We start from the raw sequence: 72,089 nt of genomic DNA, 5'->3' as shown, positions 1-72,089 counted from the left end.
ATGAAGCAGTTTAATTTTATGTAAACAGTAAAGTGGGTTTTTACTACATTTTGTATTAAAAAAAAAAAACCGAGCTTATAGAAAGAAAAATGAGTTGGCAGGAAAATATCAGCCATAAATTTCACATGCTTTCTGTTCTGGATATTTTCAGCGTAAAGGACGGTGTGAAGAAGAGTCCGAAATCGTCCCAACCTCGATGCAGGAATGGCCACTTTTTAAATGGAAAGATACGTAAAATAAATATTGACAAACTTGTGGACAGATAGATTTTATGGATTATTGTCTGCCCGTTGTTAACAAGAAGCAGGGATCGGAAAATCTTTGAGTTTTACGTCCCACGTTATGCCGATTAGGCTAAAGGAGACGGTGATGATGAGTAATGGATGAAATGGTGGAATGAAGAAAGTAGGAGGGAACGGGAGAACCCCGAGAAAACCCACGCACACGGTGTTTGTCCACCACAAAGTTCACTTGGCGGGGGCTGGGATTGAACCCGGGACCCCAAGCACCAGAGGTGAACGCTCTACTACTGAGCCACCGCGGCCCCATAAGAAGCAGGGATCGGTTTTGAGAACGGAGTGAGAGCGTAAAATATCGCATCTTGAACACAAAGAACACAAATGACTACCTGCGTTTTCGAACGCGGACATTTTCTGACCAAAAACATCAAGGCAAGTAATTTCTTGCTATGTATTGCTTCATTTAAATTCTGCAACGTGAAAAAAAAAGTTTTTATCTTACATTTATAATACAAGCTTGAAAAAATCAAGAGCTCCAATTCTGGGGTAGGTTTTATTTAAAAAAAAAATAAAAAATATCCTACTCTGGGAGGGGCAGTCGTCACCTCTGGATCCGCTTCTGTTGTGTACACACCTTCCTTTTGGTGGCAGCAGATATGTAAGCCCCGAAGCAATGAGTTTTTTTTTTTTTTTTTTTTTTTACTGATGGGGCTGCAGTGCCTCAGTGGTAGAGCGTTCACTTCTAGTGCGTGGGGTCCCTGGTTTGATCCCAGCTCGTGCCAAGTGGGCTTTGTGGTGGACAAACACCATGTGCCTGAGTTTTCTCGGCACTCTCCCGTTTCCGCCCACTTTCTTCATACCACCATTTTTCACATTTCATTATCACCGTCTTCCTTAGGCTCGGTGCCTTTCCTGGGGCGTGAAATTTAATATTTAATTTCATTTCTTTTTAATGATGAGGAATTGGTGTTCCACCTGAAAGCAGGTTTTTGACCCAAAGAGACTTCCGTTGTTAATGTGCGCATAAAAATTAGGAGGATATTCCCTATGTCAAGAGCTCTCTTAAACACATCTGACTGGAACCAGCACCAGCCCCCAACCACGGTCCCTTAATAAGACATTTGGTTTCCTTTGAATCGTTTCACGATTAGCAGTGGAAATCATAATAATATAGTCATGTAGAGGATACTCAATTGAGCTGGAATATATTTTTTTGAACTTCAGTGGCAACATTGATAAGTATCCATCATCACATGCTGGCACTGGAGTAAGTACTGTAATCTAAAATGCGAGGGAGCTGTCTACTCAATTAATGAACAAAATATTCGAACAGTCAAAAACCCGTTACATTATGATTTCCACACCGAATTCTGTAGCACAGTTACGGTAGCCAAGTGTCTTGTGAGGGTGTGTAGTGCAGCAGGGCGATGGTTGCAGTTTGAGAGTGCTCTCAACTCAAGGTGACCAGACGTCCCGTTTTGGCCGGGACAGTCCCTTATTTTCAACCGTTGTCCCGTTTCTTTCAGATTCTCAAACGGGAAGCCTAAATGTCCCGTTTTTAAGCAAACATGACCCAGGTGTCCCGTAATTATTATTCAAAATATAAATAGCCAATGCTAATTCTACACTCTTCCGTACCAATACTTACTGGGAAGGTTCAACCGTGCCTAGAACTTCTGAATATTTAAATGAGAATTGAGTGTTCTGTGGTTCAAGTGGAAATTGAGTGGGAATTTTGAGTGTTGAAGTAGTTAAAAGTATTGTTGGGTAATACTTAAGTTAGAAACGCTGTGTTATCATTCTTACTTTGTATTTTGTAAATTGAAAACACTGCTGAGTCCCAAAATGCAATGTGGAAGTCACCCCACCCCCCGTCGCCGATTCGTATGCGTCCCGTTTCTGAAAGTAAAAGTTCTGGTCACCTTGTCTCAACTGGGGTAATATCCTCCCACTGATTATGCACATATACAATGGGGGCACTACTTTAGCAAACGAGTCTACCAAATATTCATCTATTTTGTGGATTTTTTCACTAGATTTAAGACAGTAGTGCTACAAAAGGTTAAACAAAACATAACTGAGTGAGCGAAGGGGTTAGAACTTCCATAGGGCTCGTTGTTTCTAACTTTGAAGTCATACACGATTGGCATTGCAACAATTGCCGAGGGTCATTTCCCAAAGAGGTTCACTCGAGCAGTCGGTTCTACCTAACAGAAAATTCATAGGTAACATACGATGTGAAACATATTTTTGTGAAGGAATAAAAGTGTGAATGTCAGTAATTAATGTCAGTACACAGCAAATTGAAATGAATTTTGGGCATTATTCGAGCAGACGGTTCTACCAAATTTTGACATATTTCTTACAGTTTCATATCAGGTTAGAACAATGCATTTCTTTTAGCAGAGCATGAACTAAATCAGAAGCTCCATTAGTGCTTGCAGATTGACTTCAGGCCTCAGTACAAATACAGCGTGGACGTAAAGCGTAACAATTTCAGTGAATAAAACACGAACCAATTTATTTCAGCTCCCCACTAAAAAGCAGGGGTAGGAGCACAGCAACAGGGTCCGAACGGCAGCGACGGGATGCGTCCGTAGGGAGCAGGCGCGTCAGCGACGGGGAATATACGTCTAAACGAGAATAGTGGAAGACCACACTTACATATGCAATACTTTCACTGATCACTTAAAATTCATTTCAATATGCTGTACACTGACAGTAATTAAAAATACTTATATTCACACTCTCATTCCTTCACGAAAAATGTTTCTTATAATATTTTACCTATAAATTTTATATTTGGTAGGACTGTCTGCTCGAGTGAAGCCGCATTTTGAGTGATAGTGAAATCATTGTAAGCGTAAGTGTGCTTTTCCATTATCCTTCTTTACGCGCATAGTCCCCGTCGCTGACGTGCCTGTTCCCTACGAACGCACCCCCTCGTTGCCGCTCGGGCCCTCTTGCTGTGCTCCTGCACTGATTCCAATAGAATGCATTTGTGCTTTTTAGTGGGCACCTAGCAAAAGTTATTTCGTGTTTTATGCACTGTACTTAATATGCTACGCGTCGGGAACGTTCTAGAACACAAGTCCCCCCCCATATAGGTTAACAGCTAGATTGGTTCTTTTCTGTACCAAAGTTTAACATTTAATTCACATAGTATTGTTGAGCGAGCGTCAGCGAGTGAAGGCGGGTTAGAGCCCCGCACGGCACGTTGTTTTCTGTCTTTGTTACAATTAAGTGGGAAGGGGTACCTGTGTTCTAGAACCTTGCCCCATGCGTCTACTCTAAATTTACACTAACCCCCGTGAAGTCAATCTGCAAGTAGTAATGGAGCTTCTCATTTAGTGCATATTCTGCTATAGAAAATACAATGCTCTAACCTAACGTGAAAATGTAAGAAATGTATTAAAATTTAGTAGAACCGTCTGTTCCAGTAATGCCTCCAAAAGCATACACTTACTGTCATCTCGTTGTTTGCTTGTATTTATCAGTCTTTCGCCTTGGCAAATAGTACCACAATGCGTGCAGCTTTTATTATACGGATTCATAGTATAAGTAGTAGTAGTAGGGACGGGTTAGAAGCCCCGCGGAAGTTGGTTGGTCCTGTTCTCGACATGAAATAGGCAAATTAAAGACTTGTCCAATTTTTTCCGTATATTTTACAATCTACGGATCTGTATAATAAAACTGCACCACAGAATGACATACTTTCCCATGCATACTCACTCCCATATACGGTTTATTGAGAATAAAAACACATACATTATCATTTTACTACCTTCACTATTAACATTTTATATAGTATTCTACCTAAAATATTTAATTTGATACAGGCGTCTGCAAATGTTAACCTAATGTAGGTATCCTCGTTCTTTCTACGGTATTTTAATACACTGTAATAAGAAACCGTAGAATACTCAATCTGCTGAATTTTACACAGAATGCACCTAGATAGGAATAGGATAGGAATTATACTTACTTGTCTTAAAGCTGACCTTTATCACAGATGACTTTAACAAAACACATTATTTATATTCACAAACAATACCATCAAAACACGATTCCGCAAATGGCTCACGATTCCCAGCATGCACTGCTCAAACTGCAGTTACAGTACGGGGAACGTCCGCGCTTTTTAGCACCTAAAAAAGACGTCTATTTTTGGTGATGTCCGACACGTGATTCTTTGTACCATTCTGGCACGTGATAAACACGTACAATTTAGGTCATGTTTGACACGTCATTTTTGTTACCATTTTGGTACGTGATAAAGACGTTCCAAATTTTCAAAAGACGTCATTTTGAATTCGAACCCCAAAAAAAGACGTGTTTATGACGTGACTGTGCTACTTGGGATGCGAAGGTTTAGAAACTAGACACAAATTTGCAGCAAGTAAACTCAAAGATGTGTTAAAACTCTTTTAGGATTGAGGACATGGGGTATTAGAGCTAATTTGATTAGACTTTCACTCAATCAGCTATTGCATCAAGAGTATTTACTCCGGGATCATGGTTTGACTCTTCATTTTCGTCGAAACGAGGCAGGTGTCCAACTGTATCACACAATTTTCCCTATTAGGTTCCTGAGTCGGGAAACTCCCGCCCAAAATTAGAAAAAGGGATTTAAAAAAATAATATCCCCGATTGTCGCGAATTTCTCTCCTCAGGTACATGGCACAGATAATCGAATTGTACCAAAAACGTTTGCTTTTTTTGTGAAGAGAATGAAGTATGAAGGATGATCCTAGGAGAAATAGTCTTCATGCTCTAGCCCTTTTTGATGCGCTACCATTTTTCCCTTACCAATTATTGATACCACTCATTTTAGCTTTGGGACTTCTTGCATACAATAAAAGACAAATTCTGATCAAAACATATGTTATCTAAAAAAAAATAAAGCGTTACAGTTTCGGCAAACATACTTTCGGCAAATATATAGAATTCAATGCAAAGAATGTGTTATGAGTTATATAGGAGAAACAGAAAGAGATTAGAAGACAGGATTAAACAGCTCAAGGATGACATTAGATTTAGGAGGAATAGTAATGCTAGATATAAACATGTGAAGGAGACAGGATATGAAACAGACTGGGAAGGCGTAGAGAAGCGGAAAAGAGAGAGAAGAAGCATTGTAGGAAAATGGAAAGAGGCAGAATGGATACGAAAGGAAGAAAGCGAGGAATTTATGAACTTGATTAGTGGACTAAATGTACATGATGTATGGAGGAAGATACTGGATAACGCAAAGAAGAAAGAAGAGGTAAAAACAGGTGTATTGAATAGCAGATAGCCATTTAAAAGTTTGTTTCTCAAAAGTGAAAGTTGTTCATTAAGAATACACAAGTGTGCCACATTTAAAAAAGTTTAGCTCTCAAATGAAAGTTGGATTATTAAAAGTTGCATATGTAATTAATTAAAAATTGTTAAAAATGAAAGAACGAATCTGATTGGTTCAAAGATATGATCCCCTCTCATTTTAAGAAATATATAAGCTGTAGTCCTTGAAATTGTATTTCATAATGTATCTGATGAAGTTAAAGTTTATTTGCCGAAACTCTAACACTATTATTTATTAGATAATATATGCTTTGATCAGAATTTGTCTTTTATTGCATACAATTTTGGATAATAAATTTTCAGTCAAATTTTATCCAATCAGATTTACCATCAAGGCTATTCATCGTATTACTATGAATCGTACCTCGTTCTCTTCAGCACCATTTCTAACGGCATCATGTACCTGAGGAGAAACAGTTCCTAAACATGGGAATTCTCTGACCTGAGTTTGCGCCTTTTTGGGTGGCCCTGTTTTATCACTTGAATATCAAAATCACCTGAAAACTACTACATGTTGTACCGGTATGTAATACCTGTGGAAAATTTGAATCTCATGTATAAAAAACTGAGAGCGGGAAAAATATTTACCTATTTGTGAAGAAAATCCTACGTTCTTTTTATCGTGGGGAAAAATTCAAAAATTCGGAAGTTTTGTTGACACATTCGTATTTATCCTATTATTATGACTACTACCTCGTTCCCTATTGGCATGACGCCAGGTTTCAAACGTTACCAGTCGCGTGCACCTGAGAACAGAAATTCCCAAAAAACGGGGATCTTTTTATGAAATAATCCATTTTTCCCACTTTGGGCAATATTATCCCGCCTCAGGTACATAATAGGGAAACACTGCTTCATTCCCAACGAAATGAGGGTCAAATTATGATCCTTGGATAAATAAGGATGTATCAGAATTTTTTGAATATTACTCTAAAATGTGCCCTCTTTCTTAAGCCAAAGTTTATTATATCTCTGCCCCCAGGCATCGCACGCCTGACTGATACCCATGAAACATATTATTTGATGCTTCCACGCTTGAATAAACGAAAATAATAATAATAATAAAAACTGTTTGAAAAGTTTAACTGGAGATTTATAAAGCAAATTACAAAGGTTTATATATATACAGTGGCGGATCCGGGATATGTTCAAGGGAGGGGCTAAACCATAGTTTGCCGCTTTATCCAGTGTAAAATAGGATTGAATTTAATTTCATCCAGTGTATACCTGAGGGTCAAGGGGGTGCTATAGTCCCTATAGCCCCCCTTGGATCCGCCCTTATGTATATATATATATATATATATATATATATATATACTGTATGTCTTAAAAGGGTTACATCCTATTTTAAAAATCTCTATATATAAGAGAAGTCCTTACTAACTAAACCGCTTAGCCTAGAAAGTTGAAAGTTGGGCAGAGCATAGGACTTGTGATATAAGATTCCACTAAGGAAGGATTTTTTGAAATTTTACGGGTAGGGTGTTAAAGAAGGGTGGTAGTTAACATTTTAAAATAAACATATCTCAGATTCTCTAAAGGTTAAAGTCGTGAATAAATTTGGTAAATGGAATTCTCATTTGAAATAATTAGACCCATGTTTTAGTGTTTCTTTTTCTTTGTATATATATATATTTACTCAAGATTGAAGAAAATCGGGTGGGAATCAGGGGCGTCATTTAGGGAGGGCAGGAGGGGGCAATTGCCCCCCCTTAGAGTTTGAGGAATGCATATGCTTTAATGGATTGTCTACTAATATACTAGTACAGAACGTGAGATTCTTATGTCAGTGGTGCTCTTGTCCCTCCCAAGCGAAGTCTGAAATGACGCCCCCGGTGGGAATTATAATTTTATTATAATAAGATGGCCATATTTGAAAATCTCTTAAGATTACGGACATAAAATTCAATATTTGGATTTCTCATTTGAAATAATTAGACACGTATTTCGCCGTTTACTTTTATATATATGCACCAGAAGTTAAAGAAAATTACGGGTAGAAAAGAAAAGTGAAATAGCAATAATTGAAATATGACATATCTTGAAATTGCTTAGATTCCAATCATAAAAGTCGGTATTTAGGCTTTGTAATTTAAAATAACTAAAGAAATGTTTCAGCGTTATTAGATGTTTCCCCTAGATGGAAAAAATGAAAAGCCGGAAAATAGGTTGGGGTTGTAATTCTTAAAATAAAATGAAAAAATATCTCAAAATAAAATCTGAACTGAACATGTGAAGTAAGGTCCCGCTAAGGAAGAATTTTTGAACAGTTAAGGAGGGGTGGTAATTAATATGCTAAAATGAAGATATCTTGCAGTCTCTGAAGATTAGAGACAAGAAATCTGGTATATGTTATTTCTTCTGTTACAATCCCTGATTCCAGATATATTTTGAATATTTATATACTACGTAAGATTATGATACAATTACACCATGAGTAAATACACTTCAGAATATATGTTTCGTACTATATTTTGAATTTGTCACAGTACAATAATGAACAATCACCAGGGACGGACTGGCAACCATAGGGCCCACCCTGCTAAATTGAAATGAGGGCCCACTGTATAAAAATGTAAAAAAATATACTTGGCATTCTTCATATGTATTACATATAAAAGTCCATCTTCGAACCCAAAAATAATATTCCATATATTCATACAAAAGCAAAACATTAATTACAAAAAATCTGAAGTAGGAACATTTTAATAGTAACTCATACAGTGTGTAATTGGCATTATCATTTTTTATTGCAAACACACACAATACCGGAATTGGTGCTTTCAGTGGTGTTTTCAATATAGTGCTATTGTTTTTTTATGTAATGAATTTAAACCATTTATTTAAACAAATGAGTGTCATGTTTCAGAAAACCCAAAATATATAGGCCTACATGTGCAATAAGTAAAAACTAATCTCAAGTCAACTTTGAAACACTAAATAATTAAAGCACTGACAGAAATAATATGTTTCTTTCCTCATAAATCAGTTCTAATATCAAATTGTTTGAAATTTTCTACTGAATTGCATACTGTAACCTAATATAATATAATATTAATATGAATGCCAGAAATGTATCCTAATATTAATATCTTCATTATGCCCTAGTTACACTCACAATTTCAAATATCTACCTAATTCTTTGAAGCTAGACACAAGATCGTCAAGCACTTTGTCGTAATCAAACGTATATGATCTTTCTATGTATAAAAGAATAAAGTCTTCCAACAAATCCTAGCGTAGGTGACCTGGCTCGACCCGTGTCTCAAGCAGGCTTGACTCGACCCCTGACCCATGAAAGCCTGATCTGACCCGTTTGAAAGCACTACGCGGTAGCAAACAGTTCAGTTAATTTCGTGTTCGCCTGTTAAAGTTGTGTAATTTAAAGTAAAAATAGCCATAAAAGATAAGCTACAATTGACTGAAATCATCCAAAGACGTAGTGTATACATTATAATTTATAAACACCTTAGACAGAAAAAAAAAAATACCTGGCAACTGTCCTGCAGTACTCGAATGAGTCACATTACGCTCATTTGTTTCTTGGGGTTTCACAGATTCAAATAGCCTACGTTGTTTTGGGTCAGATGCAGCTTTTTGTAAATCACATCTTCGTTTGTGTTCTCGCTTTTTAGCACCACTTTTATATTTTTCTTTACAGTAATCTTACAATCACTCCTACCATCCATACTGACACAACCACATCTGTCTTCCACGACTAACTGGTGTTCCAATAATTGAATTGCTGCTATCGGATCTGCTCTTCGATGTAATATACAAATAAAACACGAGCCGAGAGCAGCAACTTCATAGTAATTGTTTGAGGTTTTTATAAAACAATCGTTGATAGTGGTGACTAATTTCTTTTCGCTTTACCGCACTGAAAAAAAAACAACGAAGCCTGATCCGATTTCTTTCTTCGAAGCTTGGTCTGAGGACAATGCAGTTCAAAAGTGTTCCGGTTCCACCTTTACTTTCCACAATAACAATATCTACGAAATTATTGTTTCTTTAAAACATCGCCACTCGCCGGCTCGTAAAAGGACCGGAGTAGGCAATGGTATCCAAATCCAATAACAGCCTGAAATCTACTGTGTTTCTTATATTAAAAAAAAAGTAGTAGTTAACATGATCGTTTTTAACAGCTGCTGTATCACAAACACCGCAATGTTTCAGGGCCTGATTGTCTCATAGACGGAACCTTTTCAAGTCGATAAAAGGTGAAGAAGAGTAAAGTCTATTCATGAAAGTTTAACTTTTATGTCTTTTTTATGCAAAACACAAGTTTGCGGGAGTTACCCTGCCATATTTTTGATGCTGGTAGGTTTAATTCAGCACATCTTTTTAAAATTGGTGGAGGGGGCCCACCTGTTTGAGGGGCCCACCCTGCATTTGCAGGGTAACAGGGTGGGCCAGTCCGCCCCTGACAATCACATTCGTACAAGATGGTTCTTCCTTCTATCTATCTTAGTTACCTTAACAACGACACTAACAAGTTGTCATAGCAACGAAAACAAGAAATATATCAAGGATGTTATAAATAGAGGATCTGCCCATATGTATCTTCATAATATTAAATCGATGAAGCCAAAAAACAACCGAGCATCGGCACGTCTGATTGGCTACTCTCGTTTCTGCCACCGTCTGATTGGCTACTTTCGTTTTCGCCATGATTGTTGGCTCAAACCATTGCGATCCTATTGGGCGGAGTGGGCAGAGTAGAGGTGGCGAAACTGTGACGTATGGCTTCCAAGATTTTGTTGTAAGGGCAGATCCTCTATTTTATAAGATTCTTGAAATATATCGACATAATACAAAATATTTTAAACTATTTCTTTATATATTTTCTTCTTCTTCTTAACCGCTTGTGCTCTTTAAATAGCACTTTTGCCCGTAAATATAAACTATACTTACAAGTACATACAAAATATACATTATCGTTGTATAAGGACTTCTCATTTAAAATAATTAAACATTTGTTTTCATTGACTTTCGCACAATCTCCATAATGATTGATGCACTTGTCGCATCGTAGGATAAGTTTGAAGATTCCCTCCTGGTGGAAATCCTGTCCTTGAGTGTTCAACCGCGTTGTGACGATGGGTTTCACCTCCTCGCCTGAGGCGAAGCGAGGCCTCCTAGGTATCCCTTCAAGTGCGGAAACAGGTGGAAGTCGCTTGGAGCGAGGTCCGAGCTGTACGGAGATGGTCGATGATGTCACAACGAAACTATATCATGATAGGTAACGATGGCTTTCTTTAAATGGAGTTAATCCGTATACATCACTATAAGCACGACATATTTCTTTAAATGAAGTTAATTCGTGAACATCATCATATTTAACGGTGATTTTCGTTAAATTTTGTTAATCCGTGAATATCATCATATATAACAATGAATTTAACAATGGTTATCCATATACCATCTATAATGTAAAGACCAGCTCAATTACAGGTACTAGCAGAAATATTCCATCTATAAATGATATTCCTCGCTTCTCTAGCAAAGTTTAAGTAATTATTACTTTATTCTAATGACTTTATTAAGTAATTATTACTTTATTCTAATGACTTTACTTTATTGTAATGACAATAATGCTTATAAATATTAAATGAAAATAAAAAAAATCATTTAGAGTTTGCTTGAAGTATCTTTATTTCAAAATTATGTGTTACAAATAAAAATTATGAGTTTATAGATATAGGGCCTTATGCAGAGTCGTTTTGAAGCGCGATTAGTGTCATACTAAAGAGTTCGACTAACATAAGTCTCCTGCAGTAGTCAGTAGTTTAGTATGATGCTAATCATACGTCGAAACGACTCTGCATAAGGCGGATAGTGTTTATATCAACTCACGTCTATACTGTAATATTCTGTAGGTAAAGTCAATAATAAAGACGGAAGTCTTAGCCCTTCACCTTTCATTATAAAATGTCATTTATAATTATCGCATGAAGTCTCAATAAAATATTTTTTTAAAGTCTCTAATCACTTGAAATTAATGTTTTCAGTGTTTGATAAAAAGGTTCCTTTTGGGCATGTAATGTTGCCTCGGATTAATAGGAAGGTGTTCTAGCCCAAAGCGGCCTCAGACATTACTTGTGACTGCGTAGCCCACAGTAACCTCAGGAGTATGTATTGTAGGTTATAGTCCGAAAGGTACAACGTCGTTGGCTTCCCGCGAAAAGTTGTAGTGACGTTTATGGGGAGTGGCCAGCTTGGTTACTAATGGCTCGCTGAGCGCAGTAGATGGTTGGTGGTGATTGGCTACCCTCTTACCACACCCCCAGTGACGAGCAGGTCCAACCGTGGGAAGCCTTCTGGAAGTTTCTCTAGCCCATATCGGTGTCAGGAGCAGGTGATCTAGGGTAACTCTCCGTAGCCCTGACCAATACAAGGCACTTCTTGATGTCAACGTCTTTTTTTATAGCCGTTCTTTGGCGGAAGAACCTGTGGAGGAGTTGTTGGATTTCTTCGTGGTTTTCCGTGTCCTCTTCCTGAATGTATCGTTTCTTTCTGTCGTCTGCCACTATTAGGTTACAAATCTTGAAAACACTTGTTTGTAGTAAAAACATGTGGCTTATAGTACATGTGTGTGTACGGATTCTTGCAATACATGCCCTTCTTACCATGTGGCGCGAGAGAACCAAGTTTGATTCCCGGCGTAGCTCGTGTGGTTCGGACCTAGGGATGGCCAGAATTTTCCGGAATCCGGATTCCGGAAATTTTGTTTTCCGGAATCGGAAAATTTACTTTCCGGAATTCGGAAAAATTCCGGAATTCGGAAAAATTCCGGAATTCGGAAAAATTCCGGATTTCGGAAAAATTCCGGATTTCGGAAAAAATCCGGAATTCGGAAAAATTCCGGAATTCGGAAAAAATCCGGAATTCGGAAAAATTCCGGAATTCAGAAAAATTCCGGATTTCGGAAAAAATCCGGAATTCGGAAAAATTCCGGAATCCAGAAAAATTCCGGAATTCGGAAAAATTCCGGATTTCGGAAAAATTCCGGATTTCGGAAAAAATCCGGAATTTAGAAAAAATCGGAATTTTTCCGAAATCCGGAATTTTTCCGATTTTACTTTCCGGATTCCGGAAAGTAAAAATTCTGGAATTGGCCATCCCTAGCTAGTAGCTGTTAAAAGAGAAACACAATAATGAATATATATACTGTATTAGTTTCTTGTAGTTGGATATGTCTTTATCACTTACGTAGACAATTGCTACTGCAGTTATTTACTGTTTTATAAAGAAGGTCTTATTTTCACACACAAAAAAGTCGCCGGTATGTCTCAAACATTATCGCGTTCCCACCTGCAGCTGCTCCAAAGCACTGCAAACTACTTTTTAACCAGGCGAAAGGCAGTGGAGGAAAAGAAATCTCAACAAATATTCTAATAACATTCGCTTATTGTCAACATACCTACAGTGAGCGCAGAAAGTGTTCGTACACCGTGCATACTTTATATTGAAAACAGCTAGCATGAGAACGGGAGGTGGAAAATATATATATAACCAGAATTAAGACTACACATTCATACATTTTATTTCTATATACAAGAGAAAGGCCAAACAAACACAATCACTGTTTTGTTCAGAAGAAAAGAGAGAATTCCTTTTTTGTAAACGCAAAATGTCACCGTACACTTATGCTTGAATTAGTGCTTATAAAGTATATTACCTTATTTGATATTTTGTGGGATTACCCTGTGCGTTAATGATTGTAGTCTTCGTGGCATTGATTTCACCTGTAGTAGTTCGTAGTTCTGTAGCTTCGGGACTGATTATGTCCCATTCTTCTTGAATAGCTTTTCTTAGGCCTTCTTTAGTAGAGACAGGGCCGGCGCGAGAGAGGGTCGAGCCGTGCCACCGCCCAGAGCGGCAAGTCTAATGGGCGGCAAAATTTGAAAAAGAAAAGAATACTATCAAAATATAATGCTTCGTAATAGGCTCACATGGAAAAATAAGATTGTGTTAACCTGAGAATGTAATTGAACTTACTTTACTCACATTCAAGAAAATACTCTCTCAGGAAATTCAGAGCATTCCTCCTCGTTTTCAATTATCAAACTACTAGCCACAGGTATCTCGTTCAATATTTCCCTTGCAGCAGTGTAGATAGGATTTTGAGCTAGAGTGCATAAGATTATCACGGTGTCTTTTTATATTTTTTTCTATTCAATAATGTTCTAACGCTCCGCTCCAAGTATGCAAAAGGAACACTCCCACTTGAGACAGGCCGTTCTAGCCTGTAGCATCCAGGGGCGGATCCAGGACGGACTTCTGGGGGGGCGGTGGGTTGTAATACTGCTACTTAGAGCTACTTTTAAGAGCGTCAAAAAATAAACTATATATTTTATTTATATATAAAATAAAAAAGTTTCCTCTTCTGGGGGGGGGGCGATCGCCCGATCGCCCCCCTGGATCCGCCCCTGGTAGCATCTAGAGACATTTAGGTTCTAATAGCGAGTTTTTGACCAGTTTACAAATTGTTCATTCCGAATATAGTAAATCGTACAGCGTATTATTTCTTGAGAAATGTCTCATTTTTTGTATAGCTAAAAAAAAGTTTATGACTTTTTTTTTCTGCGTCAGTTCAACGTTAGGCCATACTAAAGGAACATATTAGTAGTCTCACTTTAAAATCATAATCCACCACAAGGTGGGAGAGCCGAATTGATGCTCTGACTCAGTTATCAAATATAGGAAGTTTATGATGCCTTACTTCAAATAAGTAATGACAATAGAACCGATAGAATGGTCGTCCACGATGCTCTGTGTATAGCAAACCAGCTGAGTTACTTTTCTTTCCTTTACTCACTCGTTGTCTGATATGACTTTAAAGCATTGATTCTCATGTGTTGGATGCAGTAGGATTTCTTGAAAATATATCTGGGTACTTTGAGAGGAGCAGAAATTATGCAAAGTTTAAATCTTACTTAGTTGATACGATGGACTTGGCATCAGCATTAGATACGGGTGATCCACTGATACGTAATACAGTGCAAGCTCGAAGTCGAAAGAAGAGACTGTTTCAGTACGAGGCAGAGGATGAAGCTACTGAAAACAGCCACAAACAAGATACAAGATCGATTTTTATTACAAAGTTCTAGAAGTGATTGTGTTAGCTTTTAAGAGAAAGATTTGAGCAACTTAAACATCACAGCGAGTATTTCAATTTTCTTTGCGATATAAATAATCGTAAAGATATAGCCTACCACCTGATTTTTTTGTCTGAAAAGTGTACTAAACTTACCATTTTAACACACGAAGAATTGAAAGATATTAACCCCAGTGATTTGAAAGACAAACTGAAAGTGTTATCCACTATAATTAAGCCTGTGAAAGTTCAAAAAAAAAAAAAAAAAAAATATTAGGAACATGACTTTGCTCCCAATGTTAGTATTGCACGTAGAATTTTGTTAATCTTGCCTGTAACAGTGGCAAGTGGAGAAAGAAGTTTTTGGAAATTTAAGTTTATTAGAAACTATCTACACTCTTCTATGTCTGAAACACGCTTGAGTGGTCTAGCGACGATATCAATAGAACACAAATTGGCTAAAACATTGGACTACGTGATGTGATAAAGAAATTTGCTCATATCAAAGCAAGAAAAGTTTCTTTCAATTAAGGTATGTTAAATTTATGTATGTCTATTGTGTTTTAGTACATTATAAGGCTTAAGCTCATCACTTACATTTACCATAATATCTGATTTACTGTATTATCTTCTTGCTCCATACTCTGTTGAAAACGCCTTTTGATATAAAATAAGCCTAAAAATTAAAATTCTTAGTCATGATTAAAGTATATTTTTAAAATTTTATTTTCTGTATGCGCTGCTCTATATTACAGATATACAGCGAAATCGAGCATACTGAATATTGTGTCAGTATAGAGTCGTTTAAATATTACGTGAACATTCCAGAAAGGTAGTTCTTTTTTTTTTTTTTTGTTTACTTTTCCATTTTATACATGTTTTTAAATGACACTTGAACGTTATCTGTCAAAATAAGGTTTGCGGATTAAAGGGGCGGCATGTGAAAGCACCGCCCAAGGCGTCAAAATTGCTAGCGCCGGCCCTGAGTAGAGAAGCTGTGCCTTCTGATTGTTGTCTCCAGAACAGACCATAGATATTCTATGGGGTTCATATCTGGGGATTGGGGAGGTGTGCGAAGCTGTTTCAAGGTATTATAGAGTAGCCACAATCGAGTATTTTCCGCTGTATGTTTGGAGTCGTTGTCTTGCTGAACAATAAATTGTTTTCAAGAACCATCTTCTGCGCACTAGTATGGAAATTTTCCTTTAATATGTTAATATACACTTTGTGGATCATCACTCCATCGATAAGGTGGAGACGACCCACTCCTGAAGCACTCATACAAGCCCAGACGAGCACGGACCCTCCTCCGTGTCTTACTTTAGGGACGAGATTTTGAGGATTCATCTCTGTATTCACCTTGCGCCATACAATACGCCTCCCATTGGACTCGATAAAGTTAAATTTACTTTCGTCCGAAAATATGACCCTATTCCAGAAAGAAGCCTGATCCCTTATCTTTATACTCTTTTTCAAACTTTAGTCTCTTTATACGATTCGTCTTGTTCACCCAGAACATTTTCCTGGCTATCCGACCATGATACCTTGCAAATATTCCGCACTGTACTGGCTGATACTTTAACACCGCGTGTTTCCAGATCCGTTGCCAATTGCACAGCACTATTTTTTGGAACCTTTTTTCTTTCCCTAATAATGTAACGTTTATCTTGTTCACTCAACACTCTTGGTCTTCCAGTTTTTTTTTTTTTTTTTTTTTTCGCACAGTGATAGAAACATTATACATCGCAATTATTGTTTGTACTGTTGAACGAGGCCTGTCTGCAAGGTTTGCTATCTTTCTCAAAGACTTACCCTTCTTATGCAATTTAATAATTACTTTTCTTGTCTCCTCATTTGTTTCTGTTCGGTTGCTTCCCACTTTGACAGCCCACCGTGCAGTTTTTTCACTTCTATTCACAACTAAACTCATTCTGTTACTCGTCATGCTATACAAAGGTGTATACTCAGGTGAATACTAGTGAACCCCAGTTGTGGTATCTTTGTTTCGTATTCGTACGTCAGGTGTACGATCACTTTTTTGCGTCTACTCTATACACTTTCTACGGAATTTATTTACTTTCTGACCATTAAACTTGTCTTTGTGGTTCTTTATTGATATATTCATAAAGCTTAGTTTTCATTATTCATATTGTGTGTGTTATTACACTTCTTAAATTTTCTGTTTCTTTTTCGCAAACATTCTCGTTTCAATAGCATAGGTGTACGAACACTTTCTGCGCTCACTGTATGTACAGTAAATACAAATTTATAATTTTTTACTTTACGAAGTGTGCAATGTAATTGTTCAATAATTAACATAAGCAGGCATTCATTAATTTATATTAATATAATAATTAATAAAACTAATAAGCGGGTGATTGATGACTCAGTGGTAGAGTTTTCATCTATGGCATTCTAACCCAGGACATGTGGGTTTTCGATGGCTAATTTTGTGTTCGAAAATTTTCCCGGTGGAAGGCCTACCTTTCTTATATTTGTTCCATCATCACTCATTAACGAATTTAGTTTATCAAAACTCTATAGCCATATATTCATTCTGTCCGTCAGTGAAGCAAACAGTCTCAAGAACTATCTGATGGATTACCAATCAATTTTGGCCATGATGTACAGAGTCAATAGTTAAGAATCGAGTTCCCTGATGAATGTAATATTCAAACCGGAAGCGGTACAAATCAACCATTTCCGGTTTTAACGTTAATCATTATATAGTAAATATGGTAATAGATAGCGAGAAGCGGTTTCCAGTAATCGACATATATATAACATTCATGTAGATAGAATGTTACCCAATTTGTGCATCTGCTGAAAATAATGAGCTTAGGTATTTAGAGAGCATTTTCCGCTTTAGAAAATGTGTGCTTGGTAAAGAATGTAGAGAATTAGCTGAGTCAGGCATGTAGCTAGAAAATGGTAATAGGAAGGGGAGGGGGTCTGTCACGAAATACTGTGGTTATTTACCAGGGGCTCAATCATTCTAAACTATTTTATTGGCAACATATATTGGTTCGTTTAGCCAAGATTTCTAATGGGGGGATGATATGAAATACTGTGGTTACACACCAGAGGCTCGATCAATCTAAATATTTTACTGACAACATACCCATATTGATTGGTTAGGACAATAAAATGAGGATATATTAGTAAGTATTTTAATAAGAAGCTATGAAGAAATCTCGAGTAAAAGAATATAAAAAAATATTGAAAAAGATATAGTTTTCCGAGGTCATTCGAACGGTGTCGAGAATTTTGCGTCTGGGAAATTTGCGCCCTACCTCAAGAACAGGGAAAATTGCGCCTGCAATGTACCTCCACCGGAAAGTTGAGCCCTGCGAAATAAAAGAACCTATTGGAGCTTACGCATTTGCTCGGAGGGGCTGACATTACAGCATAAACAATCCTCCCCCCACAACCATGCTATTTGTGATTTATTTTCATTGTGGCTATATAAGGGGAGAATAAACTTCAATATAAGCCAAAAGAACACAACGGATCAACGCAATCACTGCTTCTTCCAGAGATGATTTTGGGGGAACACTGGCCTCCCCAGAGCTCTCAGAGTGCCCCCTCGGAGGAGACCAAAATAATACGTCTATAATATAATAATAAATAGAATAGTACCAGCAGTGACCCCCCTCCGGAATACTAAGTGTGCCCCCCGGAAAATTTTTTTCTGAAAGAACGACTGAACGCAATTGTGTGTTTGAATTCCAGCAAGTAAACACACTGTACATAGTTTTCTTGATAATATTACTGAACTGATTTTACATTCACTTTACATTTTCTTTTCTATATTTTGTGTCCTGAAAAGCCAAACAACTCGCAAGGATTGTGAACAGAGATATCTGGGTAGAGCCAAACAGCCTTTTGTAGATTAAATTATACTCTTTGATTATATTAATAATTATATATCAGTCATTTATACTTTTTTGTAAATTTTGTAGTATAATGAAAAATTGTATTTGTATGGATTGCCCTTTAGTGAACTAAAATTGTACTTTTTTCATTTGTTCGGAATATTATAACGGATGGAGTAACTCACTGAGACGATGATAGGCAAGCCTAGTTCAAGTGTGAGTGGAAGTTACTTTACACAATACAAAAATAAGTTGAATTGTAGGGCGCTAACATCCCAGTGCAAATATGTAGCCGGCGCATTTTCCCCTCTTTTTGGGGTAGGGCGCAAACATCCCAGTGCAAATATATTGCGAGCGCATTTTTTCCTATTTTTGTGGTAGGGCGCAAATTTCCTGGGCGCAAAATTCTCTCATTCAAGGAAAATATAATGTCCGTGAAGTTGACAAGCCACTTATGTCAGACTCCATTTCGACTTTAAACGTCGCTAGTGCTACGTTAGTGTTTGATAGTGACGCAAATCGTTAGTACTTCACAGATAACGTGTGCTTTTTAAATAATGGATATAGGTCTTCTAACTGCATGCCAACACGCCCACTTCTAAGAATCATCTCAAAAATGAGGTTAACCGTTAGAGCAAGTAAGTGCTCATTAGTGCCATTAACATTAATGCCTCCATCGTACGGCCCTTTGAGTAATGATAATAGCACGCTCTTTGCTAGTCTCAATGCGTCCCTATATTCTCGCGAACATTCTGACGTGCTCAAGTTAGTTACTTTTTTTTTTTTTGCAACTATTGTTTATCTGTTATTGTTTATTGCTAGTCTGCAGAGTAGTCCTTACATTAATATGCCATTGTCCTTGATAATCATTGCGTATTTACAAGCAGTTTGTTATTACTGTTAGAAGATATCAAAAAACAACAGATAAAATCTACTACTTAACGGTTCACATTTTTCTTTTACAGTACATAAACGATTAATAATAATAATAATAATAATAATAATAATAATAATAATAATAATAATAATAATAATAATAATAATAATAATAATAATAATAAGACTATTCCAGCATAAAAGTTATCAATTGCATCCCACTGGCAACAAGCGACGCATATTTTAACTTCACAAAAATTAGTTTCTCACGATTTTCTGGAAAACTACGTATGATAACATCTTCATTATGTCAAGTTGTTTATCTCAGTGTGATATATGTCTTACCTCTGGACAATATCACAGTAAAACAAATATTAAATATTAGGAGTACATCGTACTTTTGGACTACATCTCATTAACCATGGGAAGATTGAGTAGTGTATACTTTAGGATGTAAGTTTCAGCTTAACTTTCATCTAGTGCTCTCAACGGGTCGGGTCGGGTCGGGTTGAAGACCGACCCGACCCGACCCGTGACCCGAATTGACTGACCCGACCCGATGACCCGACCCGACCCGACTGACCCGAACCGTGATCCGATCTGATTGACCTGACCCGATAACCCGACCCGAGCTGACCCGGTTGACCCGACCCGACAACCCGACCCGAATAACCCGACCCGACAACCCGACCCGAGCTGACCCGATTGACCCGACCCGACAACCCGACCCGAATAACCCGACCCGACAACCCGACCCGAGCTGACCCGATTGACCCGACCCGACAACCCGACCCGAATAACCCGACCCGACAACCCGACCCGAGCTGACCCGACTGACCCGACCCGACAACCCGACCCGACAACCCGACCCGACAACCCGACCCGAGTTGATCCGACTGACCCGACCCGACAACCCGACCCGAGTTGACCCGACTGACCCGACCCGACAACCCGACCCGACTGACCCGACCTGACCCGAACTGACCCGATCCGAGTCGGGTCGGGTCACGGGTCGGGTCGGGTCAACCCGACCCGTTTGAGAGCACTATGGTCACGACACTGGGTGAACGCCAAAATGCACTCACATTGGGAAACTAGTTTTAAAAGCATAATTTTAGAAAATAAAGCATAAAGCATAATTTAAAATATATAGCACAATTCTTGGAAAATTCTCTTTAACTGAAAGTTTAACATACTGTGTTAATATTTTTAAAGCCAATATTTACAATGCAAAATCATTGAGAACATAACAATGCAACAATGAAAATCTTATTTTCATTTCTGTAAACTTTTCGGTGAAATCCTTTGATGTGGAGAAAAGAAAAAATAAAAGAAAAAATTTTTCTGCCAACAATGAATAGTATGCAAGAACTCCATACTATATTGTTACAGTGACGACGCCAGCTTTAAGTTCTTAGGGGGGCAAAGGAGGGGCAGATACATTTTCGGGGGGGCGGCTATTTGCCATACCAAAAATGACATATTTATTACGTTTGACTTATTTTACATTACATTGTGTATTTCGTTGCTGTTTTTATATTAGACCTATATGATTATAAATTAAACTTATAACAAGTAAAATTTGTAACTAACAAATAAGTAACGTCTGCACATGAAATATTTTTCAATGAAACTTTTGAAGCCTAAACATAAATTGAATTACTTTCGCGTATGCTACAAGTAACACATTCGTCTATATGCTACGTATCTCTCTCTCTCTCTCTCTCTCTCTCTCTCTCTATATATATATATATATATATATATATATATATATATATATATATATATATATATAGCCAGAGAGAGAATTTACGAGGAGCTGCTGAAAATGTCGTAGTCCAATCCAGAAGGAGTATAGGTACTAGGTAGAAAAATGAAACCGTAGTTTAGAAAAACATATCTCTGTATATACAAATATAAAGTTTCATATTAATAATGAAATTCTTATTGTTTCTCAGGCCTCTGAAGTGATTATGTGTGCCCAAACAGATAATTTCACGAACATCCAGATCCTTACTGTTATAACATTTTTGTTCCACCAAGGAAAGTCACCGAAGTAAATTAATTAGGAAATCAGTGAAACACCACGGGACTCTCCTCCGTTATATATGGTGGTGAAGAAGTAAGTGGCTTATTATAAACGTAGCAATTTCTCAACAAATTATGCTTTACATCCAGGATGATTAAAAGCAATGACTCTTCCTGGAATCATGGATGCAATTTGTGACATTATTCTTGAAAATTGCAGCATTTCAGCCAATGGTGGATATAGCCCGGGGCCGGAGGGCCTAGGCCACCCCAGTTTTTGTGTGACAAAAATAATTTAAGCTATTATTTATATAGTTTTTAAAGTGTATAGTAAACTCACGATATATTTATTATAGTCTGAGGTCTGCACCCCGCTTTCTCAGTTTTTACCTTCTCAGCAAAACTTGTGTCAGAGATTCTGGGCATTTCTTTGGAACTCGTCGGTAGCATAATTCAGAATGGCTTGGGTATGCGCAAGTTCTCGGCATAATGGGTTCCCAAAATATATGTCAGGAGAATAAAAGGGTAACGGCATTAAGAGAAGTCTTCTCCCAGTTTGACCGTAATGCTGATCAATTTCGCTGACGAATAGTAACCATAGATGAAATATGGTTGTACCACTATGATCCTGAATCGGAACAACAGTCAATGGAGTAATAGCACTCATTTCTCCATCGCCCCAAAAAGTTCAAGACACAGAAGTAGGTTGAGAAACTGTTTGGAACATTCTTCTGGTATAAGTATGGAGTGGTAGACTACCTCCTCAATGGTCAGATATTTAATCCAGAATCTATACATTACTTACAAAACTGAAAGAAAAAGTCAAAGTTCAACGCTGCGGAAAATGAAAAGAAAGGAATTCTGTTCCTTCAGGAGAATACACCTGTCCATCAAGCCCCTGCGAACATAACTGACATTGCATAATCTAGGATTTCAATGTCTAGATCATCATTCTTATTCCGCAGATTTAGCTCCGTCTAACTATTACGTGTACTTATTTCCCAAACTTAAATAACACTTGAAAGACGCCATTTTAGATCTGATAGGGGTAGTGCTACGAACAGTGGTGCGAGGAAATCTAGATTTTTTTTAACTTTTCTGCAAAAGCTGGGGCACTGTACAAGGTAGTATATTGACTCTCGGGGGAAGAGAAGAAGAAGTAAAACTTCACCAATCCACGTGCACTCCTTCCGGGTTGGGCTACGAATTTTTCAGCAGTTCCTAGTCAATATGGTAGACATCACGTCACTACTTTGAAACAAAATAAGTAAAGGAGCACTAGTATAAACCAATTACTAACTAAAGATCAGCACTCTGACAATACATTTTATTGGGAATCAATTTCTTCCATAACTTTATTATTATCATTTGCAGGAAGGGAAAACACAACTCTTTTTATCTCCTTCAAAAAATTAAGCCCTGGTAGTTGCAAACTAAGCTGTTATAAGCACATCCTCTGAATATTGGAAGCCGAGAATAATGTTTCAGAAAAAAGAAGTTTTAAATAAAACAAAATATGAAACTGAAAACTTCAAACCTGGATAAATACAAACAAGTTACGTAACTGATTTTACCTTTCTTTTGTTTCCAATCGAAGTTGATCCAATGAGAAGAAAACAAGTCGACCAAATCTACTATTGTTCGCTAGGCACAATTATTAAAAATCATAAGAAAGAAGTATAACTAAAATTTACCTCAAAAGGGGCTAAATTAGAAAACAGAAATATGGGTGCATACCCAGACGCTCAAAGAAGAAAGCTTGAGGATTAATCTGCCACATAGTAAATTCATGGAAAGTAGACTACAATTTGTCAATGAGATTGGTTATGATACTGATATAAAATACTACGTGAAGAATGTTTAAAGATTGTACGAGTCTGGAGGGGCAGTCTAAGTGGCAGTCAGGGGGGCAAAAGTAGCTACTATGGGGGCGCTCGCCCCCCTTGCCCCCTTCTGGCATCGTCACTGTATTGTTATGTTTACTTTTTGAACTTAAGCACTTTCTGTACTTTTTGGTGGCATCTTTTACTTTCCCTTTCTTTTTATATGTACCTGTAAGGCGCACACAAATGATAGAAAAAATTTATTCGAGCAAAGCACATCTCTTTACAAAGAATTAAGTAGAAAGTTCATTAAATATGAGAGAAACTAGTTGCAAAAAAAATATCAATAAATAGATCAAGATATTTAGAATATTTAATGTATAATAAATATACATTATACACGATTAATGTAAAATAATCATTGAAATTAACAATAAAGCATAATTTAAAACAGCATAATTAAACAAGAAGTAAAGCATAATGTGGGTTGCTCTAACAATTAAGTTGTATAAAGACGAGAAGAAAACGAAAGCTGATTCCTTAACGAATTTCGTTGATCTTCTTTGTGTCTACAAAAACGCATTCCTAACCTACAAGCTAGGTATCATCTCTGTGATTATATCAGTTTCTAGTGCTACATGTGAAAGGTCATTCTCTTCTTTGAAAAGATTAAAGACTTGTATACGCAATTCAATGACTCATGATAGATTGAAAAACTTAGTGTTACTTTATATTGAGAAGAAAATTGCTAAATCGTTAGATCTTTAACAAGTTGTGATATGTTTGCTGCTGCCCACACGAATTGAAAGATCCTCTTCAAGTAGAGGCATGAACCTATAAGTTATTTTCTTTACCTGTAAAAGTATATTTGCTTCCACTTAAGTCAACCAGCTACACATATTTTAAACGCCATGATTAAATAACTATTTACTTATATTAGAAATCAATTGCATTAATGAATCCTAGTTGTTTGAGGTACTAAATTCTTATATTTTCACTGTTTTTCAAAGAGTAAAATCATGAACAATAAAGATGGAAACATTCACCTTAAATACACACACACACACACACACACACACACACACACATATATATATATATATATATATATATATATATATATATATATATATATATATTGGAGATGTCCCCCTCAAAATCCTCTTGGGCCCTTCATTGCCCCTCCCCGAAAAAAACTCTAGCTACGCTACTGGACACCATGCACCAGATATGAATTCTCTACCACTGAGCCACCGCGGCCCTGCTTGGGCTTGGTCGTCCATATCCAATATCTCTTTTGGCGTTGCTTAAACAACTTCTAGTTTTCTTCTAAATCCAGACTCCATATTGGCGTAGATATTAATATTACAGTCGATTGGTAAAATCAATCTTCCACATTTAAAAATTAAAGTACACACAAGTAGAAAAATAAGCATTTATCATAAAAACACTAGCTGCAAGTGTTCAAAATAGATTTATGGTTTCTATAAAATCAATTGAAAATTGCTATTTTTAATTAGGCAGCTAGTGAAAAACAGCAGCTTTCGCCTCCAGCCGAGTTTAAACTCAACCTAAACTCAGTTGACCAAAGTGAACTGACCCGACTAACCCGACCCGACAACCCGACCCGATAACCCGACCCGACAACCCGACCCGATAACCCGACCCGATAACCCGACCCGACCTGACCCGATTGACCCGACCCGAATAACCCGACCCGACAACCCGACCCGAGCTGACCCGATTGACCCGACCCGACAACCCGACCCGAATAACCCGACCCGACAACCCGACCCGAGCTGACCCGACTGACCCGACCCGACAACCCGACCCGAGTAGCCTGACCCGACAACCCGACCCGAACTGACCCGACTGACCCGACCCGATAACCCGACCCGAGTTGACCTGACCCGACCCGACCCGTAACCCGACCCGAGCTGACCCGACCCGACTCGGGTCGGGTCGGGTCACGGGTCGGGTCGGGTCAACCCGACCCGTTTGAGAGCACTACTTGCATCATACATTCTTAGGATTACAAAAAGGAAATTTGTTCGTTTGCGTTTGAACAAAATTCTTAGGATTACAAAAAGAAAAAATAATTTTTCCGAATTCCGGAATTTTTCCGAAATCCAGATTTTTTCCGAAATCCGGATTTTTTCCGAATTCCGGAATTTTTCCGAATTCCGGATTTTTTCCGAAATCCGGAATTTTTCCGAAATCCGGATTTTTTCCGAAATCCGGAATTTTTCCGAATTCCGGAATTTTTCCGAAATCCGGAATTTTTCCGAAATCCGGAATTTTTCCGAATTCCGGATTTTTTCTAAATTCCGGAATTTTTCCGAATTCCGGAATTTTTCTAAATTCCGGAATTTTTCCGAAATCCGGAATTTTTCCGAAATCCGGAATTTTTCCGAATTCCGGAATTTTTCCGAATTCCGGATTTTTTCCGAAATCCGGAATTTTTCCGAATTCCGGAATTTTCCGATTTTACTTTCCGGATTCCGGAAAGTAAAAATTCCGGAATTGGCCATCCCTATTCGGACCCTACGTTAAGCTGTAGATACACTTCTTATATAGCCTCGCTGCTAAAAGGAAACGCTAAAAATCTCCAACCAATTGGTATAGCGCCCTCTCAATATCTGTATCATAGCTCTTCTCGTGGAGACAGTTCACCCCTGTTCCCATTAAGGAAGAATTCTTACAACTAAGATAGTAGTTGAATATCTAATAGCAAAAAGACACGTCTTCTTTAAATGTATTCTTTTGGGCACTGACGAAATGGCAGAGCTTGATCTTGTATGCATGAGATGTGTTAGACAATACTAATTACGTAACATATGTCCCTTCATTATCTCTGCTGAACTTTATATTAAAAGTTGGTTATTCCCCATTCAGGATGTGAAACTATTCCACTGGGTTCCATAAATGTTTTCCTACCGTAATTCACCGCAAACACAATGTGTAAGCAGTTTTAGTAAAAAGAGAGAGTGCAGAAAAACGATTCATTTTGTTATGGACCAGAAAACCTATGTATGTTTGGATGTGTGTGAGTGTGTGCATATGCTGTGGAATCTGTTAATGAGAGGACGAACTATTGTTTTCCCTTCACAAGTCGTAAATTAAACAGCAAAACCAACGAACTGAGAAAATAACAGGAGTATGCAATTTGTATGTAGCTCTGGCTTGGTCACGTTTAGGTCAATAGCGGAAGAAACAAAAATTTGTCCAACAGATGGCAGAGTGTTTGTTCTCTTCAAATAACCACAAAATGTTTAGCAGTTTCCGCATGCCTTAGCCCTCACCAAGATGAATAACACAGCTGAATAGATCAAAATGCTGAGATCTACAATTCTGCATATATATGCACGAAATTTGATATGGAATACATTGCTCCCTTCTATTTGCTTCCAGCTAAACGAAATATTAGAAAGCTTATAATGAATTAGACAAAAGCCATGTTCAATTACCGATTTCTGGATTGTGGTCGTTGTTTTTCATAGATGTCGCTATGTGGTAGCAGAATGGATAGGGTCGTGTTTTTTAGTATTCCAACAGCAAACTTTAGCGCAACCGAAATTAGTGCATATTAAACTAAGCATAAATGTTTCCAAGCAAATCAATACAATATGCGTTGTACATATTTGTACAACATGTTGTACATACATAATTCTGTTCGAAGAGCTCTATTCATGCCATGTCTGTAAAACAGAATAAAATAAAATTACTAAACCCTTATTATAGAATTAATGTCATTTACCAAAAGAACTGTAAATCTTTTATATTATTGCAGGGTCCTTGTTCACTTATTATTAAAGAATAGTTAATCGGAGTTTCATCAGTTTAATTTTCAGGAGCTGTGAGAAACTATTTCTGGCATACAATTTAAACCCCATTCGCATATCAACTTTAATTAGAATGGCATGACAAAACCTGGCTCAAAGACAGTGTTGTGTTAAAAGATTATGTTAGAAGGATATGTAGTTTCCTCAATAAGTGCCTACAGACTGCATGTACACACTTTTCATTGTAATATATGAGTCGTCTGAATCCAGACAGAACTTGTGTGTGTGTGTGTGTTGTTTGAAATTGGTGCTTTTGAAAACAGTAACTATTTCACTTGTACTGCTGTTCTTGGGAAATACAGTGCATGTGACTTTTGCGTCAATTTATGGACTAGTTTTGTTGGAACCATAAGAATCGGTGTGAAATACGCGAATCGCAAGTGATTTCATGCCTAAAATCAGCAATCAGTGAAAATGTTATTAAAGATATACCACATTGACTTGGCACCTGGTCTTCCCTTCCGAGCGCTGCTATCGGCTGAAGGAATTCCACTCCCTTTCGCTAAGGATCTCTCGCTTACCAACAACTGAACCTTCTTTGGCTCAACGCGTGGGTATAACGAGGATGTGAGCTTTAGTTCGCATTTTTGCCAAGGTTCAAGACATTTTGGCAGCACTATAGTGCACTCTGGCTTCAGAAAGCTAAAATAATAAGAGTATCATTCAGTGGAATTATTGTTATTTATTTTCTGTTTTACGTGGACATGAAATAACAAGAGCAAACAGTTATATATAGGGTAGACCTAAATGATTCATCGGATTTCAAATCACTGTTTATTTACAAGTATACGACGTACAATGACGGGTCACACATGAAAAGATACATGCATTCATCAAGTCTCTGGTATATTCTGCAAATGTTCAATATATGTCCTTCGTCACCTGGCATTTATCCAACCGGTAATCCAGTTCGTTCAGTAGCGTGTTTCCGTCAATGTCTGTCACAACAGCAGTGATATATCCCTGCAGTTCATGCAGCATTGTTGGCATTGGGGCTAACTTTGTCCTTAACAAAATCCCACAGGAAGATATCACATGAAGAGAGATCTGGCGACCACCTGGGCCATAGCAACAAAGAAACATCACCTAAACCAGTGCGACCTATCTAGTGATGTAACCATTCTAGAAACATCACCTAAACCAGTGCGACCTATCCAGTGATGTAACCATTCTCTGTTGAGAATGGCGCAGACAATTGTACTCCAGTGAGATGAAGCCCCGTCCTGATGAAGAATGAAGGTAGAGATGTCATCAGTTAGTTGTGGCAATAACACACCAAAACTCTTCTCCACATTGCCGCCATCTTGCAGAATACCGCCACACGCCTGCCATCTAGCGTGCACGCGAGCCACGAGGCGGGATTTTTAAACTTGGTATATGTTTCTATCTTTTGATGTATCACCCGTCTTTGGACGCCACATAGAAAATACTTGTAAATAAACAGTGCTTTGATGCCTGATGAAACATTTAGGCTAACCCTGTATAATATTTGCATTTGGAAAGTATTTCGTGTCAAATTGGGGCCATTCAAAGGTAGATTTTCTTAAGCATGAAAATGTACTTAGTTAGATCTGGCTGCAGACAGCTCGTATAGGAAATACAAATAATGTAACATTAAAGTTTCCTTTTTCAGGTTAGGAATATGAAAGTAGGTTAATATAGAATTAAGAATCATAAATCAACACTTTTCTTTTAAAGTTTATAATTAGCAACTGTTATACTTAGTGGTACAGTGTTCATTCCTTATGCGAAGTATCATTGATTCGATATGAACCATGTGAAATTGCAGTATACAACAAGGCAGTGGGGCAAGGTGTGTCAGTGGTAAATTATTAACCACTGGTACGTGGAGTCCCTGGTTTGATACCCGATCCAAGTAAAGTTGAAGTGGACAACGTGCTCGTGATGTTTCTCCGTGTACTTCCACTTTTCCCACTTTCTCATTCTTCCATCATCATTCACATGCTTAAATCATCGTGTCCCATAGCCTAAAGGACATACTTGTGGGACATTAAACTCAAAGATTTCATTTCATTTTTTTCACTGAAGACTAACCTATTTCATACCAATTTGCTATTTCAATTATTCTTTCATTACCATTTTCACTCTTCTTTTTAGAGTTAATTCCATAAAGGCGGGACGTTAAATTAAATATATTTTAGAATGAATGAATTTTTGAGTTTTACGTTCCACGCTTATGTAGGTGAGGCAAAAGGAGACTGTGAAGATGAGAAATGAATGAAATGGTGCAATGGAGAAAGTGGGCGGAAACGGGAGAACCCCGAGGAAACCCACGAGCAAGGTGTTTGTCCACCACAAAATCCATACGGATCGAGCTGGTATCTAACCAGAGACCCCAAGTATCGGGGGTGAACGCTCTACCACTGAGCCACCGCGCCCCCCAAACATAGTATTTTAGACCTAAGATATGAAAGTTTGTATAATGTTTTATTGTAATTAATTTTTGTATTCTTTATTATTTTTTGTGATATTCTCGCTGTATCTGTTAATTAACGTTTAAAAAATTAAAAGTCAGCATATCATGCACTAAGTTACTTTTATTACATTTATATAATGTTGTTTACAGGGAACGATCACAAATAGGCGGAAAGGAAACATACAAAAAAGGAATGTTTGAGATTACTAGTTAAAGTTACTACAATATACAAGTAAATACTGAATCTACAAACATCCAAAATACACACTTCCAGCATCCAGTTGTCATGTTTTTTGTAGTTTTCAGTTTTAGTCCACAGCGGTTGCTTTTAGCGTCCCCAGAATCCTCCATAGTAATATGGGAAGAAAGGATATCCTAAAATAGAAAGAGATTATTAGTGGTTTGTATTAGTATTATGTGTGAATATTTTTTTGAACGAAGACGTAATGTTGTCAGTGGCGGATCCACTACAACAACGTTGGGAAAGAGGTTGCCCAATGGCTAAAGGCTACCTTTGTCTCTAAGCTCAGTTATTTGTGACTCTAAGCTTTTAGCTTCTTCATTACTACTATTATAGCATGTCATATAGAAAAGCTACCAACAATATTGCTTGCAATACTGGTATTATTTTTCCTGAAACATTTTCCTCAGATGAAGTACTCCTTTAAACCGTTTACAAGTATTCCTATTATTCTTGGTGTAGATTCATTGCTTCGGTTTACTGATTGTCTCCTTTCAGATATCCATTACAAGTAGGAAGAAAAGTTTACTGCTGATAGTCAAGTTTTGCACCGTGGGTAAGAAGCCAGTTATGTCATAAACTGCCATGTATCGAACAAATAATTTCAGTTTTAAGTGTCTTGGGTGACTTACACGAACAGATTTCATGAAATACAAGAACTGATAGAAAAATAAGAAATAAGATTCATTTTAATACAGAAACGCTACATAGAAACAACAAAGAAACAGTAATGGAAACTACAGAGATGATCTACTCAGGAGAGAAAGACAACATAAGGGTAAAAACTTAAAAACATGGGAGAGAAATAGCGCCGTAACTTAGATTTTTTCTGGGGGGGAATAGCATTAATACGCGTATTTGGGCTCCTAGAAAAGTTGTTATTCTAATTCTTGGATCCCCTCTTTCCATCTTACTCTCACTCTTTATGACTCCCCGGAGCCTGTGGATCCTCCCACACGACAAGGTCTGCGGGCCGTTAGTTACGACCTGGACCCGTTCCATACATGACAAATTAGTTAAGGGGACAATATTGACAAATCTTAAGAGCCATACGAATAAATATTATTTCTAGGGCCCTTAATAGTAGACATTTTTTACTGAAATGGATCCACGATTCATTTTTGTTTTATTTACCTTTTGTGTGCTGTTTTGTTTATGTAATGTAGTGAACCTGTTTGATGCTTCATTTATAATTTCTTGTTCGTATTGTACATGGAGTAAGAAAATTTTGTCTTAAAATGGGTCCCTCTCGAACGGCTGGGAGCTTCCCTGGGGGCCAGTTGCCCCTGTCCCCCCTCCCTCAACACACAAGTTACAACCCTGAAGAGAAACTAGATGAAAATCCCACAGTTAAGAAACCTATAGATATGATAATAAAGAGAAATAAGAATTATCAAACTTTAAATTTCATGCAATACAGAAAATCTTGGACCGCTAGATGGGACTCACGACAAATTTTGGAAGTTTCAAAATTATAAAGTGTCATAGTAAACTTAGAATAGACGTCGAAGTTTATTTAATAAACCTAAAAATAATATATGTACGAAACTCACGAAAGGATGACAGACAAATATACATGGACGAAAACTCAAAATTACTCATCGCGAACGTAGCCAATGGTAAAGGAGAGGAACTAGAAGAAAGGGTCGCACATAACGAATTAGTTGTAATTAAATGTTCTGAATTGATGTACCTCCAACAATACACAAAGAATGGAGTATAACACAGACATGACCCTGTCAAAAATTTAACTCAGCAATACAATTACAAGTTGGGGAGTACAGGACGTGGCACTGTTGCCACACTTCGTACAATTGTACCAAATTCAGCCCCTTTTGTCATTCAACGGCCCGTTGGTACCACGCTGGCATTTTCAGCCCCTTTTGTGAAAAATTTGATACAATTCTACCCAATTCAGGGCTTAAGTTTAGAGTTGCCCCTCCAGTCTGAAGGTGCCCTTGGATTTTGCAACATACAAAAAACAATGCTTAAAGTATTAAAAAGTGTTACATTTCACTTAACTTCAGTACTCCGTGGGCTTCACAAAAATTTAAAAGGCTGTCTTCATTATTTTTGCGCATCCGTTACACCTGATCGCCATATTCGCCATATTTTACAACCCACCATGCTGCTGAAACCTTCCGCGAATGCTTCTGCATCCGGCAAATAGTACTAACTTCCACATATCTTTTCTCGTATTAAAGATAACTCTCCTGCCGAACTTACATTCCTAAACATCAAATAAAAACTTGAAATTATCATTTCTTACCTCGTTTCTCCTGTAAATATTCCTGATTTTTATACAAAAGCGGAGGGGTAACTCTAAACTTAACCCCAATTCAGCACTATTTAACAAATATTGTCACATTTTCAAAAATATCAGTAAGACTTTACCTACATGTCACGTTACTCATACTGTGTTCTGGACTCTTTAAAAATGCTGTTGAACATTCATTGTGTGACGTTACACCGCATAACGCTACGAACTTTGTGTGGAAATCGAACTATACCGGGAAACAAATGACGCAAAATGGGTGCATTCACTCAGCGCATGAAGAAGATGAGAAAGAAACAATGTGATGGAACTTTTAGCTTGAAATCTTACCAAAAAAAAAGTTGAATGAAGTGTTGAATATTCTAAAAAAGACTAGCGTGTGCTCAAGTAAGTCTATCATTTATGTGTCATTGCAAGGATTCTACACCAAAACGATAATACCACCAGGCACGTAGCCAAGGGGGGTAGGATCCGGACCCTCCCTTCGAGGCCAGGAATGAAAAAAATTAAGGAAGGATGAAACAAAATGAAATGAGAAAAAGAAGTATCAGAGTTAAAAATAAACTACAGGAAGCTTTTGGCTACTCTTTTTATGAGGAGATTTGTATTACTTGCAATTCATGGTGGCGAAGTGAACGAGATATCCTGCAAGAGTCAGGGAATTTGAAATTTCTAGAAAAGTTACCGATTTTTCAGAATTTCTAGTCAGGAAGATTTCAAGCTTCGGAAAGCATAGTGCCGTTCTGTAACAGCGTGGATATTTTTTATCAAAATATTTCGTCATCGCATCCTTGCAGTATCAAACATGTTATTTCAAAAACAATTTCCTACTGCTCCTTTAACCTGTCATTTGGAACAGACAGTAGTTGACGGAATAATAAAAACAAAAATGTATCTGGAAAGAAAGTTCTGTTAACATTTGATACAACAGAGAAAGGAACGCAGATATTGTAAAATATTTTACGACAACGATACGATAATATTTTACTTTTTCAAATAGTTGAGGTCATAATGAAAGGAAAATTGTTATATTTGAATAAGCAGAGGAAAGACGTAAATATTGTATAATCTTTTTCAATATATTTGTTTTATTATTTTACTCGAGATTTCTTCATAGTTTGTTATTGAAATACTTACCAACACATCCTCGAGCTCATGGGCTTTCAGAATTTCATGTCACGCCCCCCCCCCCCCCCCGTTACGAAATCCTGGCTAAACGAACCAATATATATTCCACTAATATAATTTAGAATGATCGAGCCTCTGGTATGATGACCACAGTATTTTATGTCACGGACCCGCCCCCTTCATGAAATCCTGGCTACGTGCCTGATATCACGAAAAAATACATTGACTTAGTTACCGACTTACATGACTAAATTGTTTACTAGTGACGTCATATTGACGAACATAAAGATACCCGAACATTTCTTTTGTATAGACCAATCTCGACGCGTTGATTTGGACTCCTGGAAGATGGGAAGGGGAGGGGGGATAAGTATTATAGAACTTTACCTCATTTAGTTTCGTGTTATAAAGAAATGTATCATACTGGTATAAAATTATGAATTCAGCCCTTTTTGTTTCAATTTGGTACCATTTTTCAGCCCATTTCAGAGCTAGGACTGTGGCAACACTGGGACGTGGTCAATCTGATGTAGTGATGGGTAAAATCCCGGGAAGATATTTTTCGGGAATATTCCCTGGGAATATTCCCGGGAAGATTCCCAAAATAGGAATTTATCCGGGAATTTATGTTCAATCAGAAAGAAAACTGCATTCTATTACTATATTATGATTTCAAAGTTGAATTAATTTTTATATCAAAACATATTACTGTTGTGATTACTGTTGTCCACAGAGCATTCTTTAAAATGTATATTTTGAACGGTACTATGTTACTTTATTAACACTTTATTATATTTAGAGAGTAAGCATAAATGTATATTTATTTACAATATGTTCTATCAATTAAATATGTGTGAAAAAATTATATAGTAACAGTTTAAATTTATATGTAAGTGGATTTAATCTACTTGACTCTATTAATGATATTATAAACACATTAAATTTATAAATGTTATAAACCAAATAGGTTGGGTAAATGCTAGAAGATACATGTCTCACCAATTTATCAACATTTGCGCATACATATTTATGTTCACAAAATTTGCAAGATACTTACTTATCTTTATATTTTAGCGCGTAACATTGCCATACACGACATTTTATTCTACCTATTTCTCGAAATTCCATACGTTAATTCACATGTAAAAGAAGTCCGAGTAGCCCTACCTCTTTAGAAATTCGAGTCAGAGAGAGGAGACAGACAGACGTCTATTACTAATTGTGGTTCAGGGTTTATTAACAGTACTTCATCTCTATTTCTACATAATTCTAAATTAGGCCTACTTTATAAAATGGTTCCTTTTCGTCATTTGTAAATTAGTACTTTGCTAATTTTGGCTGTTCTTTAGCATTGGGGGCCAGTTTTGCACCTACTTTTTGCGATATTCTATTCCGATGCGGTTGTTTTATGGTTTCATACGTTAAGTTACGGTACCGACATTAAATTCAGACAGCGTTGCAGAGCGAGCGTTAGCGAATGAAGGCGGGTGAGAGCCCCCATGGCACGTTGTTTTCTATCTTCGTTACCAACAATTCACTTTCATTTCACACATAAATCACTTCCACTTACCTTTCTGTTTTGTATAAATCCCCTACTGCCCTAAAAAATGTGTTCCATACTTTCTTGACTACTTGAACATCACTATCAACTCATTTCTTCCGTAAATCATCCTACTTTTTGCTAGTTTTGACCCCCCAATTCTAAACAATTACCTTACTTTTTAGTGCAAATGGAAATGGAACTTAAAAAATCATACTATTAGTTATATAAAGTACCGTCATATAATTTTAAATTTTTTAACCTCAAAATTATTTAAAACCTAGAAGTAAATCATAATATATTAAAATAAAGTAACTAGTCATATGGTTCTTATAATTTGGAAGATAAAATAAAGAAATAGAAATAAATTCCTTCCCGGGAATTTATAGGCCAGGGAAAAAACCCGGGAATATTCCCATTTTTAAATTCCTTCCCTCCGGGAATATTCCCACTGCCCATCACTAATCTGATGTAATCGGATTTGAATTTACAGTGTGCGGCAAAATAAACAGTACTGAAATTCCAATGCAAATGGTGCGCGGGCGCAATGTGTTATGAGCTGTGAGCGCCAGATTGTATGCTTAGCTGTGTGTGGGCTAGCGGAGTATGCACTTGGAGCGAAGATAATGTTACTTACAACAGAGGAGAAGCTGTGTATTTTAGAGCACTATTTCCGCTCAAGCGGTGTGGGCCAGCATCTCACTGCAGGAGATGAGTGGAGATGCCTCCATGTGGGGTATACTAAAGGAAGCAATTTTCCGAATAGATAATACCCTACCACTGTACTGGATTTAAGAGAGAAGATTCGATCGTTTGTTTTGTTGTTCCAGCAAGCCGTATTCACTAACATGTTCATCGATCTACAGAACAACTATGAAGAATGTTAGACGTAATGGTCAACATTTTGAACACGTGATGTATAAACTCGATTCCTCTTAAATTTACAATTTGTGTTGAGTAACAATTAGTTGACATCCTCGTGACATTTCTTATGTTTCATTATGTTATACAATAAATAGATAAATAAATAAATGTCAACGATATGATTTCAGTACTGTTTGTTTTGCCGCATACTGCAATAGTAAAGCTTCAAATAAAACAATGGATTCATCGATAACCTCACAAATATACAATGTCAAATGAATTGACTGTGAAAAATATTCTGAGAGAGAATAAATCAATCAGAAGTAGAAGAAAATAAGGTGGACGCATTAGTAGAGAAAATAAAAAATAGACATAATACATGCGATTTAAAAAGTCAACAAAAACTAAAACAAAATATATGAAATGTAAATTAAATATAAAAGAGCAACAGGATATTACAGAAATTGTAAATTAAAACTAGAAATGTTAGTTATCGATACCAAACTGCTTAATAGGTGGAACTAAAATAACAAAATACAAAAAATAAGTATGGCAGTTCTAAGAGTCAATGTCACCTCAATATAGGGTACCATGCCGATAGGCAAAGAACTTGAAGAAGTATTCCTACTGTAAGACATTAAAATGAAAGATATGAATGACACGGTAAAACAACCCAAATATTATCTATAGTCTCCTTACGAGGAACCATTGACCTTTTCTCAAACATTAGTCTCAATGTATTTCATAGGTGACGCCAGGGTTTTGGTAATGTGGGTGCAGGTAGGGTGGGACAACACAACCTAACATTCTTGCCAGAACGCTCTGCACTATTGCGCCTTAAGATCTCAAAAATAATCCCTAAGTTTTACTTAAAAAAACAACAGAAAAACACTATATGATAGCAAGTAACTTACGAGAGACTTAAGAAAGTCACTCAAATATATCCAAAAATAGGAAACAAGAAATATACAAAATAGAAACGATTATCGTAGAAAATCTGAAAATCGAAGTTAATGTGGGTGCAGCTGCACCTACTACAACCATTGTGGTGCCGCCTGTGATGGATTTGGAAGAGTGTGGTTTGAAGCTTCCCACGAAAAATCTGCAGATCTTGCCAGTGAAAGTGTCATTCTAGGCACCGAGCCGTTTTACCTATTCACTTATTTTTAAATTCCAACTTATTTATTCGTCCTTTGTATCAAAGTTGTTCAATTTTGTTGTCTACGAAGTAAACATATTAAGATACTAAAATATAAAATTAACTGATTTAATTTAAACATGATTTCTAAGGAGCAAACGCAATTTGAATAAATATTATATTACAGGTGGATTGATCAACATTTAAAGTTTAAACCTAAAAGACTGCTAAATTTCTCTGAACGTTGATATATTATTTTTATAATTCTATTGTTTGCTTGTTTCTGTTGTACTACAGAAGAAACACCTCCTCCAGTCCGTTTCTAGGCGGCAACGTACCAAGAACTGACGAAACGTTGCCACGTTGGACCGCAATGGATATACGTTGGAATAAGAAGGATGCTGAACGAACATCTCCAGAAACGATAGATATGCGTCTGCCTACCTCTCTGATAAAATCAAGGCTTCTAGAACCCCATTCTCTACTGGTCTCGATAGATATTGGAGCAAATATAAATTTATCGAGGAGATTATTGTATTTCCTTTCCTTTTCTGCCTCTCTACGTCTAGCAACCTCTCCAGCATTCACAACGATCAATGGGAGGCTTGAATGGGCGAATGTGTCCGAACATGTAAAATCCCATAGTAGAGATTTGCCTCTCATCCAAGGTATTAATGTCATGCCATCAGTTCGTTTACCATCGGAATGACAACAGCCTGACGGTTCACGAATCGAAGGAATTCCTGCAGTCGTGAGGGCTCGCAAAGTGATATCATTACCAGATGAATGTCTGGTGTTTCTGCTTATGCTCTTCATGCATGAGAGGCCGTGCAGGCCGCGTTGGGTAACTTGATCCCCGCAAGCTGGACAGCAATGTGGCTCACAAACAGCTGAACCTAGTCTTAGGGCTACTGCGATTCGAAAGGTTTCATTAGACATGTGAGGACCTAATTAGGGAGAAGGTAACGCATTTAACCATGCACCAGCATGGGGAGATAACGCAGCAAGACGTCTAGCTTTATCCTCTGGAACAGCAATGGATTGAAAAGAAGTTTATGGAAATGTACTGCTATTGGTGTGTACCAAGATGCCTGAGAACCTCTTTTGCTGATTTCTGGAAGGTCCGAATCTGTTATATTTATCCATTTGGTAGAGCCTTCTTCAACTATCCCATCTGGGTCCAGCTGGTAGCCTTGAGGAAGGAGAGCCTCGATTAAACGAAGGGATCCGTGGTAGGACGGTAAAAAGGTAGGAATCGCCATATCAACGGTTCGCTGAATACCAAGGCCTCCTAATCCAACAGGTAAGGAAGCCTGCATCCAAGATTCGTCACTCAAGGAGCAGTTCACAATTGACTCCAGACCGTTTTTGAGGATATGATCATATTTCTTCAGCAGTGGAGTCTCATTCCAAGATGGAAAGAACCGTAGAAAGTAGTTTAGGCGAGGGATTGACAATGAAGCACGTAGAAGAAAAAAAGCTCCGTGTGCTGAAATCGAGTCAACATGAGACAGAAAATATTCTAATTTGGATATTTTGTTTGATAGCACAGTTGTAAATGCTTCCTTTGTGAGAGCAGAACCTAGAAGACAAGCTTCCTGTTTGCTTAGGAGACGTATTCCTGGGGCAACTTCTCCAAATCTTCTGAATAATTGGTCGGATGTGACTTCATCTGATCCAAAAAAACCAACTTCGCATTTTGAGTTACCCATTGACGCATTGAGAGAATACCAACTTATTTATTTTATTTTTTTTATTATTATTGAATTTAAAATTACATTTTTTAAATAATATTTTTTCTGGTTGGTACAAAAAATAAATACGCCATCCAATATTAAAATAAAATGAAGAAATCGAAACTAAAGAGCTGGAAATGATGCTGAAAAGAACACATGAATTTTGATATATGTGGGCTCAACTTTAGAAAATCATTAATGAAGCTATAAATAAATCGACAACGTTTTCCGTCCTAAAAATGGACAATGGGGATAACAAACGGTTGTGAAATTCAATAAACTACATAATGACAAAACTGTTATCTACCATACGACCAATCAAATGACGATGAAGACCAAAAACCCACAAAGAATCAGATTAAAGCAGCGTTTCCCAACCGGTGTGCCGCGCACACTTGTGTGCTGCGAGGAATCGAAACAAAATTATTCATTTTATAACCATCAAATTGCAAAACGTAGGGAAAAATTGCATATTTGTATTTCACATTACTATGAACCTCTACTATGAATCTACAATTTTAAGTGTCATACCGTGTTACTGTTCTGTACATTTCTAATGTTGAAAAATGTATCTGTTATCATGGTTATGACCATTATTGCTTCTTTATTGTTGCAGACTATTTCGTAACTTAAAACTTTAAAATATAATTCAATCGTTTCGACAAATTACCTACATTTGTGTTTTAAAAGTATAAGAGATTTGTTTGTTCGTTCGTTATTTAGTGATCTTTCTTCTTAGTAAAAGGTTGTATACAGTATTTTTTTTTAAAAAAAAAAAAGAAAGCGTATTTTTGAAAACCTGAGTTCAATATTTCATTGCAATTGTTTTCTATTTTTAAATTAGAATGAAAAATAAGCATAATGATTTACCGTGGGGAAAACCCAGTGATAGAGCTTTCTTCTCCGTGAGAAGATCAATAATCACAGAAAAAATACCGCTGTATTTTAAATTTACAAATAATATTTATAAGTATGCCGCGAGAATCCAAGTAACACCCATAGTGTGCCGCAAGTTGAAAATGGTTGGGAAACGCTGGATTAAAGTATTACCGATTAAGGACAAAGTAATTAAGGAAACTACAATTGAAGATATACAATTTTTCGAAGAAAACAACCAAGAAAGCCGCATGATTAAATAAAATCATATATATACAAAGAAGAAATGAATGATTGGTTGTCATACTTGTAAAGGGTATATAATTTGTGTCTAAAACAAAAGCGAATACCTGAAAGTTGGAAAGAACAAACTTCGTGATTCTTCAAGAAAAAGAAACGATTACTCGAGAGCCTATAGACCAATATCTCTATTAAATATGGTTGGAAAACTCTTCGAAGAATTAATCAGAAAAAAGTCGGAAAATTGTAAGGAATCGGAGGAAGACGTCTTACAACGGTCTTCAGAAAACAAACACGGAACAGGTATTAAATGGATACTGGAACAGGTTCAAAAACGGGAATTAGGAAAATGCCAAGTAGTGATATACATAGATATGAGTAAAGCTTTTGACAATCTTTGCTGGCTATCCCGTTTCCAACAGTTGAAAAAAAAAATGAAATACCCAAATCAACGTATGAACTTATGTTGAACTATTGCACAGACCAGGAAATAACGTACAGATCATCAAATAAAGACCTAATTACTATAAGTACTAAAGAATGCCCGCAAATACATAATCATATTGAGAAGGGCAAAGCCGAAGGAGCTGCTATTTGAATTGTCAGGAGCAACGACAAAGACGTTGCTTTTCCTTGTATATTCACTTCACTCATTTTCCACCTTCGAATATGATGTATATTGTGCAAAGCTTATCCTTCCTGTGAGAAGAACAGATATTCCAGCTAGTGAAAAGATAATAACAAATATCTATTTGAATCAGTTAGTTCAAAGCGTAATTTAAATTAGTCGCTATGCATTGAATTTGCATGGTTCATGATAATGCTCCAGTTCACATGGTTGTTGTTGCCAAGGTAGTAAAAGACTGCGGCTTCGAGGATATTGAGCACCCACTCCACACTGTACTGGGTTGGAGTGTTGTTACGGAGTGTGCAAACTCAATGCATAGCGGCTAATTCAAATGCCGCTCCTAATGAACTGACTCAATCAGGTAGTTGAAACCGATATACTATATTATTTCTTCGAAGATGGTACTATATTGCCATGAACGGCTTATTATCGTAGATGCGATATTTTCTGTCAGTTCGGTAAGTTTTTGAAATGCACTTGTATAAATAATGTTAACATCAATAATCAAATATGATGTAAGCATTATTATATTCATATACAATACAAAATTTATTTTGAGAAAGCAAAACAAATTTAATTAAAGAAGAAAACCAATAAAATTGCAGTTGCTAAAACCAATGTCCGAGTTGAACATTTTCCCCAGGGAAATCATTTTCACCCTTATATGCACCTAGATATCACACACAAACACGAGCAATTCTGATTTGCTTGTAAACTTTATCATAAAAATGTCTATAAAAAGCTCCCTCGTGGCTAAGCTTTTACCGTGCGCGCCTTTGGCGTGAGAGACCTCGTTCGATTCCCGGTGGCAGCTCATGTAGTTCGGAACCCGCATTATGCTATAGGTGGTCACTCTACACTTAAAGTGACGCTAAACTCAGAATCAAATCAAATCAAAATCAAAAATGTCTAAAGAGTTTTATGAAATTTTGCTGAAGCCCGTCCCGAGAAACGCAAAGTTCATTTGGCGAAAGTTCACATGTACTCAAATAAAAACGGCTTTGCTGTTTGGCTTCTTTACCTGCAGGAAGAAAAACTTTAGTCTTGAGGGATGTCCCTAGCATCCTCTGTCAATTCACACACTGGCTAAAATTGCTGCCGGTTGGTTGATCTGCAGTTCAGCATCTCCCATTTAGAAACGAGGCTGTATGAAACATGGATCTACTACTAGTGGGACCCACATGAGCATCTGAACGATAATCTAACCAGAGTCTCGCGCGCCAAAGATGCGCACTTGAACCAGATAGCTATATGCCTACGAGAAAGATCTACGTTAAAATTCAATTCATTTCAAAGAGAGGAGAGAAATGACTGTGTCATCAGTGCACTAAAATATAAAAATGATGTTAAGTACAAAACAAGCTACCACAAACTATATTGTAACCGACACACACGGAAAGTTTTGAGAAGTTAAATTGCGTAGCTCGTTATGCAAGGGTTTACTGGCCACTGTGCATATCAGTAATTACTGCGTATACACTCCAAGGCAGTGGAGCTTTTTGTTAATTGGCTATTGCATAATCAGCAGTGATTACTCGCTGGTTGGTTCTTTGTAGCATTCATGCGTAAAACTAAATGATCGAACATTGTACGTATTTCATCTATCCTCACAGATTGTCTGCTATGCATACGTACGTACACTGTGTGTATATATAGAAGCAACTACGTATTTGCTCTATAAAGTACATTCGTAATGCAGACAGGGTTTCCTATACTTTGTTTCTAAATTGACTATACTTATTCGATCGAAAAGGTCTATATTTTGTCACCAACTACAGCTTCTGTTATACATATAGACGAGAGTCATTCAGAAAATAAAGACCGTTTAGTTATATAAGATGAAAATAAAGACCGTTTAGTTATATAAGATGAAAATAAAGACCGTTAGCTATATAAGATGAAAAACACATTATTTATTGCAAAAAAAACAATTCTGTTACATGAATGTAGCTTCACTTCTCTAGATAATCACCACCTTCATTTAAACATTTGTCTTATATGTTCACGAGCTTCAGAATTCCCACTTTATACCTTCTGCCCCAAGTTCATTAACCCAGGTGATTACTGCATTCAAACAGAGAACTCAGCATTGACATTCTTGACATGCAGTGGCGTATTTAGAGAGGGAGGCTTCCGGGCTTAAGCCCCCCCGAAATCTTACTTACTTTATCTTGTAGAAATTTCACATTTCCAGGCAAAGCTCTTCTACGAAAGATAACAAATCCCCCCTCCCGAAACAAAATCGTAAATACGCCACTGCTGAAATGATATCACGCAAATGGAGACGCCTTTCTTGATCGGCTTGTCATTGGTGATGAGACCTGGGTGTTATATGTTACCCGCTTCACCCTTCATAAAAAAAAAATTAAAAAAAAAACGATAAAATTCCTGTAGATGCCCTCTTGACATGAAAAGTAATGGCAGCTGTCTTTTGGGATCGTAAGTATGTTCTTTTGGTGGATTTTGTCTTAGCGATTTCCACTTTCTCCTTAAGCTGAAGGAGTTTCTGGGCGGTAAACGCTTTGGAAGTGATGAAAAGTTAGAGAATGCAACTAAGTGCAACTTCAAATAAGTGCAAATAAGTGCAATTTTCAACTAAGTCCAACTTCAAATAAGACCACCTGGCTTAATAACTGGTGACAGAAGAGTATAACATGAGAATTAAAACATTTGTTATTCGTGACCAGATACAACAAACGTTTAAATGTAGAAGATGATTATGTAGAGAAGTGAAGGAATAACAAATTCACTGCCTAATTTAAAAGTGAGAAGAAAATACTGACATGAAATTATTTCGTATAACAGACAGATCCTTAGCAATTTAGTGGAAACACTTCAAATAAGTGCAACTTACCAGATTAATTTGGAATTGGACCACTTTATGTCCTCAGAACAATTCTGATGCGATGTGGAATAGAGTTACAGAAATCATGAATGGTAGTAATTGTAACATTATATCATTCTGAGTGCAGTATATCGCTCCGTTCCGTGACAAAGAATAGAGGCGTAAGTATGCACTTGATTTGTGTCTCCAAAAAGTCCATAGATGTTCAATTTTTTCACGTCCGGGGATTGGGCAGACCATGGAAGGCATTTAGTTTCATCCCCGTGTTTTCCAAATCACGTCGCAATAACTCCTGTGAATGAGTGCGTTATCATCCTGCGATATGACTTCATTACCTTGAAACAATAATTGAGCCACCGAACCAAAGGATGTTATAAAATAGAGGACCTGTCTTTACAACAAAATCTTGAAGCCATACGTCACAGTTTCGCCATCCCCACTCTGCTTACTTTGCCCAAGAAGATCGCAAATATTTTGAGCCAACATTCATGGCGGAAAGGAAAGTAGCCAATCAGACGATGGTGGAAACGTTAGTAGCTAATCAGACGTGACGATGCTTGGTTGTTTTTTGGCTTCATTCAATGAATAGGATGAAGATACACATAGGCAGATCTTCTATTTTATAACATTCTTGCATCGCATACACATGGTACCCTAAAATGCCTACATAATCATGAGTAGTGATGCGATGAGCAAGTGTTCGCACAGGACTCACTGAAAGCAAGAATGTTAGGGTCCACAACACAAATGACATGTTTCACGGTTGGTCGCAGACACCGTGAACCAGACGCTTCTTTCAGCATTCGCCAGACATAAACATGGCAAATAGTTTGAAGTAAGCTAAATGATGACTCTTCTTATCATATCAGACGCTTCCAGTCGTCAGTGGCCATGTGGCATCTTAGCGGCACCATAGGTTCGGGTTGGGAAACATTGTGGTCCCTTATCAGTGATGTTTCCCCCTGCAACTCAACCCCGGTCCATTTCATGTAGCTCGTGTCGGACTGTGATTGTTGACACAGGTTGTGGAAAGTGTTGTTTGAGCCACTGCAGTTGCACCACGGTTCTGAGTGACAATTCGTTTTAATGCTCAGCGGGAGCTGTCACTGAAGTCTCTCTTCTGATAACTGTTCCTCTTCACCGAAGTTGTTTTGGCAGGAGTTTTGTAGGGCGTCAACACTTTGAAGAGTATCCCTCGCGACACATAGACATACTTGATCCTTTCATCACCCTCACACACATAACAGAGAACCAACAATTTATTCTTTTAGAAATAAAAGACATTGGCCATTTTAGACATTTCGTTGAAAATCTCTTATTTTCATTTTGTTTCTTGTTCTTAATAACATACTAAGTGACAAATAAATTTACAATATTCGTTTTACGATTCATAGTACATCGTTTTATGTGTAACTCTTCGTTTAACTATAGAATGTCGCATTTACTTACCATACAATCCCCAAAGGCCGTATCCAAGACCAAAAGCATTGTCTGTCTTAAGATCTTGAGTCTTCGGTTCAGCTGCAAAGGCCATTGAAAAAACGGCCATCAGAGCAAACAGGACAAAGACCTGAAATACAATTCATTGACAAAATATTACTTTCCAGCTCTTTAAATTATAACATTAAAAAATGTACTATAGAGAGTTCAAGAGAAAATAAACATTTTTTATAATCTCTTATATAATATTTTATTTTCAATAAAATATAGTTTTCACAATAAAAGTCTAGGCCTCGCATTGAGCATGTTACATCGTAAATAATTAGGATATTCCTTCCTCTTAAAATTGAATTCCAGAGTGACTGAAAATTTGTACAGGAAAATATTTAAAATTAATCGTGATAGGCTTTTTCCATAAATATTCGGAATTTTCTGTAAAAGAAAGTATTCAAAGACATTCTCATGCAGTATTCATTTTTACAAAATCTCTATAAAATACTGTTAACCAGCATGCCTTAGAAGGACATTTATCTTCTTTTTTCTTGATAGCACACATATTGATTTACATTTAAAAAATTCACTGTTATTTAGTTTTATTTCAGAAGTATTATGATTTTGTTTATAGGCCTAAGTTTCCAAGAAAAAGATACGTTCCTAGCTGGTTCTTCCTTCTTTCTTTCTTTTTTTGAATGGTTGGGGGTTTGAAGTTTATAATTACTCCAAAAAATATTTTGCAATCCTAAAAGTATTAAGAGTTTAGATAGAAATGTCTGGTTTCAACTTTCAACAAATAAAGCTCAAATACTTCATTTTTCAACAAAATCTTTTTAGTAAAGACGAATACAGAAAAACCTTATGAAGTGATTAGTAGTCTACTCTGAAATGTTTCTCCGCCTTCGACGACGCAGTTGCACTACTTGAAAGGCCAATAACTCGAGACCGGCCAGTTGTCACATAAGAGTGCAGTAGTTGCATAATGTAACTTTTAGTTACTCATTTATACCTTTGGCCATATGGCTCAAATCCCGTGGAGGAAATGCAATATGCCCACTGCACGAGACACAGAAACCCGAGTCTCTCCTGGTTATACCTACCTATGGAGGGAACTCCCATAGTTTGCAAGAATCTTCCCATCTATACTATGCATCCAAGCAAATATATATACTCAATCTCATGGTGAGACCACAGCTCGGGCCCGGTAGAGTCTAACTCAATTCCGGGGACCTGGGGGCCGCGGTGACTCAGTGGTAGAGCGTTCATCTCTGGTGCTCGGGGTCCCGGGTTCAATCCCAGCTCCCGCCAACTGAACTTTGTGGTGAATAAACACCATGTGCGTGGGTTTCTCGGGGTTCTTCTGTTTTCCTCTCACTTTCTTCATTTCACCCTTTTGTTCATTACTCATCATCATCGTCTCCTTTAGCCTAGCCGGCATAAAAGTTGGACGAAAAGTTTTCATTTCATTTCATTTTCAATTCCGAGAGCCCTTGAGGATGGGGGTGAACTTTCGTCCCGGCCTTGCCTATATAATGTCATTCAACAATTAGATATATCTAGAGTACGTATCGTGTATACCGACGAGATTATACTTACAAAATTGAAGGGAAAATTTACTTGTTAATATTGATGATTCAATTAAGAGCTACTGTCAATGAAGATTTGGATTATCTCATTTTTAAAGGAAATCTACCTCTCAACTACTACATACATGTGTCGATGTTGCTTCAACGGTAAAACTTCTAGGAAAAAAGGTCAGTTAGATTACTGGTTCAGAAATCATAATTAAATGGGTTTTGTATAAGGGGATAGAGTAGTGATTCTCAACTTGTGGACCACGACCACAGGAAGAGTTCTGAAGAAATGAAATGATGTGTCGTCAATGGTGTTATTCTAAATTTTTTAAACATGTTCAGTATATATATATATACATACATACATACATACATACATACATACATATATATATATATATATATATATATATATATATATATATATATATATATATATATATATATATAGAGAGAGAGAGAGAGAGAGAGAGAGAGAGAGAGAAGAGGGAAGGATGGAGATTGATAAATGTAACTCTCTTCGAAAATAAACAAATACAAGGCAGACAAAAGTCATTCTTTTCTGGATACCACGAGTGACAAGTAAGAGATCCCTACACAGCATCCCAATACAAGGTGATGTGACGCATCAATGGGTTGACAATTTTTTATAATGGTATATATGCGTTTCAACTATAAATGAGGTGCCTAGAATCAAAAGCCGCCAAATCCACTTTTTTTCTTTTTTTAACCGAAATTGAGTTATATATTGCTTGTTAAATGTTTAGTTTAAAGGAATTCCATTGAAACAGAATTTTGTTTAAAAGCTTAATATTTTATACTAAAAAAACTACTTCAAATATGAGACTTTGTACGTGTGTATATGGAGCTTCACTGCACGTTTTGCGAGATTACTCGAAATTAAGCGAAATTGATTTGGCGGATTTTGGGGTCTACCTCAAATAACCCTCACCACTACGATCATGTGATCTTGATATCTTCTTATTCTTGATATCTGAACATTCGAGATTAAGAAACAAACACTTATATTCTTATATATATACTTTATTCTAGGAGATCATATGTTTAATCCTGTAGCTGTAAGAATTTCTAAAAACTAAGATAGTTAAACTAAAATTTCTTGTTTCTGGGTATAACTGGATAAAATTTACTGTGTGTCTAGTCATAACAAACGGTTCTGTGAACTGGAAATGTTTTAACAACAGGTTCTACCGAACCAGTTGAATAGCACCACTGAGTGTCGTGAATTTCTCAAACCGCAATACAGTATGTGTGTAGGGGATAAGAGACCGAATCGACCACAATGTGCGAATTGAGCTGTCTAATCATTGGATAAACACTAAACTAATTGTCTCTTTAGCTTTTCAGACTAGAGTTCACACTTTCTTAACCCAAGTGATTCTCTGATTATCTTTTCTCCAATCCTTAGTAAAGATGATACAAATATATTTGCCTTTACTGACATGTGAGAAGCAACATCGGAACAATGCGTATCTAAACTGTACACACTACCGTAGGGTAAACGCTTAGATACATGTTTCCATTTTGGCATTTTTTATTAATTTATTTATTGTAACGAGGAAACCGTAATGGCAATATAGATTTGTGATGATGCATAATGTATATTGGATCAATATTGTCATTATTGTTATTTAAACTTTACTGGTTGTTCTTTTGTTGGAAACTAAAAACAAAACAACCACGGTCTTCAACTAACCTCCTCACATTCACAAAGGAATTTTCTATTTCAATACTTCTCTAGAATTGTAGATTCTTTCGGTCTCTCCCTCACTCCCTATTTTAATTTGCACTGTAGCTTCTAAAATGTATCTTATGTTATAGCTCTCTCAGCCAATATTCCAAACAGTTTCCGTTCCTCTTTTAAGTTATATCATAAATATTGTTCTCTTGTTCCGTATGATTTCTAATATTTCCTGGTTGATCTTCCGTTCCCTCCATTCTTCTCCATACCAACATATTGACACCATTCAGCTTTTTTCACCTATACTTTTTCTTCCATGTTTCTACCTCCTTGAACACAATACTCATAGTAGAACATTCTGTGAGCCTCTTTTCTTTAACTCTTTGTTCAAGGACCGACAAAATATGATAGCCTTCACACTAGGATCCTCTGAGCCGCTGGCGTGAGCTGCAGCTACTAGTTTTACACTGTGTTAAATATAGGCCTTCAACATAGCATTTCGGTGCAAGAGAGCAGCGGCTCTGAGCTGCTATGAAGATCACCTCGCCAGTAGTTGGCTGAAGCAGTAGTTGGGTAAGAAAATAACACACTGTAATATGAAGATCCTTCGCATGTCAGCGTGAACTCAGTTGCAATGAAGAAAAGTGTTGATGTTGATTTTCTTTTCATTTTGGTGTTACTCTGATGAAATGCACACTTTATACTATTATAAAGTTTGTCAAACGAATATGCAGACATCCTGAAGTAACTGAAAAATGTTCTTCCATCTTCTCTCAGTTTAGAAAACAGACTCTAAAATAAACATTCTTCCAATTTTGATCGATTTATAGGATAAATCCAATTGTTGTATATCTTATTTTCCTATTTTTCAATTTATCGCCAAGGCTAAAGCTGCAGCTTCTTCTGGCTCTTGGATAGCTGCCATTTTGGTATTACGATCTTTTGAGCGGCTCAGAAACATTCAATGCCTTCACACAAGAGATTCACGTGAGCGGCTCAGGCTCACAAAATCCTAGTGTGAAGGGAGCCTAAGAACTTTTTTCTTCCTAAATGATTCTTTTGACATTTCTATCCTTGATTTTATTTCTCGTTCGTGCCTCATGCCCTTACTAATAATATTACCGAGCTACCGAGAACTAGTCACCTAGTACCTTCTATCACTTCTATATTAAATACCCAACGCTTCGTACCCATCACCATTGCATTTGTATTTCTAACGTTTATTTCCCTTTCGTATTTTTCGCAGCTTTTCCTCAAATTCTTTAACATCTTATTAATTGTATTTTGAGATTCCGCTACAAGTATACAACTTAATCATTCCACCTTCTACAAGAACATAATCTTCATTATACAGTTTTCCCTTTCTCTTGTAGATAGATATTAAATAACATTGGCGTGAGACAACATGTCTCTCGAGCTCCCCTTCTAAATGCACTCTCCTCGGTCATTTCTTCCCCTATTATAACATCTTATTGGTTCATATATAAGTTTCTTATGAGTTTGTATCCTTCCATTACACAGGGCTGCGAATGAAAACCATTTGAAAGTTGTTTTCGTTTTGATAATTGAATTTAATAGTTCTTGACTCGCCCATTCCGAAAATGGTGTCCGTTTTTTCATCACCCTAGGTTTTTCAGCAAATTGAGTCTGAAAATCCAACTCAATACCATAAAATGTGTATGTATATGTTATATATAGGAACAGAAATACGAAGGAACTATACAGGTCTCTGTTCTGAAATGTAAATATGAATGACTATAAATACATTCACCTACAAAAATTATTTCACTCTCGTATATGCAACCCTACATTTGACGAATATGTAAGACAAACAAATACTTCTCAGTTGTTTTTCAAACGCTTTTTTCTGTAAGCTTTGGTGAGTTTCTTATGCTTTTCTTCCTCCATTTGTCTGTTTATGCTCCAACAATAGTCCGCCATCATACTAACACTCCACCTACCCTGGTATCTATACTCCATATCTCTCATATCCTAGTAAAATCTCTCGTCTTACTTCTCACTTACTTGATCAAGATTTTATGTAATGTAATCCAGATGTCAATGCAAGACATGTATCTTAATACTCATGTCACACCCAAGTTCTTGAAATTTCAAGATAGTATCTACAATGTTCTTATAATCTGGACTTTTGTAGTTACCGAGAAAATTCTGCTACACTTTTGAATACTACCCAGGCATCTCTTTCTGCTGGATTCATTGCTGCTTTAAAATCTCTGTTTTCTATAAGTTTTCGTATATCGGAGCCAATAAGTATCCCTTCTTTCCCTTTTCCATAGGACAAGGATGGAAATGTATTATGATGGATACTTATTTTCACTGTGTAACAGGACACATTTTAAACTTGTTTTGTTAGAATGAACAGTCTCCAGCTAGTGGAAAGTAGAGAAAAACTTAACTTATTAAGCAAATCCAACACATCATAAGAGTGCACAAGACTTCCTTGTACAAAGTAGGGTGAAAATTGTCGTTCTTTGTCTGCACCGAGCAAATGTCGTTCCAGATGCCAGAAGATTCCTTTGTGAAGCCTAGAAGTAAGAACTTCTGCTGACTCCTCCGACAGATTTAAGTCCGGAAAGAAATCATCAAGATAATTTTGTGAAAATATAGGCTGAGATGAAGCACTAGGCGGTTGAAAGTTGCCATATTTTATGTCACTTGTCAGGCTTCTGAACTAGGATCACCACTTCACTGTAGCAGTGATGAAGGTTTTGGGATAGGAATGTCCGAACTATGACCCACAGGCCCTATAGCTGATTAAATATTTGGGTAAATTACCTTCTTTTTATTTCTAGCATTGAGGTCAACAGTTTATCAATAGCAGAAGTAACAATCACTAGTATGATTCTTCGGTCCCTACAAAACACAGGAATTCAAAACGGCATAGACACCTGTTTTTATTTATTCCAATTTCTCAAAGATTCAACAAAAGAAAAGCGCACTTTATGTGGAGCCTATGATTTTCATTGACCACCAGTTTTATATGAAAAAAGCGTAATATGCTTTTAAACAAATTCCGAAGAGCATTTCCGTTGTCCAGTGGAGTATTTAGAGGGGCTTCCAGGCTTAATCCCCCCCGAAATTTAGCAAAGCCCCTCCCGAAACAAAATCGTAAATACGCCACTGCCGTTGTCTCTTAGGAACAAATTCACTGCAAATATAACAAACACATTCGGGCTATATTTACAACTACGTGCCATTTCTTCTTTGTCTACAGCACAGGATCACAGAAGAAGCAAATCCAACTAAAATCCTAATGTTACGCAAGTTGATTTGTTCATATATAAACTGAGAAAATCAATCTATGACTTATAAAAGAATTTATACCAGAGATTGTCTGGGATATTGTTATGCAATTTGTACAATTTAATTTGTAGACAAAAATAAATGTCAATTATATGGATTACATTTGTAACTAATTTGGTTTCCTCATACCTACGTCAGCTGCATAATTGCTTACAGGCGCACTGCTATTCTCGGGTTAAATTCCAAAGTTGGGCGTCCGTTTCCAGCGAAATTTTTAAAATTTACAGGAAATATATGGATAATTTGATCGTTTGTGTGCTTGATAATACAGGGTGGCGCGTATTGTATCTACCAGTTGCAGTTGGCAACCCTGATCAAATGCGCGTACGAATGCTGCGCATGCTTACGGCACTGAATAGCAGGGCCTCTGGCAATTAGTTTACCATGGAGCGGTGGTCTGTGCAGACGCGAATTGCGGCGGTGGAAGCCTTTATCCGAACCGGTTCTGTCAGTGAGGCTCAGCGGGCACTGCGACGAAACAGTGATGATCGCCATGTTGCTATACCCGAGAGACACAGTATTCTGAGATGGGTGAGACAGTGGCGGGCCACAGGTAGTGTTGTGAACCGGAAATCACCAGGTCGTGGACGAAGTGTTCGAACAAATGTAAACTTGGAACGAGTGCGCGTAGCGATGGAACGCAGTCCCAAACGTTCAGCACGGCAACATGCACGAACATTACATTTGACACGACGTTCATTGGGTCGTTTGCTGGGTGATTTGAAGTTCCATCCGTATAAACTGCAGGTGGTACAAGAGTTGAGAGCCATTGATAAGGAAAACAGACTCAATAACTGCCAGAACATTCTTGAGTTGATTAACCGAGATCCACTGTTCCTCCAACAACTTTTGATGTCCGATGAAGCAATCTTCCACCTGACTGGGTATGTTAATAAGCAAAACTTCCGGTATTGGTCTCAGGAGAATCCTCGTTCATTACATGAAAAGCCTCAAGGTAGCCCAAAAGTTGTGGTATGGTGTGCAGTTGGAATGTGTGGCATTATTGGTCCCTATTTTTTTGAGGATGACGCCGGACATGCAACAACTGTAAATTCCGACCGCTACTGCCATATGTTACAGACGTTTCTCATTCCGGAATTGCAGGAAAGGGGTGTGATCAATAACGTTTATTTCCAGCAAGACGGTGCTACGGCACACACGGCACGCCAAAGTATGTCTATACTCAGAGAAACATTTCCAAACCGCGTGATATCCCGATTTGGCGATGTCTCATGGCCATCCCGTTCCCCAGATTTAACAGCTCCTGATTACTTCCTCTGGGGATATGTTAAGGAAAGGGTCTTTGCCAATCGCGTGAAGACAATTGACGAACTGAAGACTGCCATTCGTCATGTGATAAGTTCCATTCCACAGGATACGTTAATGCGTGTGATGAATGCCTTCCCACGTCGCCTGCAGCAGTGCATCCAGGAAAAAGGCGGACATTTACAGGACGTTATTTTTAAAGTTTAGTGAGCTCCTTCGACAAGTGTTGTACAGTGTACAAATTGCCAGTCCATATACTTATATTCCATAACAGTTTTGCATTAAAACTTGCATAACACACCTTTGTATTTTCATTTGAAGTTGGTAGATACAATACGCGCCACCCTGTATATAAGAGTCTCGAAAAATCTGTTTATTTGTTATATATAAGCGGTTATAAACATGGGACTATATGGCGAGCGGAGGGAACTACTTGGCGCAAGGTAACCGAACAGTTGCATTGTGGGAAAGAAACTAGCATTTATGTTACCAACATGGCGAATGTACAAGGGCAATGAACTAGCAGTTTTAACATTTGTGAAGGAATACATTGATAACGAGCAAAATCTTTTATAAGTTTGTGAAGAGCACGGATTAATGAACCTAATAACAAATTGCAGAAAGTGTGGAAACGAGATAACAGTGAAAAAACTTGACGAAAGCGGACGCCCAATTTCGGAATATATGCCCTATTCTCTATTGAACGCTTGATGAACTACATAGCAAACAGATACTATTAGGTTCGAGCGTAATTAGTGAATTGCTACTAATTCTAGGGTGATAGGAAAAAACTAATGCCAGATTCTGAATGAGTGACCTCAAAAACATGTAATCCATGCGAAATTTGCAAAACAGCAATACCCATGCGGACCAGTGCGGACTCAATCAGTTTAGAACAAAACGTTACCACTACACCAACTAGGTGTTCTATTCAGATATAGTGGCAAGGCGAGAGGAGAAATATTTTCTCGTATTATATCGAACATACGTGGCCTGATTTTTTAGCTCTGAATTTCATAGTTACCAGAACTCTTCAGTATCACAAGAGGTCCAAAAAACGTGTGACATAACAACATTCAAACCATATTGTAAGGATCCCCACCATTTAGCGTGTGTTATTCCTTTAAGCACATGTCACAACCCTAGATCACGTACTGTTGTTTGCAGCCATCAATTTAAGCAGACAACACATGGAGTAAAGAGAAAAACACAAAGCCTGCACGACGGAACCCGATGAGGAACGGCTCACACAGAAATTACATATAAAAGAAGTCCAATAGAGAAGCAAATTGTCAGTAGAGCACTGATCAAATAACCTACAACACTTGCTCCCGAGGTCGCATTGAACAAGGAAGATCTCACCTCACCTAATTTCTTGTAGCTGCATTGGGCGGACGAGATTTCCAGCTACAATATACTCCTAAAAGCTTCATAGGGCAAAAGGCAGTGTCCTCGTAAGACCAACTCCTTTAATTGAGGAGATTTCTTTTACAATACTTTGGAGGTCGCATTGGGCAAAGGGGGTCTGTACAAACGTAATCTCTACGTTCGTCAAAACCGATGCCATTTTACATGCGCTGAGGTCTAATATTAAAAACACTTATTTATATTGCAAAAACTGTGTAATTAATTATTTTCAACACAAACTAAATACCGGTACAACTTTCTTACAAGGCTGTCTATAATCTTTATTATAAATTAACTAGAAATGTTACAGTTTCGGAAGTATATCACTTCCTTCTTCAGACTACTATTCCAACTGAAATCATAAATAAAAAAATAAAAAATAGTTAATTTATAATAATGATTATAGATAGCCTTATAAGAAAGTGTGTGTAGTTTGTGTTTAAGATGGACACAGGGCCTTTTTATCTTAATTATTTTATTAAAAATCATTTCATAATAAAATTGGTGAAGGCAAGGTCCCAGACTATTATTATTCCTATCAAATAAACGTTACAATATTTATTATTGAAGTATATTATGGAATAACTTGATTATCTTTAAATATCAATAAATGCTATTTATTAGGTTAATATTATTTCTTTAGCAATGTATAGACTACGAATGATTTAAAAACACTGAAACAGTGTTTGAAATCTAAAATTTAGTTATCCATGAGACTGGAAAAAATTTCACCTACTAAACGACGAGAGAATTGTCGCGCTGCTCGTTCCCTATCAAATTTCAAAATGTTCTTTTCGTCTCATGTTCGAGGCAAAACAAGAAATTTCTCGTCTAATGAGTAATACTACTTTTGAGTACCGTGGTTGTACAAGACATGGACGTATATTTTACGATAGATTCTCCTAGACCGTAATACGTTCGACGCTCTCCATTAGAAACGATACTACAGGTGTGTGCACGCAAGCCACTAGACTAGAGATGTGTTCTATTTAGATACATTGCTAAGTCTGGGCCCTTGAGAAAAGGAATATCCGGGGGAAAACACTTTTAATATATAGACTAATAACGAGATTTTCTTGGTAAAGTAAAACAAGAAACAGAAATGGAGAAAGACTATAAGCATTGGGTACTCTTTATAAAGTTTAGGGGTAACTTTTTTTGTGGGTATTAGGCAAGCACAGTTCAGTCGTTAGCAATACCTTTTTGTTTTAGTTCCAGTTTGTTTTCACCTCATTAGAAATTGTTATATACTTTCTAGTGGAGTTTTCTCAAACTTTTGATAATTAGCCAGGAATACAGATTACTCCCCACTAAGCAGATTAGTTTCTTATTGTTTAGTGTATTTTATAAAGCAATTGTTTTCAGAAGTTTCTTTTTGACAGTTATTACCATTATAACTATTACGTCTTTAATCAATAGGTTTTTTTAATGTTTTTTGTGAAAGGTAAAATACCCCTTTAGAGGTACAACTTTCCTCAAATTAAGAACCGTAAAATATCCTTAAACTTGTTGATATGAAGTTAACGTATAGCCATACTGAGTGTCTACAACGAACGAAACTTCTATGGGAGTTTGGCTTGTACAAAGGAAATAATTTAGAATAATTAATTTCAATAATTCTGTACTAAAACTATAAACTAAAGCGAACAATTTTTTAAAAAATCATAATGTTTTGTCTGCACCAGGGTCACAATGAAGGGAAGTCCACACGGTTAGGACTTTCGACTTTGAAGTACTTCTCTTCGCTAATTCCAACAAAACATTTCAGGCTCCATGTCTCCTCAGCTCCTAACAATCTACTAAATCAATTGTAAAAGTTTCTAACAAAACTCAGTTAATTAGTCTATCTGGACGCCGGAAAGTATTGATTATAGCGTTACAGGGTGTATATATAGGATATGTCAAAACCACACTTACAACGTTTGGGAGGTGATTCCTAACACCAAGATAAGACAAATATATATATATATATATATATATATATATATATATATATATATAGACCAACCTGGGTGCACAAATGCTTCTTTTCGGAGTTATATGTTGCCGAAAACATGAAAAAATGAATTTTAAAGGTCCATAGCTCCCAAACTATGAGACTTGCCGTAGTCGTGTCAAAACTTCACTTAGAAACTAATATGTGCCCTATGCAAGTAACCATATTTGAGAATCCTGCAACAATTTTTATAGAGGTAGTTGGGGGGCACTTCAAATTATATCCCGGTAGCCAAACTCCCCCATTCAAAATTGTTGCGTAAGTACCTTAGGATTCTGAAACATGAATTTTTAAATAGGGCACATATTAGTTCCTAAGTAAACGTTGTCCGTGTTGTTTTCAAACACCCTATATATATATATATATATATATATATATATATATATATATATATATATATATATATATATATATATATATATATATATACGGGTGAAACAACACTGACAACGTTTACTTAGTAACTAATGTGTGCCCTATTTAAAAATTCATATATATACGGAGTGACTAGTAATTCCTTGGAAGGGGATATTCTACAAGTATTTTAGAACATCTTCACCTATATGAACTGGGAGTCGAAAATTAAAAGTTTCTGAGTAATCTGCACACGTATGATTTCTTTGAAATCTGACAGCTAACAAGAGGTGCGCGAGAAAGATTTACTGTGACCCACTTCTACATACAAAAACTCGATTTAGGGGCCGTTCAAAAATGTTGTGGCTCCTGATCCAGAAACTAATTACTGGCCTATTGTAGAAATCTTTTGATGCATTTTTTGGGTCATTAATAAAATTCTTGGTCAAGATCGCAATCTTTGGTCCAGTTTTTGGATTATTTCTAAAATTCTTGTTAATACCTATTACCGTTATAAACCGTGGTCAACGTTAAAACCGGAAATGGTTGGTTTCTACTAACTCCACTAAGGAAGTGAATATCAAACTTTTGACTGTTTGTGAAATGAGAAATGCAATCTTTCAGTTTAACATCCCATGATTGTCTTATTAAAATAAGGAGACGGATGGTTAGAGCAAGTGAGTGATGATGGAAGAATTGGTGGAATGAGAAAGTGGGAGGAAACGAGAGTACCCAGAAGAAACCCATAGACACGGTGTTGTCCACCACAAACTTACTTGGTCGAGGATCGAACCATGAATCTCACATACACACCTAAGTAAGCACTCTACCACTAAGCTGCCATGCTGTTGGTATGTGCAGGATACAGAAAATCATGCTTTTGTAGTACTTTGATAAACATTATCTGGTTATATTTCGGACATTAAACAATTTATTAAAAAATTGCATCATAACAGGAACTTTTTAGGATTACAGCTTTCCTGCCGTGGCAGAAGCAGCGCCAAGAAAGCCTCCTGTAGCCGGAATGTGTGGAGTTTCTTTCTGCTGTGGCAGGAGTAGTGCCAGAAAAGCCGCCTGTAGCCGGAATGTGTGGAATTTCTTTCTACTGTGGCAGGAGTAGTGCCAGAAAAGCCGTCTGTAGCCGGAATGTGTGGAGTTTCTGCTGTGGCAGGAGTAGTGCCACAAAAGCCACCTGTAGCCATAATCTATGGAATTTCCTTTTAAATGCGTTCAATTTTTCTATCCGTGTATACATGAGAGCTTAGGCTCAAAAATGTTAGTTTGTTCAAATCGATGTTAATATATATCGATTGTCTATTTGTGCCTTATATTTAGCTAATATTTTAGTTAAACAGACATTAAAATTCAAGAGTTTTTGACAACTAAAGCTGCATATCTCATTAGTCATACTATTTACTTTCTTCATGCTAGTTTCAGAATGAAAAGTTTAATGACATTGTAATACAGGACCACTTTCATCTAAATATGCAGCATAATTCTTGTACAGTATCAAGTTTTATGTTTACAAGTTTATTGGTTCCCTCATTTTCCCAAATTAAGATGTGACGTTTTACAATCATGCACATAATTGTATCTTTTTATTAAGATCCTTCGGGTTAACTACCGTAGATTGAGGCCCCGAGATACAAAATTCAGGGAGGAATGCACAGAATCAGGCGAAATGTCAACATGAGAGTAAGATAGAAAACAATGATCATCAGTGTAGGTTAAGTACGAAAGTTAAAATTTCCACTATATGAGTTCGCTGAATGATACGATTTCAATTAAACAAGCAGTAGAGTATAACATGACAATGTTTCAAATCCACTATGTTATTTACTAAAGAAGGATGTGTATCCTGCTGTAATGGAGGGAAATTGATAAATTTAGAGGGGAAACTAGTAAGAGGTGATTTGCATCTGAGGTAAATGTAGTGAAATGGGGAAAAATATTGGGTGATATCCCATATATTATGAGAGCATAAATATTGAAAGTACACGGAAAAAGTTTTGTATTTCATTCATTTTGTATTAAGGTTAAAGGAGAAAAATATTGGGGTGTTACACATTAAATCAGAGATGCAAATAACCGCTGGGCCACTCGCCCGGAGCGAGTGCTTCATCGGTGCGGGCGAGCTTTAAAACAGTAAAAACTGTAAAAGTCACAATTGGGATGTGGAATGTGAGCTAGTAGCATTTTTCTTGGGCTAGTAAAATTTTGTTACTTATTTGCATCCCTGCATTAAATGCATAATAATATAGAAGTAGGAAGTGAAAAGTGTGCACTGTACCACATAATACCCAATAAGAAAGACATGTTGAAAGAAAGTGCTATGTAAATATAGTGTGCAAACTGATAATGCAAGTGTCGCAAAGCTTTGCGACACAATCTATTTGCTTTATGCCGTATGAAGTGTTTCTCCAGAATCCTCATTTATGCGTATACCCACCGTCCATGACGCTCCTGCTCCCTACGGATGCACCCCCTCGCTGCTGCTCGTGCCCGGACTCGGTTAGATAGCATTCGTGCTTTTAGTGGCCACCTAGCACAAGTTGGTTTATGCTTAATGCACTGTAGTTCTTATACCATACATCCACACACACTGCATTTATACTCAACCCTTGTGAAGTCAATCTGCTCCTCTTAATATTTAAGAAACACTTTCTAAGGCAGTAAAAGTTGCCTACATCTGATGCTGAAAGAAGTTTATTTTTTGCGAATGTAAGTATTCACCTATTGAGTTGGTAGTACACAGGGAAGAAGTATTTTTGTATGCGTTTTATTACTTTTGATGTCCTAGCAAAATTTCTTTGATAGGAAATTGCACCAACAAACACCACTAAAAAAGTTTATATAGCTACGTAATACCTAGTAATTCTGGGTAGTGCGTAGTTTGCAACACTTAACAGTTCGAGGCAGTAATGTTACGTGAATGTATACGAATGTATCAAAGAGCAATGGAAGGATGAAAATAGTAAATGTTTATGATTAACAGTGAATAGGGCTGCCCTGTCGCGACCAAACGCTGTAACTTTGGCAGAGCAGTTTTGAGAAAAAGAGCCGTAAAGTCGCCACAGACCGGCTAATTTCCTACTTACATCGAAATTCTCTTTGGTATATTTTCAAAAGTATTTGACTCAGCGCAATGCTGGGCCTGGTGCACATAAATATCGGTGGCGGGTAATTCAAAAAAGCTTATAGCGACAAAACAATGTAACTCAAGTTACAGCGTTTTGTCGCGACACGGCAGAGGGAAGGCCTGTAACGAAACACGGGTAGTTGTAGGTTAGGTATAATAAAGTAAGTACAGAGAAGTAGTAATACAATGTTGAAAACAGGTTCATATGGGTCTTATCTTGGGCTGCCATCTACGGCAGCTTAGCCGATCCTTCCTTTGGTCTATATATCCCAACTTATAACCATGCTCTAGCGTTAAGAACTATTAACTTTTTAGAAGTATGAAGCCTTGGCGATAGCTGTAATTTAACATATTTGGAAGTTATTCTCTCACTAAGTTATTTGCACAAGATCCCTCTGCTGATTAGTGCAAAAGACAGTTACTTTTCGGGAGTTGTATAATTCATTTTCTGTTTGCACTATATTTTCTGAGCTGAAATTTTTATCTAAAAAGAATTTAATGAAATGTATTTATTTTTGCATAATTAGTAATAAAGAAAGAGTAAAAATCCAAAACTAACCTGTAACTACCACCTTTTAATACCTCTGGGAAGTGTATAATATATTATAGTAAAAATTGCCTTACCTTAGCGAACATTTTGTATAGAAAATCTCGTGTTGTATATTTTGCACGTTGAGTCCGAGTTCTTTTTTGATGGCATTAATTTCAGCTCGTCCTATATTTATACTTTATAGAAATCCTTGAAGGAAATATGTTACGTTATTAGTTTTAGCAGTTTTCACCTGAATTGTTGCTTAACCATTTGCAACAATCATCACTTGTTTTTTCTTTTTTCTGTTCTTGATTGTTTTGTTTTGAAGTTCTTCCTTGTGTAAAGATGAATTCTTCTTAGTTTTTGCTATTAACCTTGCTTTTGAGAAGGAAATGAAACTTGTTACGAGGAATAGTGCTTGACCACTCATATGTGGAACCTGCAGATGACTTATCATTATTATTATTACTATTATTATCAACTTCATCAACGCAACAGAAGAGATTGTTTTGTTAATGGCAAATTTCAATTAAGTATTGCACATGTTTTGTTTTTTCCGTAATGAATTCTAAGAGGAAAAATAAAACAAAAAAGACAGTATAATATAATTAGGTCCTTCAATTTCCGTTAAGATGCAAAAAAAAAAAAAAAAAAAAAAAAAACATTACAAAAACTGTTTCCGTTCTTACTCTGTAATAAATTTTTGATGTTTTATTCTTTCCTGTTCAATCTTAGAAAATGAGGTGGTAGTAATAAAAATACGTGCTAATGGAGAAAAACAGATAAATTTCTCTTCTGATAAATCAAATCATAAATCATGCTTCTGCCAACAAAAATAAATGTTATTATTGGAGCGAAGCTCGTCTTTACTCGACTTGGGCGCAGGCCCATAGCCAGCCCAAAAATGAAGGGGGGCCCGACTGAAGTTAGGGGGGCCCGAACCAACCATATTATAGTTCATCACTATATTATAGTTCATTTGCAAGTCTACCGTGAAAATTTTAGGGGGCCAGCGGGCGTTCGGTTGTCCGGAAGAGGTTTGAGCCGTTCTTAACAAAAGGACCCCGCACAATCTTTGTGGAAATTGGACTTCGTATAAATTGCTTGAAACCATGATATGTTGTAGATGTTGGGATCCTGAGAAATAGTCTAAATGGCCACAACCACCAATCACTAATTACTAGGCCACTAAAGGGCCACTTATTTGAGAACAGCCGGAGATAACAATATTCCGGATTTCGGTGAAAATGACTGAAACCGTGATATCTTTATGGATATTGTGATTCTGAGGAAAAATCTCAATGGGCACAACCACCAATTACTAACCGTTTGGCCACTACAAGGCCATTAAAAAAAACAGCCGAAGATGACAATAATCTAGTTTTCAGAGAAAATTAGTCACCGGAAAATGGGATGCCCATAGACTTAACATTAAAAAAGTGTTTGGCGGGCGAATTCTCATTGTGAACAATGGACAATAGAATTTTCAGCTTTAGAAATATCGTGAAACTTTTTTTCTTTTTGATCTACGAGCACAATTTTTCAAATCGAAGCTCCTCTTTAATCGACTTCATTTGACCATATACTCCTCCTAAATGACTGAATCATTCTTAACCAAATTTGACATAGTGATTCGGAAGCGCGCTGAGTGTCATTAGGGGTCGCACGTCCCAATTGGACACACCATTGAGGAATAATCACTGAAAAACAGGAATAATCAATAAGATTTATCCCCTCGCTTCAAACTTGCTTTTCGTATGCAAAGGAACGATCTTAAGAGGTGCTAAATATTGTACACAAACAAATCTTCAACCATATCTAGGCATGGAAGAAGCAAGAAGAAGTTTTCTTGATTTTCAGCTCTTGTTGGGATTTTTTCGAAGGATGAATATGTATGATGATATGCATGCACGTTTCTTGCAGTTTTTTAATAATTCCTTTATTCTATGCAACCCTCACTACATATTGAATGTACGAGGTTACATAACAGCCAAGGATAAATAAGATTTAGGCACGTAAGAAGCAGTTTTGTTGATTTTCAACTTTTGGGGGATTTACGGGGGGTAAATATGTATGAGGAAATGTATGCACATTTCTCGCAGTTTCTAGTAACTCCTTTATTGTTTGCAACCCTCACTACATATTGGATGTGCGGGGTTACATAACAGCAAATTATAATTACCCTGGATTTGGTCTTTCTCCTTTTCATCCAGGTACTGAATTGAGACATGGCAATGAGAGGTAGTTGCTCTTTTTTAAAGTCCAGATTCTGAGTTAAGAACCGGTAATGATTGGTTTGTATAGCAAGTAGAAGTAATAATTATATATTGATTGGCTGGATTGGAGATTAACGTCTGTGTTTCTGTACCTAGGCTAACCTGTAGCTAGTGGACTATATTTTAATGTGAGATCTGAACAACTTGGGCTGGGAATTGAACCCTGATCTCCAACACCAAAGAAGTACACTTAATTAGTTTGTCCATAATACAAATTTTAGAGCTGTCTCTTTTAAAAAAAATCATGAAAGCACTGAAGCGTTTTGAAAATTATATGCCTTTGCAATAGGAGAACTCGAAGATTCTGCCTTTTCTTATCTCATAGCCAACACTATCACTAAGGACATTGCCACAATATATTATTATTATTATTATTATTATTATTATTATTATTATTATTATTATTATTATTATTATTATTTGTTTGTTTGTTTGTTGGTTGGTTAGATGATTGCAGCTTTATGATCATTGTCAGCAACAAGGCTACTTGCGACAGGGTCTATTGTTTAAAGTGTGATACAAATTTCTACTCTTGGACCGTGGTGGCTCAGTAATAGAGCGTTCACCTTTAACGCGTGGGATTCTTAGTTCGATTCTAGTCCGCGCCAAGTAAACTTTCAGGCCAACTATTACATTGTACGTGGATTTTCTCAGAGTTCTTCAGTTTCCTCAAACTTTCTTCACTCCATCTTTGTCATCCATCATATCGTCTCATTGTCTTCCTTAATGCACTCTGTTCTTCGCGTGGGACGTTAAACTCAAAAAAATAATAATAATCAACTTTTTATGACGTACTTCTGAGGCAAGTAACTGTTTGGGAATCGAGCTTGGTGCTACTTTCTTAGGCAGCAAGCGGTTAAACAAATACGCACAAAACTTTAATAATAATAATAATAATAATAATAATAATAATAATAATAATAATAATAATAATAATAATAATAATAATAATAATAATACCGATAGTTTTATCAGGAGGCTCATAAGGGCTGAGGTGGCACAGTAGTAGAGCGGACACCCCTGGTGTGTAGGGGCCCTGTCTCGATCCCAGCTCAAGCCAAATTGGTATTGTGATGCATAAACAACGTGTACGGTACAAACCAAACTTCTTCACAGGGTGTACACATGACACTGTTACTTGTTACATGAACAATCGATTTGTGTATGGAATTTTCAATGTTGTTACATTAACGTTTGTTGTTTACATTAAATTACTGAGCCGGTGACTAGTTACTCTCCTACCCCCCCCCTATAGAAGCAAAACCAATTGGAATTTCATCAGAGCATTTGATTGCGTTTAAATCGTCAACAATTAGTGTTTAATCGCCCCACCATGTGACATAATAAGCATAATTTTGTAGAGGGACTTGCAACTTAACCACTTAGCCACTTAGTGTTCCCCTGTGCGAAGCAGTAAGCGTACGCGCCTTTGGCGCGGGAGACCCAGGTTCGATTCCTGGCAGGAACTCATGTGGTTCGGATTCCACGTTAAATTGTAGTTCCACGTCTCATTCAGCCTCGTCGCTGTAAGGAACACTAAATCTAAAATCAAATCAAATCAAATCTTAGCCTCTTATGGAAGCAAAATTGATCGAAATTGGATCGGATCGCTTGATCGTGGTATGGTTGTGTTTTAATCGTCAAGAATTAGCGTTTGATCGCCCCGCGTAGTGACGTAATACGCATAATTTTCAAGAGGGGCCAACAAGTCAACATTGTTTGGAATTGGGCCAGATCGTTCCATAGTCTTTTGATCGCTACGTGGAGTGATGTAATACGCTTAATTTTGTAGGGGACTAACAACTTAACCTCTTTGCCCCTTATAGAAACAAAATTAATTCCAATTGGACCGGATCGTTTGATCATGGTATGATCGCAGGTGGTGCTAGAAAATCATTGATTGATCGCAACTCGTAGTGACGTAATAGGCATGACAAACGAGTCTTAATAGATTTACCATCTCGTGGTGGCCAACACTACATATAACATATATTGCGTCAAAATCGAAATTTTTTTGTGCAAATTATGTTACAGCACATATTTAAAGCAAAAAGGAGTGAGATACGTTTGCACCCTTATTCTCAATTTATTTTAAAATTCAAGTAGAAGTAATAATTATGAAGCCTTAAAAATATGCACCAACGTGCATTAAAATCTTACATTTCTATAAAGTAAAGCTATCACGTAACATATTTCTTTATTTAGGGGAGGGCTAATTAGCCATACATAAATGGGACTAAATTCCCATTCGTTCTTGTTTCATTTTAATTGCTGAGTGTTGGCGACAAAACCCAATTAAACGACAACCAAATGATCTGGCAAATTCCGATTAATGTTGTTTCTATGGGGTTAATAAATTAACTTCTAAGCCAACCTATAAAATTATGCATATTACGTCACTACGCGTAGCAATCAAAGTGCAATTTTGTTGCTATTGAGAGCTAACAAGTTAACTTGTTATTCTTATAGAAAATTATTCGTATTACGTCACTACATTCTTTGATCAAAGACTGATTGTTAACACGACCAAACGATGATCGAAAGATGTGTTCCATTTCCCAATAATTTTGCTTCCATTGGATTAACTGTTAACAACATCTGGACAGTAAGATATATATGTGGTCATCGGCCCCGACCACATATGGGCTAACACCTTAAACAGCCTATCATTAAGTGTATCCTACTGTCCAGGTGTTATTTCCAGGATGATGATGCGCTAATTTATATTACTGGAGCTTCTCACGCATAGCTTCATTAATATCGCAAATCACGAAGAACTGTGTAATTTTCCTTGGCACGTTTAGTCCGGAAACCTCAGCGTTATTGAACACCTGTGGCCAGTTCTGAACTTCAAACTTTGGAACAGATATGTTTAATGTTTAATAATCCGCCCTAAAAAAAATCGGAAATTAATTTTTTGTGTGTTCAGCATCAAATAATATAACATGCTACCAAGATATTGAATATTTGTGAAGTATTCAAAAAGGTTTACATTAAGAGCTTTCGAACGATATCAGGATTATTGTTGAGCAAAGCGCAGAGGCTTGTGACCTGCCAATGGCTGTAATTGACGCAGCACTAGAATGGCTTGAAAACTCCTTATGCATTTTCTTTCCATACGTGTATGTAAGTAAACAAACTTTGTAATATATGTTTATTCCTTTACCACTGTTTGTAATATAATAAAAGTTAATAACAATAATAATAGTGGTAATAACAATAATAATACCGTTTGCTGCTTAGTTTCCTTGCTGTCCATTTAGTCTGGAGCTAAAATATAACTTACCATAGTATTAACTCAAAATAATTTAGGTATATGGATTTTTACAATTAATTTTGTATTTTGCAACACTTCTGCACTTACAGGAAAAGCAGCACTCGATTTCTGACTTCCGATACAAACAGACACACGCTGCACCTTTTAGGCAATTACATGGTTTAATTAAATCCAGTGGGAAAACATTGAAGCGTTTTGTGGGCATAATAGCTCAATTCAAATGCAAACCTTAGAGGGTCTAAATGTACCCAGTGTTCATCCAAACAATGTATTTGCATATGGGTATGGATAAAAGCTCTTTTCAAGTGCTCAATAGCGCTGTTGCTTGTAGGAGGGAGATCCTGAAATGACACTTTTTTTTCAGTGTATACAGCCATAGTCTGAGTTCATCAATTGTCTTGAAAGTCGTATCTTTCTTTAACAGCTGAACAAGATATTTCTCAGCACACTGTAAAACTTCGTGAAGTGGTTCACATGTAATTCCAAATTCTTTGAAATGCGCGGTAAGGTTACAATCTAAAGCTGCTTTCTTCGTGCCAAATTTACTTCTGTAGTCTGCACCAGATAAGCGTGAACAACACGTAGAACGGAAGAATATTCATGACCCAAGAAAGCTGCTATATAATGAATGGGAACCATTCTCGTAGAATCTCCAATACCGGCATGAATCCATATTTCTTTTACGCCCATGTTTTTAAGATTTTCAAAATGATATATACATAGACCATTAATTCAGTGTCAGAAGTGACAAATACTCTTTTTGGACTTCCATTCTGTACATGAATCATCATTCTAAAATCAGCTTCTTCTATAGAAAAGTGATTCAGTTCTGAGAGTAGCACAGCCATGCCGTTACGAATAGTGTTACAGTTGATAAACGAGTCGTCTTCTGAGTCGGTGAAGGCACTGAACATATGGGTTTGAGAGGTTGGGTGAAGAATCGTGGTTTTTTGAACGCTTTCAGTGATGAACTTTTGAATCATCAACTGTTTCTAGGGGAGGGCCACAATGCTTTAGTTTGAATAGGGGGTTGCGTATCATCCGATATTTTGGTTAGTTCTATGACACAACCAGTTTGTTCTCTTAATCGTTCAGAATGTTTCGGAGAAAACGCGTGGTAACTGTCAAATACGTGGTCGACCCGGAAGGCGTCACGAGCAAGAGCAGAGGTTAAAGGTAAGTGGTAACAACAAAGGTAAGTGGTAACAACATCAGAAAATGTTTTATGATCCTTAGAGACTACTTTCTTCAGACAATTCATAACATCAAAAATGAAATATGAAAATCCGTAGAGTGATATCATGTAACTGAACAAGCACTTAAGGTCGTAGCCACAAACTTCAGCTATGTGAACTATCTTGGTAGCTAACGTCTGTGTAATGGTCCCTTTAATTTTCTTTCCCTTCTGAATTATCGGCCTCGGGAGCGTATCACAGTTAGGGAACTTCACATGAATTGTATCCCAGATACTTTTTGACTTTTCAACAAATCTTTGTGTTCTGTACATTTCATAGAGATCTTGCCTTTCTTTCCATATGTTAAGTATTCTTTCTTTAACTTCCTTTTCAACATTTGTCTGTGTAACAGGTTATGAAGAATTTTCACTCCTTTGAAAGTATAAACTACATCATAGTGCCAATGATGTTGTCTGTGTTCTGAGTTCCTGACATTGAAAGTTAATGATGAACTTGCAAATGTGATGTTGTTGAAATTAATTGAGTTGCTTCTCGAAAAAAAATTGTTATTGCCAATAATTCATGGAATATGAGCTCTCACTGAGCAACAAACCGCTTCTGTTTGGTACGCCCTATTATTCCTGATGCACTCTTCTGAGATCTGTTGATTGTCGTAAAAAAAAATTGTTATTGCCAATAATTCATGGAATATGAGCTCTCACTGAGCAACAAACCGCTTCTGTTTGGTACGCCCTATTATTCCTGATGCACTCTTCTGGGATCTGTTGATTGTCTGCTCCAACGTCATATAAGTTTGCACTGCTGTGTACTTGTGATCGAATCTTTTGACATTTTCCCTTCCGAGAATGCGTTGAATACTTCGGGATGTGTTAGTTCTAACCTCCACATATCCTTCAAGTAGAGAGAACTCCAACGTCGGTAATTAATACAATCAAATACGGCAAATAAAGACTGAAGACGTTGAACAGTACAAATGGAGCTCCCATAGTCCTTCTCTGTCAGCACGTATCAAGTTGCTAAGCAGTTTAACACTTTCAAACCTAGGGTTATTTAAATTGACAAAGTCCTGTGTCCTGGAGAAAATAAGGGTTACTTTTAAAAATTATATCTTCTTAAGTTTTTACTCTAAACGGTTGAAACCTTCAGAAATAAAAGAAAAAGTACCAATCTACTAAAAGATACCAGTTTCCGAACAAGAACTATTTGAAAAATCATTGCAAACAATAACTTTGTTTATTGGAAAGTAATAATGGTGGAGTTTATGAATGATAATGATATACCTTCTTTAGTTCTCTTTCTACAATGACTGAAAGGCATTCTTGGATCAGATTCGCCAATAGATAATCTACAAAGCACTTAAAATTACTTTCTCAAATAAAAGAGCATACAAAATTGATTTCTGGTTGATATTTTGAATTTTAAATGGACGTGTCGTTCCCGAACGACACTCGGATTTAAGGTAAGTTTACAGCCTGTCGTTCCGGAACTACAGTAGGACTGAAAGTGTTAACCATTCGCAAGAAATTATCCCAGGATAGAAACTGCTCCGATGATTTCCTACACTATGCTAAAGATGTTTCAAAATCACTTAGAAGACGTGTCATCTGAACTGATTGGTAAGCACTTTTGCATTGTTCAGAATTTCCAGTTAATAAAGTTTCTGTCGGATTCTGGAGCGTCTGCAAATCTTCAGCATACTATTCCTGGTTGTATTGTTTTAAAAATACTTGCACTTGAAGACGAAACATTGCTTCATCTAGTATCTTTAACACCCCGCACATAGTTTTCCCCAGGAAGAAAAAATTCTGTGACTACAACCCCAAACACAGAACATTCAATGAAGATTTCAGAGACTCCACTACCCCGAACAAACTTTCCCATACAAGAAAGCAGCACCTTCGACATATGAAAAGATCCAAGTATTAGCACAAGATTTGAAAACTGACTTGGCGTATTTAGCTGCATTTCGCGGGCAATACAGTAAACTCCGTCGCAAGAAATTGCAAAACATTTCTGTTTTAGTTGCCGGAGTATTTTGTTGAAGTTACATAGAGCAGTGTATACAGTTTTACGTTCAGTTATTGGACTTGGTATCGTAGGTACGAATCCAACTTGCTTAATGGTGAGACTTTCTTCACATGTGGCCGCGGTGGCTCAGTGGTAGAGCGTTCACCTCTGGTGCTTGGAATCCCGGGTTCGATTCCAGCCCCCACCAAGTTAACTTTGTGGTGGACAAACACCGTGTGCGTGGGCTTCCTCGGGGTTCTCCCGTTTTCTCCCACTTTCTTCATTCCACCATTTCATTCATTACTCATCATCACTGTCTCCTTTAGTCTAACCGTGCGACGTAAAACTCAAACATTTCATTTCATTTTTTTCTTCAGATACTAATGCATTAAATGCACTCCACGATGGAAAGAGCTGTTCTGCAGGGACATCAGTCATGTTGTTACGAGTTATTCTTGAGAACTCCCAAATTCTGTCTTTCCTATCGTAAACTGAAAGTTGACTTTCTTTTTCAAAGAATGCAACTTGACATTTACATTGTATTCGGCCAGAAGGATTGGTCTGTTGGATTGTTTAATATATGTTTCCAAACTTTGACATGGTAAATTTATAGTAAAACAGGTTTTGCCACGCTTTATGTCAGCTTCAAATAATGAAGGTTTGCGTTGTATCTCTATAGGCTTGTCTTAGAAAAGTACGCAAACTGTGTCGTGAGTGCCTCCTATCCCAGAAAGTGTAGCTACTTCGTGATCGAAATTATCTAATTCCTAATAAAATTCCTAAAATTGCCTCTAAAATTAGGCTAAATTTACACAAAGGTCGAAATTTCGGGGAGGGTTCGGACCCCCAGCACCCACCCCCAGCGTACGTCCCTGCTCTGGATTCGCCCCTGCTAACATATAACTTCCTCGTTAGTTTAATAGTTCCATTATTATATAATCACTTCACCACAAGATAAATAATTACTGAAGGCACTATAAAGCGTTATAATGCGCTTTATATTCCACTCGACAGCGTTTGCAAGAAAACATACCGTTATCTCTTTGAATGCGGTGTTGCCACTTCAAACAATGTAGTGTTACCAGCTACATTCCAGAAAATGAACTGGTCAAAATTTCCACGCTTTGCTCCATACAAAGTGAATTTTATTTATTTATTTGTTTTTTTTTTAAGGAAAGAACAATCATTCTTTTATGGTTGAAAAGCTTTTAATATAAACTCTTTTGTATACTTCACAAAAGAGATTGTAACAATACGGCGTATTTGAAAGCATTTGAAATTACATATGAACCACTTCACGAGGTTTCATAGTAGACCCTATGCTCAGGAATATCTCGTTCAGGTGTTAAAGAAAGGTACGACTTTCAAGACAATTGATGAACTCAGACTATGGCTGTATACATACGAAAAAAATGTGTCGTTTCAGGATCTCCCTCCTACAAGCAGCAGCGCTATTGAGCACTTGAAAAGAGCTTTTTTTTTTTTTAATACCCATATGCAAATACACTGTTTGGATGAACACTAGGTACATTTAGACCCTCTAAGGTTTGGATTTGAACTGAGCAATGGAGCTATTATGCCCATAAAACGCTTCAGTGTTTTCCCACTGGATTTAATTCAACCATGTAATTGCCTAAAATGTGCAACTTGTGTCTATTTGTGTCGGAAGTCAGAAATCGAGTGCTGCTTGTTCTGGAAGTGCAGAAGTGTTGCAAAATACAAAATTAATTGTAAAAATCCATACACCTAAATTATTTTGAGTTAATACTATGGTAAGTTATATTTTAGCTCGAGACTAAATGAACAACTAGGAAATTAAGCAGTAAACGGTATTATTATTACTATTATTATTATTATTATTATTATTATTATTATTATTATTATTATTATTATTATTATTATTATTATTATTATTATTATTATTATTACATACAGTGGTAGAGGGATATACATGCTTTGCAAAGTTTGTTTACTTACATACACGTATAAAAAGAAAATGAATAAGGAATTTTCAAGTCATTCGAGTGCTGCGCCAATTACAGCCATTGACAGATCACAAGTCTCTGCGCTTTGCTCCATACAAAGTGGAATGTATTTTTTTATTATTATTTTTAAAGATAGAACAATGATTCTGATACCATTCGAAAGCTCTTAATGTAAACTCTTTTGTATACTTCACAAATATTCAATATCTTGGTAGCATGTTATATTATTTGATGCCGAACACAAAAATTCATTAACCAAACAGTATTTCTTGCCATTTAGGGCGTCATTATTAAACATGGCCGCCCTAATGATTAGATTATTAGACATGATAACTAATTTTAGTTAAAAATGATTTTATGTCCATTTTCCCTCATCAGGCGTATAACGGTGTTTCAATTTTTATTTATTAACAAGTTAGAAAGTATTAAAATTATTACAGGTGATTTTCCATGGCTGCCATCTTGAAGCCGCTATTGGAAAAAAGTGTGGGGTGTGAGGGACAAACACTCAACTTTTTTGTTACTTCCTTATGGACACAAGAATATATTTCAGTGAAAATGTCCTACATACACGGACTTGCATACAGAAGCATTGTCAGCCCTAGGGCTATAGTGGGTTTCTGGGCATTATTCGTTACTTATACGAGGTGGTATCAAAATGTTTCGACATTATTTATGTAAAACTCAAGGCTGCACTTACAGGCATAGGGGATACCGACCTTCATTAGTCAGTATGCCAAGAGACATTCTATGTACATCGGAAGCTGTACAGTTGGTGCTTTACTGACAACGTTGGTTACCATATCTGCGATTTCATCATTGACAGCAAGTTGGAACAACGAGCGAAATCGAAATTCTGTGTAAAACTGAGCAAATCCACCACAGAAACACTTGACATAATTCGGCAAGTGTACAGCAATGTTGCAATGAGTCATTCACCGAATGTTGTAATCAGACGCCGATAGTAGAACTCGCTCTTGATGGTCTGGCCCTGGGAAAGAATTTGTGATGCACAATGCCGCGAATGTCGAAAAAGACGATGAACATGCATTTGGTTAAACTGTGGATCTGGCTCGCCTTTTTCTTTCGTGGAGATGATGGGCTCTTCCACTGTGAAGACTATTGGTTTGTCTCAGGGTCGTATCCGTACACCCAAGTTTGTCACCGGTAATGCTCCTCGACATGAAGTACTGGTTATCCACTTCACGCTGATGGAGCTCTTAGCAGCCTGTAGTCTGGTGACGAATTTAGCAGCAACACTCTATATGTTCAAATCGCATGTGGGGATTGCCTGCATCGTTCTGTACGACATACTGGCAATGATAGTAATGTTGTGAATTCTTCTCGGATGATCTTCATCCACAAGTTGTCGAATGGCTTCAAGATTTTTGGGTGCTGTTCCTGTTGATGGTAATTCTGATCTGTTGTCGTCTTCCAAGGATGTTCTTCTGCTCTTGGAGCGCAAGTGCTACTCAAAACACATCGCACGAATCATTGCAGTATTGCCGTACACTCGCCAAATCATGTCAAGCGGCGGATTTGCCCC

The 72,089-nt window shown here is 37.0% G+C and overlaps 2 long non-coding RNA genes across 2 annotated transcripts in view; both read right to left on the bottom strand.

Moving 5' to 3' along the window:
• The window catches only part of LOC145691695 (uncharacterized), a 6,376-nt gene extending 1,782 nt beyond the window's left edge, over positions 1-4,594 (bottom strand). Inside the window, exon 1 of the long non-coding RNA XR_014132499.1 lies at positions 4,225-4,594. This is a non-coding gene — a long non-coding RNA (uncharacterized LOC145691695). The remainder of the gene's footprint in view (positions 1-4,224) is intronic.
• Positions 4,595-29,671: 25,077 nt separating this feature from the next.
• Positions 29,672-59,983, bottom strand: LOC145691694 (uncharacterized). The gene is made up of 3 exons (XR_014132498.1): positions 59,895-59,983; positions 44,524-44,644; positions 29,672-29,938 (listed from the first exon to the last, which is right to left on the bottom strand). It is a non-coding gene; the product is annotated as an uncharacterized LOC145691694 (long non-coding RNA).
• Between the last annotated feature and the right edge of the window lie 12,106 nt (positions 59,984-72,089).

This window comes from Thermobia domestica, chromosome 8 (assembly GCF_964235325.1).
Source record: "Thermobia domestica chromosome 8, izTheDome1.hap1.1, whole genome shotgun sequence".
NCBI classification, from domain to species: domain Eukaryota; kingdom Metazoa; phylum Arthropoda; class Insecta; order Zygentoma; family Lepismatidae; genus Thermobia; species Thermobia domestica.
The sequence above is the reverse complement of the archived record's forward strand: the minus strand, read 5'-3'. Positions and strand labels throughout refer to the sequence as shown.